The following is a 72,089-nucleotide window of genomic DNA, read 5'->3' on the forward strand; positions in this document are numbered from 1 at the left end:
TGATTACGAAGGGCGGCGTTTCAACCATATGAATTAGTTGGAATGCATAAAGAGAAACATATATTTCTCTAAACTGTAGTGTAATTACAGTAATAAAATTTAAAACAATGATTATGAAAGACTTCAGGCATAATTCACTTGCTGGTTAAGGTAGTAATGTTATTTTTGGTGTGAAAATTACGTTGGTGCAGGCAAAGTTCGTACGTGTAATACCTGCTTTTATTTAAATTAAATATTGCGACCTTTTATGTGAAGTCAATTTTTGGTGTTGTAAAGAGCAAATATTTGTAATATATATGTGAAAGTGAAAACATTGACTGGTGTAGTCTGCACCGGTAGCGTACTTGGTATAGCGCTGGCCTTGTATGCTCGAGGTTGCGGATTCGATCCCGGCCCAGGTCGATGACATTTAAGTGTGTTTAAATGCGACAGGCTTATGTCAGTAGATTTACTAGTATGTAAGAGAACTTTTGCGGGACAAAATTCCGGCACACCGGCGACGCAAATATAACCTCTGCAGTTGCTAGCGTCGTTAAATAAACCATAATTTAGATTTTTTTGACTGGCATATAAATTGTGATTAGGCCTAAGTGCAGCGTTACTTATGTTACTCTTGTGTAATGAGATCATTATTGTTTACAATATTTGTGTTATTAAATTTAACTTATTGCGTCCCTTTTGTATAAGAATAACTACGTTATAAATAATACGATGTTTGATAGTATACGGTACACAATTTGAACTAAAAACGAGATAGAAATATATATGAAAAATAAATAAATGATACCGCATAGTTTTCGTTACTGTTACAGTATCTAATCTTTTAATTAATTGAAATAAATAACGCTTCATTACGAAATTCTGGCACATTCATATAACTTATGCATGATTCAATAATTTTCAGTTCCATCGCACGGATATTTAGATATGTTCAAATTATATACTGTACCAGTAATTGCCTTATTTCAGTATTCGCAATTATACATTATAATTAAGCATAAATGACACTCGGGAGGAAATTAAACGCAGAATAAATATGGGAATTGCGTGTTATTATTCGGTTGAGAAGCTTTTGTCATCCAGTCTGCTGTGAAAAATCTGAAAGTTAGAATTTATAAAACAGTTATATTACTGGTTGTTCTGCATGGTTGTGAAACTTGGACTCTTACTTTGAGAGAGGAACAGAGAGTAAGGGTGTTTGAGAATAAGGTTATTAGGAAAATATTTGAGGCTAAGAGGGGTGAAGTTACAAGGAGAATGGAGAAAGTTACACAACGCAGAACTTCACGCATTGTATTCTTCACCTGACATAATTAGGAACATTAAATCCAGATGTTTGAGATGGGCAGGGCATGTAGCACGTATGGGCGAATCCAGAAATTCATATAGAGTGTTAGTTGGGAGGCCGCAGGGAAAACGACCTTTGGGGAGGCCGAGACGTAGATGGGAGGATAATATTAAAATTGATTTGAGGGAGATGGGATATGATGATAGAGACTGGATTAATCTTGCACAGGATAGGGACCTATGGCGGGCTTATGTGAGGGCGGCAATGAACCTTCGGGTTCCTTAAAAGCCATTTGTAAGTAAGTAAGTAAGTAATTAAGCATAAAGTTACGTATGATAACTTGTAAATGCAATTTGTCTGTATTTCAATTGTAGTTATTCTTTTCTTATGGTACTCCAATCTGAAGTCTGATTAATTGAATAATATGTTACTAGGGCTAAACTAGCTCTGAGGTAGTTCCTTTGTACTCTTACACCTTTCATATACGGATCTGTGATAGGTTAGATTTGCTTTGTTCAGGCTTTTATTATGTCTTGCTTATGCGATCATCTGCAGCTCCATAAGAAATCTCTTGTAAACTCAATGATTTTCACTTCCGAACTCACAGGAACTATCTCAGCGCTAGTTCCACCTGTTACTAGTCAGTGATGTATGCAATGGAGGGGGAAAGGAACAGGCCACCCTACGCTATTATCTCTTGGCTTAGTTGCTTTATGAGTGCTGTCCTATTGCCTTCGGACACTTGACTAAACAACAGCTGATCTACACTGCATTGAAATACGGTAACCTCACAGCGCTATTACTAGAGGAACTAGATTTACAAGGTTATGTTATCATGTCGAATGTGAATGTGGTAGCACAGTTATTCAAATTGCAAACCACTGCATTAATATATGTTTAAATATATTGCTGAAAAATTATTTCAGAGTGAAAGCAAGCATTTGTATTGAGAAATCTTCACACAAACTAGCTATAGACACTGATGAAATATCCGGAAAAAGCTAAAACATGCTTAATGTATCCAGTTTAAATTAGGAAGAAGGTAATAATATATAATCCTTTCTGTCTAATTTTAGTGGTCTCCAATACCCTGCCATAACATAGATATTTCATGATTTCATATAGAAATTATAGGTTGCTTACTGTATTTACCTTATATTCTCAATTAAACATTACAATTAAGCATAATGCCATGTATGATACTCCGCACATTCAATTTGTCTGTATTTTAATACTGCAGTTGAGTCTTGGGTTGTATTGAATTTTATTTATCTACTATATACCAGACGAAGTAACATATAATCGTACGTACACTAATTTCATAGGAGTGGTATGGTAAATTTTCTATCTACAATTAAGGAAGGTAGATGTGTTAAATTAAAATCACAATATAGGCTACATTCTTCTTTATTAAACCTCAAAATAGCTTTCATTTGAAATTTAAGATGTTGATGCACACAGGTTATATTAACGTGTAAAACCCTCTTCACATTAAAATAACAGTTTTGTAAATATTTCTGCAACATATTATGCAACAAGAAATAAACGGAATTAATGAACACATTATACATTATACATTATTTAATAAAACTTAGCACTAATACCCAATAAAGTTATATTATTTCCCTGAGCTCCATACACTGAAATAGAAAAGCCCGAACATACATTACGGCCTGGTCTAGATCGAGAAGGCATTGACTGTACCGTATTTCGCATTGTTGTGAAGAAAAGGAAAAGTTGTGTAAACTGAAATGTCCGTTATCAGTTGTAATAAATGTTAACGGCTAAATTACAATAATTGGAATAATAATATGGGACAAGGAGGAGACGTTTGTAGTGCTATAAATTGTAAGAAAAAGAGGCTAGCTAGAGTTATCCTTCTTCTGAAGCATCCATGTAATTCATGAAAAAATATAAAAAGGTGTTAATTTTTCCAAAAGAACACGATAACGAAAGTATAATAGGCCTACATTTTGTCGTCTTCTAGGGAAGGGGTCTCTGATGACGATGAGACGATAGTAGCGACCCTAGTGGTTAGCAACTATCAATGGATGCATATTCCCAACGTATTGACCTTCGTGACTGTATATACTACACTGCTGTATAACCACTTATTTTATTGGTGTTTTAAGCAGAACATGGTGTATTAGTAATATATGCCTATTACAAGGACAATTAATAATAATAATAATAATAATAATAATAATAATAATAATAATAATAATAATAATGGCTTTATTTAACCTGGCAGAGTTAAGGCCGTAAGGCCTTCTCTTACACTCAACCAGGATTAAAACTTACTTACACAGTTGAACATAAAACTGGATCGGAATTAAGTAATTACATACTGATACAATTTAGGTACATAATGAGATCAAAAGAGGTAGTTACATAAAATTTACCTCATAAAATAACAATAAACATAGTGAAATACATATTAATATTGTTAGAATCAAATATGAATCACATAAAAACAGAAGCCAATAATTCAAGAAAAAAATGTACACAGTAAAAATAAAAATAAACACATTAGTATACATATTAGTATTAGATTACAATTAAGTAGGATTTGCATAATTAAACCAGAAACCGACAATTGAATAAAATGTACGCAAAAAATAGATTAATACTAAAAAAACCACAACACAGTGGTATATATATTGGCGTTAAGTAATAAATAAACACGATTTATATAATAAAAATAAGAAACAATAAAAAAATAAAAATAAATACAGTAGAACACATTCCATTAAATATTTGCAACGCGTTAAGTCTGACAACTCATCATAAGATATTTTTCTAATTTACATTTAAAGGAAATTAAAGTTCGGCAGCCCTTGACTTCAGGCGGCAGAGAATTCCAGTGACGAGAAGTAGCAACAGTGAAAGATGAAGAATAAAGAGATGATGTGTGCAGTGGTATTTCTAGCGTGTTATGATATTGCGACCGAGTATTTAAGTTATGATACCGAGAATGACTGTGGAATCGGACAGATAAGTAAGAGGGAGTAGAGGTGTGCAAACTTAGGTATAAGAGAGAAAGGGAATGTAACTTTCTCCTCTCATTTAACCTGAACCACAATAATTTATCGAAAGAAGGCGAAATGTGATCGTAGTAGCGGACATTCCAAATGAAACGAACACACGCATTATGAACACGTTCCAGTTTTTGGGATAAATCCACCCTGAGATCACTGAATAAAGCGTCACAATAATCGAAATGAGGCATAATAAGAGTCTGTACAAGCGTCTGCTTTAATTTAGCTGGATAGTGGTACAATCTTTTTAATGAGTGAAGAGTGGAAAATTCTTTCTTGCATGTGTGTTTGATATGCGTGTCCCAGGTAAGGTTAGATTCAAAATGAACTCCCTGGTTCTTTACAGTTGAACTGAATGGAATTATCGCTTTATTCAGAGTCACAGGAGGAAGGTTCAGCTTATTAATATCGGGGATTAATCTTTTATTCGAAAATAAGGTAGCCTGTGATTTATCTGTATTTAAGTTAAGTCCGAATTGTTGAGACCAAGATGAAACGGATTCGAGATCTTTTTTGTAGGCATTAGCAGCAGTAATAGTAATAGAAGTAGTAGTAGTAATATACGTTGTAGTAGTAATAAAGTATCAGTAGCAGTTGAAGTAGTTGTAGTAGGGATAGTAGTAAAGTTCTACAATTTCGCCGGGAAATACGACATTAGCCTAACAAGACATCGCCATCCGCTCATGCGTCCCATCCCTTTCTCTGATCCGCCTGTCTGTACTAATTCTCTTTATTCCGTTTCCAAGAAATTTTCCGTCTCATCTTCTTTCTTATTCCTTATGAATTCTTGTCATTTTTTTCGCATGAGCTGTCATTTCCTGTTGTTCTCCATAGTTAGTTGCTTGAGATTGTAGCATACAAGCTGATATTACAGTATTTTTGAACTTGCCGGAGACATCTGTCTATAAAATTTTATAATTTGTTGTTTATTTCTTGTGCACTTCCTGGGTCTTACAAAAGTCTGCTAACATTTTTCCATTTTCATGTCGACATCCCATACAAAGTGTAACCATCACATATGCCATGCTCCCAGCTTCTACCTTACATTTAAATTGTCCTTGACTATTTTTATATATCTTTTGTTTCAGTCACTAAAGTTATTTTGGTTAATTTATTTGGAAATACTTGTCTTTGTTATAGTTCAGCAACTTTTGTTGGATCGTATTAGACTGCTGTATTAATTTGCTTTTAATTTTTTTCTTTTATTTATATGTGGACATATTATTTATTTATTTATTTATTTATTTATTTATTTATTTATTTATTTATTTATTTATTTATTTATTCATTCATTTAATCTGACAGGATTAAGGCCATAAGGCCTTCTCTTCCATTCTACCAGGTAGCACATATAAATACAAAAAAGAAATACGAACACTGATATAAATAATACAAATCAAGTTAATGCCCTATAGAGGGTCAACAGAGTCAAAAGAACACTATAGAGCTCTCATCGAAAAAAAAAGAAAGAAAAGGAGAGATAGCAATGATAAAGTGATAACTGATGATAATATAATAATAATAATAATAAAAATAATAAATACATTACATATTAATTGTCAATTTTACAACAGCATACAATATTTACTATATATCATGGGTTAAGGCGAAGTTGCGCAACCTGATAGGTGTTCAACAAGCAATTCCATGAATTAGAATGTGATTTTTTAATTTAAATTTGAATTTTGATATTGTCCGACAGTCTCTGACATGGTCAGGGAGAAAATTCCAGAGGCGTGGAATACATATGCTGAAAGATGATGAGTAGAAGGATGTTCTGTGCAGAGGAATAGAGAGAAGGTATATGTTCCGTGTTCGAGGTAGTGAAAGGTAAACAAAACGAGATGCTAGGTAAGAGGGTGTGGAGGTGTGGATGATTTTAAATAGTAATAAGAAAGAGTTGAAGAATCTTCTTTCTTTAAGTGGACTCCAAGACAACAATTCTAGTGACGGTGTTACATTATCGAATTTTCTAATGTTACAAACGAAAGAAACGCAGATATTGTGAACACGCTGTAGTCTATGGGCAAGATCAGTATTTAGATTCGTGAATAGAGAATCGCAATAATCGAAGTGGGGCATCACTAAAGTTTGGATCAGGTTCTTTTTAAGGCTGAGAGGTAAAACGTTGGTTAAGTGTCTGAGGGAATGAATTATGGAGGAAGTTTTCTTACATATGTAGGTCACTTGACTTTGAAAATTTAAATTTGAATCTAAATATAGCCCTAAATTTTTTACTGTCTTACTATATGTAATTGTAGTATTATTTATTTTTATATTTGATACAGTGGCTAGATATATTTTGTTTAATGCCCGTTGGTGGTCCATTATTATAGCTTGTGCTTTGTCTCGATTTAGTCTGAGTCCAAATTTTTGCGTCCATTGAGCTACAGATGCTAGATCTTCATTAATTCTGGCCACAGAGTCATTGATATAATGTTTCTAATTTTTATTTGAACCTGCCTACTAGAATTCTCTCAGGGACTGCTACTCTTTGTATGGGATTTCCTTACTTTTTTCCATTTCTCTTGTACTTATTTAGTCATACTATGACTTGTATGAAGGTAATGTTTTAAGTTTTTATTGGCAAATTCTCCAAAGTTGTCGCACCTTACTTACCTCATGTCTAATTGTATATATAATAATTTATCTTATATGCGTGTAATTGTTTTAGTTTTCCACTTACAGCAAATGTTCATACATTCTACAGACCAATTGGTGCCATATGTTTAGGACCAAATATTATCATCGTGCAGTCTGTCTGGGTTATTCTTGGTGATATATATTTAGCAAGTCAAATGTAATAGGCGCTCAGCCTCCGAGAGCTGTGGAGGGCTGCTACCAAAGGGTTGCGCACTATATATAACTGTTGTACGACAAACAAAGCAAGAAAATGGTATTTCATGCTTGAGATAACTATATATCCAATAAGATGATAATTCATTCCTTAAGTTTTAAGCAGAGCTAGAAGACTATGAATCAAAAATGACTTTATCTATGGTACAGAATAATATAAAATAAAGAGAAAATATTGTTATGCTACAACGAAATTGGTTTCCATCTCATCATGGAAGTAAATATTTCCAGCATCTCCGACATAGATAAAACATATTTTTAATGCCATCTATCTCCCTCATGTAGTGTTTATTTGTCTATTTGCCATTTTTGATACAACAATTTATCTTGAACTGTTGAACGTTTAGTATCTACGAATTAATTCATCAGATATATTTCTTATACTTTAAAATTAATAATTTTAAATAAATTAACAGATATTTCGATTTAAAAAAATAATACGATATGAAAGTTTATGTAAAATCTCCTCAAAACTATTTAACCTTGATTATTACTTACTCACGACCAAATAATAAAATAGTACAAACTTTATACCCACGCTTCCAGAAGTCGAAATTGCGATAGAAAATCTGAAAAAGTACAAGTCTCCAGGTATCGATCAAATTCCAGCAGAATTAATACAAGAGGGTGGAAGTGCATTATATAGCGAAATTTATAAACTTGTAGTTGCTATTTGGGAAAAGGAAATAGTACCAGAACAATGGAAGGAGTCCATAATTGTACCTATTTTTAAGAAGGGAGACAAAACCAACTGTGGTAACTTTCGAGGAATATCACTTTTGTTGACGTCTTACAAAATTTTGTCCAATATTCTTTTTAGAAGATTAGCTCCGTACGTAGATGAACTTATTGGGGATCATCAGTGCGGTTTTAGGCGTAATAGATCGACTATTGATCAGATTTCTTGTATTCGACAGATAATGGAGAAAAAATGGGAGTATAAGGGTACAGTACATCAGTAATTCATAGATTTCAAAAAGGCATATGACTCGGTTAAGAGGGAAGTATTATATGATATTCTTATTGAATTTGGTATTCCCAAGAAACTAGTTCGATTAATTAAAATGTGTCTCAGTGAAACATACAGCAGAGTCCGTATAGGTCAGTTTCTATCTGATGCTTTTCCAATTCACTGCGGGCTAAAGCAGGGAGACGCACTATCACCTTTAGGCCTACTTTTTAACTTCGCTTTAGAATATGCCATTAGGAAAGTTCAGGATAACAGACTGAGTTTGGAATTGAACGGGTTACATCAGCTTCTTGTCTATGCGGATGACGTGAATATGTTAGGAGAAAATCCACAAACGATTAGGGAAAACACGGAAATTTTACTAGAAGCAAGTAAAGCGATCGGTTTGGAAGTAAATCCCGAAAAGACAAAGTATATGATTATGTCTCGTGACCAGAATATTGTACGAAATGGAAATATAAAAATTGGAGATTTATCCTTCGAAGAGGTGGAAAAATTCAAATATCTTGGAGCAACAGTAACAAATATAAATGACACTCGGGAGGAAATTAAACGCAGAATAAATGTGGGAAATGCGTGTTATTATTCGGTTGAGAAGCTTTTATCATCTAGTCTGCTGTCAAAAAATCTGAAAGTTAGAATTTATAAAACAGTTATATTACCGGTTGTTCAGTATGGTTGTGAAACTTGGACTTTCACTCTGAGAGAGGAACATAGGTTAAGGGTGTTTGAGAATAAGGTGCTTAGGAAAATATTTGGGGCTAAGCGGGATGAAGTTACAGGAGAATGGAGAAAGTTACACATCGCAGAACTGCACGCATTGTATTCTTCACCTGACATAATTAGGAACATTAAATCCAGACGTTTCAGATGGGCAGGGCATGTAGCACGTATGGGCGAATCAAGAAATGCATATAGAGTGTTAGTTGGAAAAAGACCTTTGGGGAGGCCGAGACGTAGATGGGAGGATAATATTAAAATTGATTTGAGGGAGGTGGGATATGATGTTGGAGACTGGATTAATCTTGCACAGGATAGGGACCGATGGCGGGCTTATGTGAGGGCGGCAATGAACCTTCGGGTTCCTTAAAAGCCATTTGTAAGTAAGTAAGTACAAACTTTATATCCACAAACGTATCAGACAGAAACTTTCGTCTACTGCAGGGCTGGGCACTGAGAGCGAATCCGAACTCTAAACGGAGACGCTTAATATTCATCTGTCTCACGGCATCAACGATGCGCGGTGTTTGGCGAGGAAGAAAGGGGTTGAAGAGAAGTCATATGGCTTCCCATGAGAGAGTAGAATTTGCTCTTGGTGCCCAGCACTGGTCTAGTGTATTCTACCTATTATGTTTTGAGCTACTGTACTTTATCTACTGCAGATTCAAATACTACACGTCCACCTATTATATTTTCAGCTGCTATACTTCGTCTACTGCCCTTTATCTGCTACATCACTGCAAGAAACTAGTTGGAGAACTAAAATAAAAGTAGATGATTCTTGGAGATACTGATTGAGTGTTAGAGAAGGCCGTATGACCGTAACTCTGCCAGGTTAAATAAACCATTATTATTATTATTATTATTATTATTATTATTATTATTATTATTATTATTATTATTATTATTTTATTTATGGGTGTACATAGCCTGAGATTATTCTGTCCAGACATGAGTTCATAGGCTGAAATTGTGTCCGCAGCCTACTACGTAATTCAATATTACGTGAATGTACTTCATTGTGGGTAATTCTGAGCAATTCGCTCAAATCTTCTTTTGACGGTACTTCTTGCGAGGCTTTTCCAGTGTGATTCTTCCGGCTTTGGAATATTTCGTCAAGGCCTTATTCCTTTCTGAACACTCGTAACTGACAATTAAGGAAAGGTTAGCGTTTCACTACCATTATCTGACACCTGTTGTGGCAGCAACCCTCTGTCAGATTGGTAGTTCTCGGTTCATACTAAATGACGACATGTACTGATTTCAAACTATAAAGCGTATCTGGATGGCACTACCCCTCTTCTGCAACGAGCCTTTCTTCCTTTCTCTTATGTATGATGAATCAAAGTAATTAGCGATTTCGAGTAAACTGTCTGAAAGATCATTATAAAGCTCTTCGAAAGCATTCGAGACTTCATCGACAGATACAAAAGAAAGAATGATGAGTTGATTAGCGTAACTCCATTTGTGAAGTTCCTTCTGTCAGGATTATAGTTTTGTTGAAGTCCTCTTTCCTGAACTGTCCTCTATACACACGTCCCCCAATCAAAGAAACATATACGAGTGACCGCATGTGGAAAAATGTTATAATGGGCGTTATTAATCCCTAATTCAGAGTCCGTGATGATTATGATTAGATTCAGAACAATGCTTTTTGCATTACAGTAATTTACCATTTCTCCTAATACAGATCCTCTTCGTTGCTTATTAAAAAGACAATGGACTGTGAGGAATGCAATTCTTCAATGCAGATCACAGGTGATAAAAACTTGACTGAAAATTTTTGGAAACACTTTAAACATACTATCGAAGAACCATATGTTGAACATACCAAGCCGACGTAGATTAATTACTAGTTTGCATCTTTTAACTTTTTTTCTGTTGTTTTGCGTTGATATGCTTTCTTGATGGATTTCTTGTGCTGAATTCGAAAGTATTGTCAAGTTTTTTTCCCCGATACATCAGGTTGTCATACAAATCATAAAAATTTGAACAAATAGTAATAAATTATTTATTACCTAGAAATGAAGTTATAGCTTCGTGAAACGTCATGAAAATTATTTTCAACAGGCATTTTGTGAGAAGAAACTTGGTTACAATTTATTATTAACCATTAACAATATTACTGCAGTCATAACCTTATCTCAATATTTCACTTCAACTTTCCTCCTTTTTCACCTCGAATGTCGTTCATAGCAGTCTCTCTTCAACATTCAGCAGTAGCCATCATATTAACATTCCACATCCCTTGATACCTCCTTTCCATAATTTTGATAACTTTATGAAATTCTTTCATCTTGTTTCTCACTAAAATCTCCTCAATTATCAGGAAAATAATTGAGAATAAATACACTTAAAGAATCGTGTTGCAACCGATCTGTTTGAAATTTAACATCACTCTCACTATGCTAACATAATTTGGGTCATTTTTATTTCCAAGGAAATTAAAAACAAGATTTCTGAACACATTCCAGACACCTTTACATCTCCACTCTCTAACTGCCTGTCCATAATCTGTTTTGGAATTTGTGTTCTAATGAATATACGAGTTTTAATTTTTTCATACGTTAATAAGGGAAACTTAACACAAAGCTATAAAGTACTCACTGTCTTTAAAGTTTTCACAAATAATTGTTTCATTAAACCTAATTTCACATGCAAAGGTAGTAACAATACTTTTCAGGGTTCGATTAAAGGCTCACTCTTTACGTTTTTTCACTCGGTGTTAAATTAGTCCTACGTGGCCACTGTTCCCTTTCCCAGAGTTCTCACCTACATAGCTCTGCTATCTCATTCAGATAATAAACCAGGATATTTTATGAAACCAGCCTGCTGACCATGTAATAGTCCAATACTATAGAAATCTCCACAGACAGACTACTCATGGTTTTGTAACAAAAGCTTTACATTTCTATATGTCTCCTTCAAAAGATCAGAGTGGGTCACAGGAATGGAAGGATGAATGTTTCCATTATGAAGCAAAACACCTTTCAAGACGTTTCTGAGATGAACCTATAAAGAACATTATTATTCTGTACTTTCGCAGAAAAATGAAAACTGCTGACACATTTCACTTAACACAACAATGAACAAACGTTTGAACCTCTAAGTTTAAAACAACTTTTAATGTAAGGTAGGTTCTCACTGAATGATTTTAAATGTGTAGTTTCGCAGGCTAGATCTCACTCCCATAAATTTGTATACGTGACCCTCTATCATTTAACTCCCTCATGGTTTGTTTCAAGCTCTTAAAAGAGTAAATATCTCCTTCAAATGAATTTTTATGACCAGAAAATACTTGAATTTCAACTTTCCCTTTATATATGATGTTGGGTGGACACAGATAAGAATCCTAAAGAATAAATTTCGGATGAATTACCCGCAGTTCCTTTTAAGCTACGAAAAGGACGAAATAGTAAGATAAGGCTTTACTCAATGTAAAAAGAAGCATATTCTTTCACATTTTTTGACTTGGTTATTTAACGACGCTACTTCAACTACTAGGTTATTTAGCTTCGATGGGTTTGATGATAGCGAGATGGTATTTGGCGAGATGAGGCCGACGGTTGGACGAAGATTACCTGACATTGGCCTTACGGTTAGGGAAAACCTCGGAAAAAACCCAACCAGATAATCAGCCCAAGCGGGGATCGAACCCACGTCCGAACGCAACTCCTGATCGGCAGGCAAGCGCTTAGCCGCCTGAACTACACCGGTAGCTTCCATATTTTAATTAATAAAGTTGAAATTATAAATTTTTGTGCCTTCAAATAATTTCTTTGACAAATGTCAAGCTCAGAGAAATAATAGGTAATGATTTATTAATCGAGATGTCTCAGAAGGAATGTCAAATACTTCAGGATAATGTAATTTGAGTTGATCTACAGTACATCGATTTATCCTCATGTACCTATGTCCAAAATGTAACAGTTGGGAAATTATTGATAGGCAAAATTTTAAATAGAAAGAGGCATTATAGACGTATTTCTACGTCTTAGAACAATTTGATAGAATACGTTATTGAAAATGCTGCATCTTGAGTTGTTCCAATAAGTTTATTTACTAATTAAGTACAAAATGAATAACAAAATAATATAATTGCACAAGACAAATTACTAAGGTTGTCCATCCTACGGATTTCATGAATTATAAATTCATATCTGGTGCCGATACCGGTTCTCTTTCCGACCTCAATGAAACACTTGGTAGCTTGCCAGTTTCAGATAACATTCGGTAAACACGGAAAAACACACAGATAGTTGGAAATCTTCGATTAGAAAAACGTCGTCTGTATTCCTCAACAGCAGCCAATGCATTGCCACTACAAAATCCATAAACAGAAAGCACTATGCGCATACATGAATTAAATATTAAATATGAAGTGAACGTGTATTCAAGTTGTAAGCGTTGAGGAAATTTCTCGCCAACCGTTAGACTTCGGACATAGGTATATCAGATTAAATCGATGTAGGTTAATCCAAACTACATTATCCTGAAATACTTTACATTCCTCCTGAGACACTCTGTATACTGAAAAATATTAACAATAATATAATAATCCGTGGCGCTACAGCCCACGAAGGGCAAAGACCGACCAGCTGGCTGCTGGCCTCACGGCCATATCTCAAACCAGAGGTGGACGATCATCCAACCAGAATGGAGGTATCGTGTGGTTAGCACGATGAGCCCCACAGCCGTTATAGCTGGTTTGCTTAACCGGATTTCGCTACCTATCGTAGCTCCCCAAGTGTATCACGATGCTGGGTGGACACCGGTCCCATACACTGGCCGAAATTTAATGAGAAAATTTCTTCCCCCATGAGGACTCGAACCAGCGCGCATTCCGTAACGCGAGTCCTAGGCAGGTAGCCTTAGCACACGACGCCACGGAGCGGGACACTGAAAAATATTAGGGGCATACAATTTTGAGTTGTGAAAAATTCTGACGTGGTACGCGAAAACGAATTTCACTTTTGCAATCTGCGTGAAATTTTGATTCTGAAACAGTCATTATTTTTCAAAGAACAAAACCCATGGAGACCAGTATCATTGGCTTGTGGTTTCCGCTTTCTTCAGATTTCAAAACAAGAACCTGTTTCCTCGTAATGTTGTGCACTACAAAGACAATTAGTCATTCAGATCCTGCAGTGATGTTGGGTTACGTGGTAAGTCTGTTTGATGTCTCCTGTTCTTATCTCATTTCAGTGATCATCTTTCTGGGAGATGTGGTTACCTAGCCTGTTCTCAGTTTACCAGGTCTTGGCGTATTATTCTAGAGCAGGGATGCGATGCTTACTACTAATTCCGAGCGCGTGCTTTTTTAAGCTCTCCCCGTAAGCGCGGAGTTTTTCTGTCTGAGGCACATTGCTACTACAGTAGTAAGAAAGGGTGTACAGCATATACAATGATGCAGACCGTGACAGATCGCAAGCGAGATTACAGTAAAGATTTTAATGATGATTAGAAGGTTCAGTTTTTATATAATGAACATGGCGGTGAAGTACAGTGTTTAATAAATTAAACCAGTATATAATTTGTAGAAAAATGTCGAACGTTAATACGAAACCCAACACAGATATAGTCCACACCTGTAGAGTAACGGTCAGCGCGTCTGACCGCGAAACCAGGTGGCCCGGATTGGAATTCCGGTCGGGGCAAGCTACCTGGTTGAGATTTTTTCCGCGGTTTTCCCTCAACCTAGTACGAGCAAATGCTGGGTAACTTTCGGTGCTGGACTCCGGACTTATTTCCCCGGCATTATCACTTTCATTTCATTCAGAAGCTAAATAACCTGAAATGTTGATACAGCGTCGGAAAATAACACAATTAAAAAGAAACAAGATATAGACATTATCCTGGAGAAGAGAGAAATTGATTTCAGACAAGACATCACAGCTGCACTACAATTTAAGGGGACACTGTGGTGAAATAATGCTGAGAAATTAAAGAAATCCACTTTTTTTGTTTTTATGATTGTAATTATATTTGAGACTGTTTGGGATCTGTATCGGCGCGGCGAGTAGCGAAGTAACACGCGGAAACACTGTGTAGTGTCGGCGTATCGTTTCAAAGGAAAGAAAGTATAATGGCCGGTTTGTCCAAGTATTGTTAGAACACTTAACGACTGTTAAACCTTCAACAGTTTGTTAAATACAGTTTTTCCATTTGTTCAACACCAGTTTGGCTTAACAGATTCTTAACCGTTTGTTAACTTTAAATGTAGGATTTCAGGCCGTTAACTCATTTAACAAACAGTTAAACATGGCGGATAACACTACAGCTGTTCAGACAAAAGTTGTGAAAATAACATGTTATGTTTCTCTTTGAGGAATGTTTAGAGTAAGGGCCGGTTTCACCAAGCTTCAGTAAATCAATCCAAATGAAACATTAACTAGTACTGAACATTAAAATATTTACACGAGTACATTTTTATGTGCACTGTCTCCGTAGACTGCAAGCGTAGAAGCTATATGTGCCTCGTCGCGCTGATAACGTCATGACTCTTCGATTGAGTAGTCAGTAGCGAGTTGGCTTGCCATCTCGGGGCCCGTGTTCGATTCTCGGCGACAACTTCTTTTTTTTATTAACTTAACTAATTTTTATACATGTTACCTTTCTTCATTTTTATAATTTTGTGTAGTGGAACGAATTATTTCGCAACTCTGGCTCCACTTGGAGAATTTAAAAAACTCTTGGGAGATCAATTTTCTTCCCGAAATAAAACAAAGATAAACAAACAAATTAAAGAAAAATAAAAGAAATACACATGTGGATCTAATACTTCATCCACATGCCACCGGCGTCTATCACTGCCTGGCATTTTCGGGGCATTGAGTCCACCAGATCGCGGAAATAGTTCTGGTCCTTAGCGAAATCTTTCCAGGTAGCCAGAACTTGATCCCAGAACTGATCTGGATTTTGAGGTGGGATGTCTCGATATTTGTCAATCCTCTTTTTCATGCTTTTCCGTGAACCGTCTTTGAACGTTTATGGCGGTGTGCGAGGGGTGATTATCCTGCTGGAAAATTAAATTTCCATCGGAAAGAAAACGATTATAAATTCCAAGAATCCAGCTCTTTCGCTTCTGTTTTAAAGCCAGTGCAAACATATCTTATCTCTAGCTATAATATAATTATAATAAATGAAAGTTAATATACCAATTAAGTTTTGTTATGTTTGAATGCATATTATGAATTAATTTACTAATATTTCTTAGGTACCGGTTTGTAGCTATAATAATCACTTTCATGTCTTAAAATAAAACTCAGTTGTATGTTACCTAGTTGACTAGTTTCAGCTTTGTCTCAGCCGTTTTTATGATATTCTAACCTATGATCAGTTTCTTCTGAAATTTTGAGTACCGGTACCATGATCTTCGTGACGCGGTATCTTTTGTGAATTTTTGTGTCATTCAAATTTTCAAAATGATCGGTTTTTTTTAATGGTTAACATTATCTTCATTTGACTCTTAATTTTCGAGCAGTTCCAGATATAACAATTCTGCGTCGAAACGTTCCGCCATTTTATATTGCAACTAATGAATAATTAAAAATTTAAAGACTGAAATTTCTATCACTAAATTTAATGATAGTTTTACTGGTTCGTTAGGCTAAAGATGCTTGGTGAGATATAAAAATGATTTAATGAACCAGTAGATAAATTAATGAATCATTAAAACCTTAATGAAGCTTTGTGAAATCGGCCATAAGACTGGTAATATATAATTTAAAAGATATTTTGGAATATTAATATAGGGAAGATAATCTTTATAAGTCAACTGATTATCTTACTGACGCTTATTTCGATGCTGAGCTATTATCCATTTAATATTGAGGAATTGTGCGATCTCAACGTGGCAAAAAATTGAAGTCAGATTTGAATATCCTACAAACAGAAATAGGCCACTTGTTCCAATTCACCAACTACTATTAACTCTACATTATGTTACTGGCTCTTCAACTATAGCCGATGTCAATAGTACTTCAAAATACGCAGTGAGTCAATAATAAAATATTTCAGCAGCAATTGCTTCTTTAGGACGAAATTACATATTATTAATACATAGACTTGAATTAGAGAATCTTATATGATACGGAATTCTCCTCGGGGTTTTGTGTACAGTCGACTACACATACATTCGTGTAATTATTGTCACCTGGTGGTCATAATGCTGAGATTTTTCTAAACAGAAATTCATATTTAGCATTATAAAATATAACCATACTTATAATAATTGATATTATTCAATAGTAGTCAATGCAACTTTCATTTATCAGAGAGTCTCTGTACTGTATGAATCATGGCTACTGTAACAGGTTACGATTTTACACATGTTTCATGACTTACTCTACAGTACAGAATTTAAATAATAATATCAGCCAATAAGAAGTTGTCTTATATATGCAAAATCATTACCAACTGCTGTTGAGTAATTAGAATAGTATTAACGACAGTTACAGTTAAGTGTTGGTTATTTTAAACAAGATTATGTTGGAAAAGCGGAAAACCTCTTAACAAAACGTTTAAAATAAACCAGCTGTTAATTTAACATTTGTTAAGCCAAATTAAACATTACTTGGAAAAACTGGCCATAAGACTTACTTAATATGAAGAATTGAAATGAATTACCTACCGAAAGTAGGCTAATGCACGCTGGTAGCCTGCGAACTCGAGTTAAGAAGTTAACACTTCGTTTATTTACAGTATTACATCAAGTTTTGAATGTATTAATTTTTTTTACATTTATGACAAATTACGCATTTAACCCGTATTTTATGCATAGTGTGTAACCATGCATAGCAGTGTGCAATCGACTTAGTACTCTTCATGTAAAGATTTTAAATTCCTTACACAAAAAATGGAGTTAGCACATACTCAGTTGTAAATTATGATTAGATAAACTTGAATTTATCAGAAAATTACCCCGAAATCTATTGCTCACAAAACGCTAATGAAGAGGAGAAATTCAATTTGGGCAGCATAGTCGCGTGACTTGATTCACTTGCAGTCATTGTAATTGGGAATTTGGCCGTAAGATGGAAGTGTGAAATGAAAATGCAACTTGTGCCGGTTTTGTCTAATGGACACATGTACCACGCGTCTGTACGTTCCTAGTTTAAGCCCTGAAGTACAATGGTCGAACAGGATAAAAAAAGATTCCCTAGGAACGATAGGAAAAGTTTTAATTGGCTCAAAATCTAATTTAACATGACTGACCAGAAACTGTAGGATCGACGGGACGAGAGAACACGACGTTTCCCCCTCGCCGCTCTACTCCCTCACGTCCCACGGTCCATTCTCTCCCTCCCTGACGAATCGAATCCGCGGGCCCCTCCCCGCCAAAACCAAAACCTGTAGGGAATCGGCTCTAAACTCAATTATTTCCACAGCAGACAGTTTTAATTGTAATTCGACATGGCGATGCGCTCGGGTTCCTTTATGAGCAAGACAAAGCGAGAACACTGCAGTGGTGAACCGTGTGTGTGATTAGTCCCATCAAACCACCCTGCACACGATAAGCGGTGTTCATTTGCGGCCGCCTGGTGTCTCTATCACAGCCTGACTGCCTAACATTTGACGTGTTCTCTCCTGCCCGATCTCCACATTCTTAAGCTCTCGCATCCGAGTACGCCTCTATATTCCAAGGGATTCGCTTACGTAAAGGGTTTGTTACTCTAGTTTCGTATTCGAGAGATTTGGTGTTCTGTACCTGACAATTGGAATCCTTACTCTGTACAGTGCACAATGAGAACTAATATCATTCAGTCTTTCTCGTCTCAGCCTATGTGTAAATTTTCCTGGCATATAAGCAGACAGACAATATGAATATGTTATAATTTTAGTTCGCAGTTAATGAAAGCGACTGAAAATGAATATACCGGGTGTTTCAGACCTCCCGTATTAGCCTTTTTTTCTCTAAAACTATATGATACTGGTTGTTCATAATTTTCTTTTTATAACCAAAACCTATGTATAGAATCGATTGGTGGAACTACCATTTTCCGTAACAAACCATGGTCAATTTCGAACTTTCAAATGAGAATATTGGTCATTGAAGGTACCATTGGAAGTTACTTTTAAAAAGAAAGAACTTTTACTGAAACATTTTTTTTCTAACTTTTATTGTTTACTCACAAAGCAACCAAACTGGTATCTTCTGAGAAATGCTGCATGTTCTTTATGTACAGTTCCCCTTAAAAAGAATGAGACGACTCTTGGTCGTCGGAAGTTAAAGTTCTACAGCGCGGTTCACTAGATATCGACGTAGCAGCAAGACATCTGGTCGTGCAAGCGTAGGCCTATTGTCATCCTACACCAAAGTGCACACCAGTGCAAGATGTTCTCAGTTGTCTGTGTATTTCTGCTGTAGATCTCTTTTTACGACCTTTAATGAAATATTGAAATATACCGTGTAACACGAAAGTCATTCGCCAAAGTGCAAAAACAATATTAATTTTGAAATGACAAATGTAGACATATGGCAAAAAACAGCAAGGAACATTGTAAAGACCACGACAAAGACAACAAGGACCACAACAAGGACAAAGATCAGGACCCGTAGTTTCATACAAGAACCACGACAAACACCACGACAAGGATTATGCCATGACATAGACCACCATAAGGATAAAAAGGACCAGGACCACGAAAAGGAGTATTAGAAAATCGACAAGAACCGCGATAAGGACCAAAATCATGACCATGATAATATACTACTACAAGAAACACGACAAGCACCACGACAATGATTACGATAAACACCACGACATGGACCATGATAAGGACTTCGAAATTTACCAAGATAAGAACTATCACAAAGACAACAAACACTTATTAAGGACCATGACAAAAGCAGCAAGGAGGACGATAGGGACAACTACAATGGCAACGATGACGACAATAAACACAACATAGATCAGGGTAAGGGACATGTCAAAGACAACAAGAACAACGACAAAGTAATAAGGATCACGATAAGGACCATGACAAGGAAAACAAGAACCAATATAAGAAACGCGATATGGATAAAGACAAGGGCCGCGACAATAATTACGAATTAGACCACGATAAAGACAAGGTTCATGAGAAGAGTCATGACATGAACCACGATAAGGACCAGATAATGATAAGGATCATAACAAAGGCAACGAATACCACGATAAGAACCATGAGAAGAATAACAAAGACAAGGATTACAATGAGAAACGTGACAAAGTCAACAGTGACCACGATAACGACCGTTACAATGACAACAAGGATCATAACAAAATCTACGGCAACGATCACGATAAGGACCATGATGTGCACCACGGAATAATCACCATTAGGACTTCGTCAAAGACAAGGACGATGTTAAGACCAATGACAACAAAACAAAGACAAGGACCACAATAAGAATAACGACTTGGGTCACGACAAACACTATGATAACTATCACGATAAAGACCATGACAAACACTACGATAAGGTGCATAAAAACCAAGACAGCGATAAGGACTATGCGAAGGAGAATACGGACCACTATAAGAATCACGATAAGGATAAGGACGAGGACTACGTTAAGGATCACGACGGTTCCACGACATGCAGCACAAGGTTCAGGATAATAAGAACCATAACATGAACCACTTTAAGGACCACGACACTGACTACGATAAGGATCACGACAAGGACTACGATAAGGACCAAGACCATGACAAAGACAAGAAGATAAGGGCTATTACAATGACAACAAAGATCACGACAAAGGCAACAATGAGCACTATAAAAAACATGACAAAAAGAATGAGGCTCACGATAAGGACTATCCCAGAGACAACAAGGACCAATGTAAGAAGCGTCACATTGGCGAAGACAAGAACCACAATAACAAATCTCGGCATGGACCACGATAAGAACCAGGACAAAAACAGAAAGAACGATAAGGGACATTACAATGACAACTAGGGCTGCGACAAAGACAACAATTTTCACGATAAAATATGACAAAGACAACAATTATTACGGTACGGACCATCCTAGAGACACCTAGGGCCAATATAAGGACGCGAAATGGACAAAGATAGAGACTATAAGAATCACGACATGGAGAACGAGAAGGACCAAGGTCACGATAGGGACCATGACAAAAACAAGATCGGAAAAGGCCATTACAATGGAAACAAGCACTGTGATAAGGACCCGAACAATGCAGAGAATAACCACAACAGAGACAACAATGATCACGATAAAGACCATGGCAAAGAGATCAAGGACCTCTATAAGGTCCTCGATAAGGACAAGGACCACGATAAATATCATGACATGGACCATGACATGCACCACGACAATAATCGCAATAAGACAGCATGGCTTGGACAATAATAATGACCACGACAAGTATTATAACAAAGAAACAACGACCTTTATAGGACCACGAAACCGACGGACACAAAAACAAGAATAACAACGTCCGCAATAAGGATCAAGACATGCATCGCGATACGGATAACAATCAGTACTACGACATGGACACAACAAGGACCATGACAAGCATTACAAGCACCAAGGCCATGATTAGAACCATGACAAAGACAACAAGGACCATGATCAGGACTACAACAAAGGCAACAAGATGACGATAAGAATCACTAGAAAAACGAAAAGGACTACGATAATGATGACGATATGGACAACGGAAAGCACCACGACAAGGATTACAATAACGACGACGATATGGTTCACGACTAGGAATACGAAAGAACCAGGATAAGGACCAAAACCACGATAAGTACCATGACAAAAACAGCAAGAATTATTACAAGTACTATGCCAAATACAGCAAGAATTATTACAAGGACCGCAGCAAGGACAAGGACCAGATCAAGGATCACGAAGATGACAATCGCTTAAGGCCACGATTTCACAACATAGCTCGGATCACAAAATATCATTGCTTCTCTGTACCGAGTGGCAAATGCTTGCTGTGGGACCTAATTCTGGATTGCTGCTAATTTCACTGTCTTGTCTCGGTAGCTCATACGAGTACAGTAGAGTGTCGGTTCCACTGTATAACCAAAACGTCTCCTGTTTTTTTAACGCCTTAAAGTTTATAGTACATAAATATTATTGACAACTTAAACATTCAATATTTTGCAAAAGATACCACAATTCGTTAGTTAACAGATGCATTTAATAATTTATTATTATTATTATTATTATTATTATTATTATTATTATATCTAATTAGTCAATAACTGCAACAGTGATTTTTTCATTCAATCATAACATGAATAAAATTGAATGCACATTAAATTAAACACTATTGTTAGCACGTAGATAAAATAGTTAAAATCAACTAAAGGGGTGAAAATGAAATTGTTCAAAACCACACTTTTAACAAAAATTGTTTTGTGCGAATGCATTTCTTACACATATCGGCAAGCTACTATAAAATATTGTAATAAATACTCAACAGATGACATAGGCCTATGGACTCTAAAACTTTGGAAAAGTCTGTCTGGGTGACGTAGGGATATACTTTTTTTAATTTCATTCCAATTGTTAATTTTTAATATATATATATATATATTTATTTATTTATTTATTTATTTATTTATTTATTTATTTATTTATATAAATGGTGCAAATGCATTCATTAGATTAACGTTTATAATATTATAATTTGTGATTTTGTATTGTTTGCGAAAATTAACACTTAATCTCAGGACTTTGTAAAACTCTATTTCAACGTTATTTAGAGAAAAAAATCGTTGTGCTGACTAATAATCTAACTCGCACTCTTCTACACAACATGCAGAAGTCTTAGCGTCTGAGCTATTCAAACGACACGGAAGCTTTGCTTTCCTTGCGGAGTGTCGATCTAGTTATGAAGGTCCCATGTCGATTTAACTACACGATTTATGTATATATTTATCTATTATTTACGTCATATTACCATATGTTTTGGAGTTTTTGAAGTGAATTTCGGAACGATGCTAGCAACAAACCAAATAGCCTGAATTTAAGTAACTCAATATTCGTTATCTTGCGTATTAGTGCTCTGGTCTCCGATCATGCGCAGTGTCTTACATCTGAGACTTAAGAAAATTCTATCGTCTCATTCTTTTCTAGGGAAAGTGTACGTACATTCTTCACAGTAAGTGTTAAAAATGTACGTCATCCTATGCTAAACAATGTTCTTATCACCTCCTAACATCCGTAATTGCACCTCCGCACAGCTGAGATACCCACAGGCTTCTCTAATCCTTTGTTTCATGCCTCCTCTAGTTGTGGGACGCACCTGATAGACCATGTGTTTAATTCTCCCCCACAAGAAGGCTTGCCATTAGACTCAGGATTGCACCATAATACAGTGTTTAGAATTATTCTGAAAGACAACAAATTTCATTCATACCATATTCATCTCCATCAGGAATTAGGGGACGTGACTTCCAGACTTGTGTTGATTTCTGCAAATGGTTTCTAAACACGGACCGTGATTTCGATCTCAGAATTCTGTGGGCTGATGAGGCATCTTTGAAAAGTAATGGTCAGGTGAATCTATACCATGTCCATTACTGGTCTCCAGTTAATCCACTTTGGCTACGTGAAGTGGGTTACCAGCTCGTATGGAGTTTTAACACATTGTGTGGCCTCCTCGGCCACCGAGTCATAGGAATACTTTTTTGAGGAGAACTTTAATGGTAGAACACACGCTTCCTCTGAAACATTATGCAGCAGTTGCTTCATGATGTTCTCCTTGCGCTTCGGTTAATGACGTGGCTTCAACAGGACGGCTATATGGCTCACTTTTCACGTAGAGCTCGACGAGTTATTAACCAGTTATTTCCCCTACGGTGGATTGGCGAGGAGGACCAGTAGCTTGGCCACCATGATTTCCTGACTTCGCTCCAGATTACTTCTTCTTGTGGAAGAGAATTAAAGACACGTTCTACCAGGTGCGTCCAACAACTAGAGAAGACATGAAACAAAGAATTAAAGAAGCCTGTGGGTCTCTCAGCTGTTCTGAAGTGGAATCACGGATCTTAGGAGGTGATCAGAACATTGTTTAGCGCAGCGTGGTGTTCATTTTGAACACTTACTGTGAACAGTGAACGTACATAAACAACATACAGCATTTTTCAAAAGATACCATTTTTGTTGCTTTGTCTGTAAACAATAATTGTTAGAAAAAAAAGTTTCAGTAAAGGTTGTTTATTTTTAAAAGTAGTTTCCAATAGTCCTTCAATGACTCATATTCTCATTTGAAATTTCCTAGTTGACCAGAGTTACACCTACGTACTTCCGGTTTGTTACGGGAAATGGTACTACCATCAATCGATTCTTTACATAGGTTTCGGTTATCAAATTTTTTTATGAACAATCAGTATCACATAGTTTCCGAGAAAAAATACGGGTGGTCTGAAACACCTAGTGTGTGTTGATATATAAACAGGGTGTTTCCTGGCTAGTGTTACAAACTTTCAGGGATAATGGGGAGGGGCACATGTATCAATTTGAGATCAGGAACCCTGGCCCGGAAGTGACTGAATCGAAAGTAACAAGCAAAAAAAGGTTGTGTGTAAATAAAATAATTGTGTTCCTCTGTACACCTTATTTAAGTGTATTTATCTGTACATCTCACACATACTGAAATCATCTGACGTTGTTTACGTTGTCTACTTACAGTATTCCATTCAGTGCGCTGTCTGAGGGGATGGGGACAGGAAACTACACTAAAGCAATACAGATAGCGTAATGTATAATGGACATGGTCGGTCCTGGTATACACGTCATGTAGACAGCAGTGTATGTGTACAAGTTGCATTGTTCAGTCGATCAGTCCTAGTGAAATGAAGGAGTACACGAGAGTGGAATATGCAGATCTGATTTTCGAATACGGATGAGCCAATGGGAACAGTAGACAAGCTCACAGATTGTATCGGAACAAGTACCGACGTAGGAGACATCCGGCCCATACCATTTTTCCACGACTGTTCCAAAGGTTAAGGAAAGGAGGGCACGTGGTGCGAAATCACAATGCCATTTCCAAACAACTATTTTTGCTTATAATTTTCGATTCAGTCATTTCTGGACCAGGGTTCCTGATCTCAAATTGATACATGTGCCCTTCCCCATCATTCCCGAAAGTTTGTAACACCAGCCCGGAAACACCCTATATAGATACACACAGGGTGTAAGGGGTATAAGTGCCATTATTTTAACTGATGATTATTCATGTCTTAAGGAGAAAAAATGTTTTCACATTTTTTTAATGATAGGGAGGAGTGGGTTTATAAGTACACAGTACAGCTCAAGCGGGTACAGACATACCGGTACGGATGCTCTTTTCTAATGCAGGAACGGACCATGATAATACTGTTATTTACGTGAAATGAGCAGCAAATACAAACTTTCAGTATCATTAATAGAACATTTATGGTAAATTAAAAATTGCGCAGAAGGCAATTACGGATTTACAATTCTGCTGCTGTAAGCGCCATAGAATTTCCCGCTGCTCTTTTCCTCAATATGGACCCATCCACTTTCATCCTCTCCAAAGTTGGAATAAAAATTTTGTGCCCTGTATCAGAGATACATCGGCACGTAAAATAGCCTACGTCACCCAGTTTCGGGAATGAAACTACAGTTGTGTTGGTTTGAATGTTGTATATCTGCTTAGATGTACAAATGGAGAGTATGGGTCTATGATTAGAGAAGTAATTAATGAAGGGCATGCTGCGTAATTATTTTCTGTTCATAAGAAGCGACATTCCGAAATTAGTTTCAGTTCATAACAAAATTTGTCACTATAATCAATTCAGAGTGTATTGCAACACTTCAACACTGCATAAATCGCCATTACAAATCAAACTAGTGGTGGTCTTGTAAGTCTGTACGGGCTCTGGATGCGAAGATATTACATAGAGAGGCCGCGCTAATATGGCGCCCTCATGTCCGTAGCGAGCGGGGATAGAATCATTGCGCGTGGTCCCAGAAGTTATAATGTTTCATGGGTTCATGGCCTAACTACTAATAGCGTTAGCATTCTGCTCTGGCTCATACTCTTGTTACAGCAAGTATTTGAAATTCTGCAATTTTTTGTTTCAGTAAGGCTTGCTTAGTTGCCTCATGAGTGATGCCTTATTGATGTCACTTACTATGTTCCAACCTATCTTCAGACAGTTGAGTAAACAACAACAAGGATTCCGGAACGGATGTCCATACCCTGTGTGTACGTCAAAACCAGTTTTATGAATTCTGTATTTATTTTGAAGTCGCTTCCGCCGAGCAGTTGGCCGCTCGAGTACAAAAGAACATCTGGAGAGCAATGTTAACCTTTAGGTGAATCTGTTGTAGGCCTAGTCATTGTTGTCAATATTATTTATAAGTGAAATTGTCCGCGAGCTACAGTTATCTTAAAATTAGCTGAGAACTCCCACCTTTCCTTTTTTATGTAAATATTTAGATTATTGAAGAGGTAAGTCTGGCCTATATGTTTTACATTTAACTAATCATGTAGCGCTAGAAATGCAAAAATGTATTTATGTTATCTTCACCGTAAACAACATATATATATATAAGTATACTCGTAAAATCCAATCAAAGGTCATACCATAACCAAAATGGTGAAAAGCCGCCGTATGTGGTCAATCACATTCAAATTTGGCAACTTTCAATTGTCGAGAGAATATAATATATTTCCGGAACCGACTATTGGAACAGTCCTATATTCCAGGATATTGCGTTAAGTAAGCATATTAAGGAACGAATAACAGTGGCCATCCACCTTAAGAGACAGATGTTTTTGTTTAAGAATCTGGAGAGGCAGATGTTTTTGTTTAAAAATCTGCCTCCCCTGAAAATTTGCCGCCTTACGCAGTTGTCTACTCTGTTTATGCGTAAATTCGCACCCTGGGAGAGGAAGAATAGAAGCACTAAACTTTGAAGAATTACAATATCTTACTAAGAGTGCTAACATTTTCGCATCTGAAGTCAGTCACTTCATAAAATAGGTCTCTTTGCTCTAGGAAAGAGATAATTAATGCATTATGCGCACTATAGGGCACTAATTGTGTACCGTCTACTTTTTCTGTGTGAAATAACTGCTAAGTTCTTCACACCTCTTCACTTGTTCGGTTTTACTATAGTTGTACAATACAGTAGCGCGTGTTCCCTTAGAACTGTGTTTACTTCACTTCTCACGAATTCTGAATTTAATAAAATTAAAAATATTTGTTCTAAATCAATGTTACTGGAAGCGGAAATTGGGTCAAAAGTAAAAGAGATGCAGATAAACTTGAAGCTGCAAAGATTCTTTAGACCACAAGTGGGGTTTGCTAGATTAGATAGAGAGAAAAGCACACATACTGTATATAAGAAACGTCTCAAAGTTCAGAATATAAGAGAAGGAAAAACTGGAAAGATAACGTAAATAGAATGAATGTAGAAAGGAATGCCAAACAAGCTTTCTCGTATAAGTCAGTAGGACGAAGAGATTTTGGTGACCAAAAAATAGATGGAATGACGAAGAGTAGTAGAAGAACAGGTCCTAGTCGACTTAATCCAGATTAGTTCATACTGGAAATGATGAATATAGTAGTTAAGAGGGTAAAATTCTCTTTAAATTGTGGATAGGCTGATATCCTTGTAGTTATCAATGAAGTGATGACTTTGATGACGATGATATTATCTTAGTAAAATTACGTAACGTTCCCATACTTTTTCTTCTTCAAAATCACCACTACTAAACCTACTTTCCAGTAGGCCTGTTACTTCTTCTATCTGTGTTTACTACTCCCATGAATATGATAATTTGATAAAACATAAATTTTTTCAGTAAGAATCTCATTGCATTATTAGCAAAGAACAAAGTCATTGCGTACTAAGAGATCCATTACTAAACAAGATTATATCATTAGACCCAAGAAAGATTGCAAACATCTAACGCTCTGTCGAGAAACGAACGCGGATCTCTTGGACTTGTAGCGGTTGCTCTAAACTTAAAACAAAGATGAAAGGCATTTCCTTAGTGTTACCGATTCTAATGTCTATAAATAGAACTGTCCTAATGTCACTGTTTGTAAACAAACATCTTAAGAAGTAAGGTAAATACGAGTATTTACGCCTGATAAATTTTATCGTTTTATATACAGAAAAATATAAAAATATATATCTCATGGTATGTAAATAATAGACCTATATTATTACCATTTTTCATCCTACCGTTTTCTAGGCAACAGGATTGTTCCAGGTCGGGATTTATGCATTAATGCAATTCCTTGATTAGTCTCATTTTCAACAGCTGAATACTTACTATAGACAAAATTCTCAAATTTTCGGATGAATAAGGAATAATCAATATAATGCAAAATGTATCAAACTGAAGGAAGGAAACTGAATAGTATAGAGCTGGATATACAGTAATTTGTACATTAGGATGTGGATAAGAGAATCATTGCGAAGGCTAGCGGCGACGAATGGAAAGCGTCACAGAAGTATGTTATAGAAACAAATGTTCATAAATTTGATCCGAAAATAGGACTCTTATGAAAATTAATTAATAAGATACATATTTAAAACGGAACTTATAGTTATAGCTGCCTAGAAATATTATGAATTATTATTTTTTAAGAATGAACACTCCATGATTTGTCAGCTTTATTTACTGGTATATTTAGACAATTTGTATAAAACTAGTGGCTTGTGCAGCAAATGCTGCAAACTAAGTTCATTATATGATCAAATTAAAATTTTTCAAATTTATTTCCAATGAAGAATACCAGACATTTTGGAAGTTATTTGTTTCCATAATAATGAAACACACCCTTCTGAATGGTTTTCTTTATTCTAAATACATTTTATTGAACCTATACATCTTCAGTTCTTGAGTTTCAATGCGAAAACGCAAGTAACAATGTCAGGATGATCACCCGGTTCTTCACGTGGGAGTGAAGCAGTAGCTATTTCAGGTTATTGCGAATTGTAGGTGAGAGTTAAGAAAATATCAGGTTATCCATTCCTCTCCAACAATAGACATAACGTCTTGGTATAGCTGCTGCATTTTTCGTGGACTACCTCGAGATGTAGAGGGTAGAATCATTTTATCCCGCTAAGAGATCTTGCTAGAGTGATCGGAACACTACATTATTTTGTAGGCCTCTTATTTTATCAGAATATGAGCCGTTCAGAGCAAAAGTGATGTGAGTCAAAATTGGGTAATGAGATTTAAAGTAAAAATTCTGTAAAATGCAGCGCAAAGTAGCAATTAATATGTCCTTCTTGCTGTCCACTGACTACTAATAGTTTAAATAAGATGAATATTAATTGCTACTTTGCGCTGTATTTTACAGAATGTTTACTTTAATCCTCATTACCCGCTTTTGACTTATATGACTTCTGCTCTGAACGGCTCATATAATACCTTTTGATCTTTCTTTAGGCAACAATTTTTGCGCTTCCTCCAGACAATACTGAAGAGAATCACACATATAAATATCTATATCACTTATTTAAAAATGGCTTTAAAGGAATCCGGAGCTTGATTGCCGCCCTCACATAAGCCCACCATCGGTCCCTATCCTGAGCAAGATTAATCCAGTCTCCACCTCTCTCAAATCCATTTTAATGTTATCCTCCCATTACTTCTGCCTCCCTCAAGGTCTTTTCTCTTTAGGTCTTCCAACTAACACTCTGTATCCATTTCTAGATTAACCCATACGTGCTACATGTGCTGCCATCTCAAACGTCTGGATTTAATGTTCCTAATTATGTTAGGTGAAGAATACAGTGCGTGTAGTTCTGCGTTGTGTGACTTTCTCTATTCTCCTGTAACTTCAATAACCTCTTAGCCCCAAATATTTTCCTAAGCATCTAATTTTCGAACACCTTTAGTCTCTCTTCCTCTCATAAAGTGAGAGTCCAAGTTTCACAACCATAAAGAACAATAGGTAGCCTTTTTATAAATTCTAACTTTCAGCTTTAAATATCTACACCACACTACCATTAAATATATAGAAAGGACCCATATCACTTGATTAATACATATAAAAATATTTCATTTTTAATACGTAACAATATTGTTATCTTGCATAAGTTTTGTATAGACTACTATATAGCCGTCACTCAGTAAATATTATAGAAATGAAGATCTAATTTAAGATATTCTCTACGCCTACTTATAACCCCAAAAGGTTTCACTTGCATATCATCAATAAAGAATTAATCTCTATAATTACTGACAAATACATCATGCATTCACTATAATAATATTTCATTCTTAACGGTAATAATGCCTTCAAACATTCTTAAGTTTTGTAGTTTTTAATATCCAATACACAGACAGCTGTATTCAGAAAATTACATACCAGAGAATCTGACCTGTAAATTCTTTTCAGTAAGTCTTGAAGTTTTTAATAACCAGTATTACAGAACGTTCTGAAAAATGTTACACAAATGAAGATCGACATATTACCAATATGATGTCAGAGAATCTGAGCCATCTGAACTCTAAATATGTCAGCAATCCTGCATGTCGTAGCCTTCGTGTGATATTGTTTATTGTAGTATGTTTGTGTTTTGTTTTATTCTGAAAAGCCATTATTTCTCAAAACTGACGACAGATGGATTTTGGAAAATCGGAAAATTATGTAGGAAAACTAACGCTTCACTGAAAGTTACTATTTTTCTGAAAATCCTTGGATGGCAAGCTTCAAAATGACGGGTCATTGATTAAAATCCGTTCAGCCATTTCTCGTAATTTCCATTACCAGTTCAAATTAGATAGATAGATAGATACATAGATAGATAGATAGATAGATAGATAGATAGATAGATAGATAGATAGATAGATAGATAGATAGATAGATGGATGGATGGATGGATGGATGGATGGATGGATGGATGGATGGATGGATGGATGGATGGATGGATGGATGGATGGATGGATGGATGGATGGATGGATGGATGGATGGATGGATGGATGGATGGATGGATAGGCAAACAGGCAGGCAGGTTGATTGATTGATTGATTATCATAATTATTATAATTATCGTCATCTTCATCACCTGTAGTCTGCAATATACCGTCCGAAACCCAAGGAAATAAGACTTGTCCTTAGTTGCTTTTAGTAATTACAGTTTGTCTTCTTTCTGTTCTATTGTAGTTGCGCAAGTTTGTCCTGTCTTAACCTTCCAAGGTGGTAAAGTCTGTTTTAATATCATGCTCTGTCATGGGGAATAAAAACTTGTAATTGCATCCTGACATCTTCATAGCGGGTGTCTGGACCTTGTTGATAACAATTGTAATTTAATTTCTGTTATCTCTAATCGACGTCTTGTTATATTAGAGCCAGTTCTTGTCCTATTAGGAATAGTGCGTGAGAACCACTAACATTTTACTAGGTAAACAACAGTTATATTATTTTAATAGCAAACAGTGTGATTGCTTGCTCAAATGATAAACGAGGTGGAAGACTAGCTTAAAAAATTCCGGGCTAAGTAGAAACAAAATACACGCTCAGTTTTCTGGAAAGAACATAAATCAACACTATTTTTCTGCCTAGAAACGAACCTCGCTCGTTAGGTTACAAGCTTAGGTTTCAACGAGGAACTAGTTAGATAATGTAATATGATTTATATGCTGTGATATTATTGTACAGGTGTAAGGTTAATGATGAAAACAGCTATAGGGCGTAAATGTCTCAGAGATGTATATATAAGTTTGTATCGCTGTTTTTTTTCAGAAGTAGGTAGTTGCGTTGAACTAAGTTCGATTATTTCGTTTCTTCATACTCGCAGTGCTTATGCGATGTTTTAACCGAGTACGCAGAGGCATTAATCGGCGAGCTATATTTAGCAAATTTCCCCATCAGCATAACGATTACTTCCTTCGCACCTGCCCGTCAGAACAGTGCAAGGAGGTGCCTAGTTCGTAATCTTCATTGGGAACAGCCATCGCGTTTAATTATGGAGGGAAAGTCACAACTATTTAAATTAATTTTATATCTACAGAAATCAATTTCATATTTTAATACTAATTTTATTACTAAATGTCGTAACACCATTGCAAATTTAAAAACAAAAAGTTACCATGAGTTACGCCCAACCTTCATATAAGAGATTAAACATTTATAAATTGACCACTAACTACCTAAATAACGAGTAGGATGTCGATCACGTAAGTGTCCTGGGTTTGGAATAAAAAAATATGGTAAGCCTGTTCCTCCTTAACGTTCGAGAATGTAGCCACACTTTCAGCCACTAGTGTCTATCTTCTTGCAACTTATCCTAGATTTTCCTTTAACATTTCACAGAAAGAAACTGAATTTGTTTCGTAATAAAATTTCTCTGGAAAATAAGCTAATTTTTCGGTATCATGGGCTTCGGGCAACGTAGTGCTAAACCACACTCAAATTTTACACGAAAACAACTCGTAGGGTCCTATTCATAGACATTTCCCAGCACGCGCTACGAGCGTACTAAGCTAGCCCCGGCTATTCACTGGTTACTTGTACATAATTCAAATCATATCCTATCGCTAACACTGGTTTATGAACACCAAAAACGCTGATCATCCACCGGAAACCCGCGCTAAAAATTTCTATGAATACGGCCCTTAAAGATTTAAGAGTTGTTTGTAATTTTTGAGTGTGATTTAGCACTATGTTGCCTCAAGCCCTTCATATGTTCAAAATTATCTTGGGTGAAATATTTCGTTACTGTTTGTTACTCCGATATGTATATGTTATATTAAATTATATCATTCAATTTGCATATTTTACAGTGAATTTAATTTTTTTCTTAATATTATTACATGCTAATCAGGAAAAACGGATTTATAAAATCTCCATCAATTAAAAATCATTTATTCAGTGTGTTTATGATTTATAATTCTGTGAATTGCTGCAAATAATCACGCAATTGCAAGATTAAGTAATTAACAGCTCTTTGTTAGAATATGTTCTATAATCTGCAGGTTTATACTTGGGTCTTCATTATGGAGTATGGACTTAAAAATTGGGAAATTCGCCGTGGCCTTCATTCGATCGCTGAAGCTAGAATTACGTGGCCGGCGGTGTGAGATTTAACGATATAACGCGGTTACAGCAATACAATTAAATCGCGCCAGTTATAAGCCTTTCATAGCCGCGCCTGCACTCGCGGTTATCGTAAAACAGAGCTACTCTCGGAAAGGTTAATTTCTCGTTAACGTGCTACTGTCACAGCAACCGCAGATCTCACGTCTGCAGCCAGTTCTATGCATACCTCACAGGAAGAACGCTCAACCACACGCTCGGTTAGTACCGTGTTCATAGCTCCGAGCTCTGTTCGATATTTGACCAAAGCTTAATAATAATTTATAAAACGAATTAATGGAAACACAGTCAATATAGTGATTTATTACGAACTAGTCTTATAAGTTTAGTGTTAAGTGGTCAATATGCGATTTACATAAAACTAAATAGGTCTAAATATGTATATTATGTACTTGTATATAAATGTATATATGTATATAAATGTATATATATATATATATGTATATATATATATATATATATATATCTTTATGGACAGACAGAATAAGAAATGAAGCTCTATTGGAAGGAGTAGATGAAAGAATGATGCTGAAACTTACCAGGAAGAGAAAAAGGAATTGGTTGGGTCACTGGCTGAGAATAAACTGTCTGCTGAAGGATGCACTGGAAGGAATGGTGAACGGATATGGTTCCGGACAGAAGAAGATATCAGATAATTGACGACATTATATATGGATCTTATGGGGAGACCAAGAGAAAGGCAGAAAATATGAAAGATTGGGAAAAAAAAAAAACTGTGTTTGCAGTGAAAGACTTGCCCTTGGGCAGAGAACTATGAATGAATGAGTATAGGCCTACCTGCATAATTTCTGTAAAGATAAATTTAATAATTAGTATAGTTACAAAGAACATATGTATTGATAAGCACGTTTGTCTTTTAATGCAATGATACCATTCCAAATTCTGTTTTATTTATTTACTATATATTTTATTTTACTATTGCGTTATCACTATGACTTATTGCGATTACTCTCCAGCCAGGTAAATTTCTAATCCACGCTAGCTGACTAGATTAAGGTTCACTGAATATCCAGATTTTACAGCACGTAGCTCCACCTTCGTGCGTCACAAGCTTGCGATCTGGAAATGCTATGGAATAATAATGGAATAATATTGGAGTGGATATGGAACGAAGTGATGTTGTTGCCTGACATATGGAAACAGAACATTCCGCCACAAGTAAGTTATCACTATGAATTTTTCAACAAAAATCCCAGCCTGATCGGGATTTGAACGCGGACGGCATGCGTGACAGGACGAAAGTGTAGATCCCTTATTTACCCACTTCAGGGAATAGGTAACGTCAACTAACATCTAAACAGTTCAGGCTATAATTCACGCATCCTATATTATTATTCACTCCACTAAATTTTATGTCTTAGAATGCAATATATATTCTGTAGGCGTATATCCGGCAGAATTGTCGAATATTTTTCTTATTAATTAATCTTAGACCTTTGACTGGTCTGTACATTAGGGTGATCCTTAATTTTGAACTTCCGATTTTTCTTCAGGACATCCCTCAAGGTTTTTACATATGGTGCAAATAAAAATCGTGCAAAGTTTTAAGTCGATCCGACAAAGGTAAGGGGTGGCACATCTTTTCTGAAGATTAACAGAGGAGCAAGTTTGCCGAATATGGACTTTAATTACAGGGTTATGTTTATGACTTAGGTTTGTTTGTGGTGAATTCGTGGTTCGATTGTAATGAGACCACATGGGAAGAACGAGGTAAGTCCTTTTATTAAAATTTTCAGGAGAGCAATTTTAAAGTTTGAAACCCAATAACTCAGGAACTGTTAATTATTCATTTGTGAAAATGTATACATATATTCATGCATTGTAAGTGAAATAAACTGGACATTTTCTAACCTTACAATTGAACCATTGTCGAGAAGTAAAAATATGAACTTTGTTGTGCTTCTCTATACATGGGAAGAATGAGGTAAATACACAATAAAATCCAATATCCCTTCTGTAAATCTAAAAATTATATATTACATCTTAGTACTACAACTAAATATCCTTCATTCTTTCGTTTTTAATATTGTTGATTCACTTTTCTATGAATGCTACATTAATGAAATTTTCTAAAATTACCAGTATACACAAAATTAGTTTCAGAAATTGGTATAATTTTGTTTTAAGTTTCAATCTGATGTCCATCAAACTTATTAATTTGTGTCTTCAGTATACACAAAATATAGACAAGGAAATATTATTTTTCCATCTGATGTACTTCAAACATATTAATCATTTATTTCTTCCTTAGAAGGAGAGATTAATTAACCCAAATATCTTAGATATTGAAGATCATATTTCTCTTTCGAAATATGTAGCGGATCTGAGATTGAAGAAAAAACATACAAATTAGATTCTTTTATAGAATTAATAATAGTGTTCACACTCTTATTACATTAATTTAATCATCTACAGGATGGCCACAAAGTCCCGATACCCGTATAATTTAAATACCTAATATATACACTATCTATGTAATTCCAGTCATAATGCAGACATACATCCAATATATACTAACTGTGTGTCCTAAGTGTCCAAATGGTGAGTATAGGCTCCTATCATTCTCCTCACACAAAATAATGCGTAGCCTGATTCAGTTTTGACATTCGCCCCAGCATTGTTGGTGTAATCTGTTGGAAAGAGCGTAGTACCGTTCCTGTGCAACAATGCTATGATGAAACATCACAGCGCATTGTCACAGGTTTCCACAACGCTGAATTGGCCGTGGGCTCCTCTCGACTGGCCACCTCGCAGCCCAGACCTCACAATCTGTGGCAATGCGCTGTGGGGTTTCATCAAGAGCATTGCTGCACAGGAACAGTACGACACCATTGATGAATTTCAGGTCGCCGTGTGACGCGCTTTCCAATAGATTACACCAGTAATGCTGAGGCGAATGTCACGCCGAACCTGGCAACACTTTATTTTGTGTGAGGAGAATGATTGGAGACATACCTACTGACCCCTTGGACACTAATGGCACACAGTTAGTGTAAAGTGGATGTATGTGTGCATGATCAGAATTACATAGTGTGTATATTTTGAAGTATTTTTAGGAGGTAATGAGACCTTGTTGTCACTCTGTACTGTGATTACTTCTTACGCTCATTGCACTGGAATTTCTTCAGTTAGGTCATCCCTTTTTATGCGAATTTTATATTGGAAAGAAGAGTTACACAAATAGCTTTATCTTCACATCTCTTTTTAATGGGCAACATAGTTATTAATCCTGTAAGATAAGAACTTTGTTTATCCCATGATTGCAATAGGTTGAAATCCTTCATTGAAGCAATCTTTCACCTTCAGTAGGTACTCTGTAGAGACCGGCAAATCAGACAAGACTCACGCCCGTACCCGCTTGCCGTCAGGCTTGGGTTCAGGTAACACTACAAAACAAGTTAACTTTTAGCCTGAGTCCATTGAGCCCGGGTTTTATAGGTTCAGTCCAGGCGGGACCCACGAAAGCCTGCCTGTTTGCTCGTATTATAAGGTAGAGTGACTTGCATTCACGGAAGCCAGTCTGCGCTGGTTAAAATGAAACAGTACTAGATTGAAACCTAAGTTCGTTGGCTATTTAGTCATTTCAAAAAATCTTTATTTTATGGTCCAGCACGGCAGATATTTCTTGATTAAAGAAACACAGTTTTACGATTTACTGCGCTACAGAATTCATGAAGTAATAAGACAATATTATACATTTTATATTCCTGCAAAGTGTATCTGACTCAACAAAATAGTAACATTTCGAAACTTGTGACTAGTTGAGAAGAAGAGAAGAGAAGAGAAGAGAAGAGAAGAGAAGAGAAGAGAAGAGAAGAGAAGAGAAGAGAAGAGAAGAGAAGAGAAGAGAAGAGGAGAGGAGAGGAGAGGAGAGGAGAGGAGAGGAGAGGAGAGGAGAGGAGAGGAGAGGAGAGGAGAGGAGAGGAGAGGAGAGGAGAGGAGAGGAGAGGAGAGGAGAGGAGAGGAGAGGAGAGGAGAGGAGAGGAGAGAGAAAAATATTTCACTTTAACTTTTTCCTTATCAACAATTAAAAACCTCATGAATACCTGTAATATGTATAAAAGTCTTTCGTTCTTCACAATATTGATTCGCTATTTAACTTCTGAGGGACAGATTTCTTTTTATTTATGAAGCTGAAAGTTTGAAAGGTTTGCATTAAATGTATATTACTACGATGAAAAGGAAAGTGGAAATAATTTATAATAACTGTTGGCATTTAATGAATAATATGTTGACGAGAAAGAGAGGAGAGGAGAGGAGAGGAGAGGAGAGGAGAGAAGGAAATATGTTGAAAAGATATTGGTAACAATTATTATGAATATCAACAACTATTATAGAAAAATATTTTATTTTAACTTTTTCCTTATCAACAATTAAAAGCCTCATGAATACCTGTAAAATGTATAAAAGTTTTTCTTTCTTCAGAATATTGATTTGCTATTTAACTTCTGAGGGACAGATTTCGTTTTATTTATGAAGCTCAAAGTTTGAATGGTTTGCATTAAATTTACATTACTACGATGAAAAGAAAAGTGCCAGTAATTTATAATAACTGTTGTCATTTAATGGATATTATGTTGACGAGAAATAGTTTTCTTTGTCTTTATTAATGGTACGTTTCAGAAGATAACAAATTAAGTTTTCAGTATAGTGTGTCTATATCTGTAGGCTTCTTGTCAGGTTTGAATTACTTGGTTCGTATTTATCATGCATCTGAAAGCAGCAGTCTGGCTCAGGTCGGCGGAACCCAACAGTCCTTTCGGGTCACTCTTAGGACTGTTTGGGAGTAACGTGCAACCACACTGCCTGCCTGCTTGTGAGGGAAGGTAGCAGGCGGGCGAACGATAGGAAGCGTAAGCCCGCTCACGAACGTAAACAGTCACAGACAACCCTGATCGACAGTTTGCCTGTCTCTAGTACTCTGTAACACTTGCACCTTTCATACCTGCAATCTTCGCCTGATTCTTGGCTCTGTACTCTTAATTTATTGTTTACATCCTCAATTCTTCCGTATGATTCCTCTTTCTTCTTAGGTGTACGGTATTTTGCCTTCTGACTCTGATGAACTGATGTTTAAAACTAATTAACATGACGGTGTTCCACATAATTCTAGCATCATCAACAACGATATTGTTAGCAGAATTACCAATAATGCTACTAGTTCATTGTTACAGGTGTTCACCGTAATATCTAATAACATGTCACATCAACGAACGTATATACGTCATCCAACATCGTAAGATGATTACAACTAACAACACGTCGTTACAGAAACCATTGCATTGACTTACCTCATTCTTGTTAGGTTCTAAGATGACTTACCTCATTCTTTTCCTGTACACCGTTTCCTTAAAGTCAATTTTACATGTTAATAACCTCATTTTCAACATAAACTTGCCTTAGAATTAGGCCTTGGAGAACATAATGAACGCATTATCTCAATTTTGCAGAAAAGGTGACTTACCTCGTTTTTCCCTTATGGCCTTTTATTATTGAATTTCCTAGTCACTCAAACGGAAAGAGCATTTAGATGAGTAAAAGTAGATGGAGGTATCGCATGTTGCATAGCTCCGAGTGAGAACCTTCCCCTGCCGAGTGCCGATCGTGGCAAATTAGTATTTAGTATTGCGTAGTTACACTGTTGTACTGCTAAGATGGTGATGAAAATTGACACTATTTAGTAATTTTATTGTGGTTGAAAAGTAATAGGAAATGGGAAGACGAAGGTCTGATTCGTTGTTTCTCTTACTATATGAGAGACAAATAGTGGGTGCATAATTGCCTACTAATGGCCAGTTTTAAAAAGTGTAGTTCTACAATATGCATAAAGTACATATGTACTTGTGGAAGAATTGGAAGTATTTTGGGACAAAACACGAATTCTTAGAAGACAGTTTCAACACAATGTTGAAAAACTGGAGGTATTGTAAGGTATAAAGAGAGGAAAGTGTTACAATAGAGTTGTAAACGCAGAGTTCAACTCCAATACGAGAGCAGATTTTTCTGGAAAAACGAGATCATCTGTGCTATTTTGGGCATGGGGTGTTTCCCTTAAGATAATCATCATTGAAGAAGACCGTCAATTTCTTCTAGGCCAAAGGGGGAAAAAAATAGTCCAGGCTTAATTATAGGAAAAGATCACGTATTAATAGAAAAACAAATAAAAAAAGTATCCTCCATCAGAAACATAAAGAATCTAGTTGATCCCAGAGGCTCAGTGAAATGTGAATGCAAGGTAATTTTACTGCAATTTCTTAAAAATTAAAGTTTTCAATTCATTCTTAGGTATTTCATACTGTATTATTATTAATTGTGGTGGTCTTTAATTAACTACTTTCATAGTGCAACTAACGCAATTGAATTATAAAAACTGTGAAAGTACACTACACTTCACGTTCAATAGTATAGCGAATGTTACCAGATTTAGTTTTATATCACATTGACACGAACTTACACTTAATTTATTCACAAACTGTTTAAAATAACTGAATAAATAAACAGTAAATAGTAAATTCTGACATAACCGATTTTTATTTGCAGAAGGAATAACACACACTCAGTCTTCTCCATCCACAGAAGATGATTACACTCCAGTTAGAGAACCTGATCCAACCAATGTCCCTTAACCTAACTACTTAATTATAGCAGATGAGCCCATTGTTTTACAAAAGAATAAAAGGGCTAAAGTACGCCAAAATTAGGTATTTTTCGATGAGCTCTTTTGTTACTTGAATAAATATTAGGGAGATAATATATTCTCTATTTACCATGTAGGCATCATATCTATAGGACTGTTTTGAAGGACGTGTTCAACTCTACAGTCGTCAAGTTTTCTGGGCCTATTATTTCAATTTTTAAGAAATTCCAGGAAAATTGACCTAAAATAAATAAAGTGAAATTCTTTCCGGGTGTTGGAGATGTATGTTCAAAGAAAGTCTGCCGAACAGTGATGCTGACATTGAATTGAAAATTTTAATTTTTCAGAAATATCAGTAAAATTACCTTGCATTCACCTTTCACTGAGCCACTGGGATCGACTGGATTAATCATGTTTATGACGTTGGATACTTTTTTATTTCTTTTTCTATTAATACGCCTTCTTTTCCTATCATTACGCCTGGACTACCTTTCATTCCTTTGGCTTAGAAGAAATTGGCGGTCTTTTTCAATGGTGACCATCTTAAGGAACATATCGCATACCCAAAATATCAGAGATCATCTAGTTTTCCCAGAAATATCATTGAGAATTTCAGGATCCTTTCATCAAGTAAGGTGAATGACTAAAGCAAATTATTGCATCGAACATTTCCTTCTCTGGCGTCAGTTTTCTTCTTCCTCCGAATACAATGAAACCAGACACGCATAATTCTTGTATGCATTTGTGTGAGAACGTGGATTTGTTTACCTGTTGCAACAGACTCTCCTTTTCAGGATTTACAATTTCTTTGTAATCTTCGTTGTAGCGATGTTAATAAACAGATCAGCAAAATTGCTTTGCAAAATTCTTAACCATTTATGGTATCTTGCACCCGTAACAACGACATTGGCATTTATTGTTAAGTCTTTCAGTTGAAACCAAAATAGTGATAGTACAAGCTCTGAAATGTGAATAGTATAGAGGGAAATATAAAAATGTTATCAGCTGAAACAAAGTTCTTATATCAATATTTAGGAAAAGGCATTGAAAACTTTATTTGCCGAGATTGAAAGAGGTTTTCTTTTTTTTTTTTAAGATTTCCAATAAATGGCGACTCTTGGAAACACATCCATCAGAATGGGAAAGTAACGAGTAGGCTATTTCCAAAGAGGACGACATATCGCAAAAGGTCTTAAAGTTGTAAACGATATAGCATAACGAAGAATCAAACTGATGACAGGCTACAATAATATGCTGACAAGGAAAGAAGAAAAATACAGTTCATTGTGCAAATTGTGACGAATATCTGCGCCGACATCTAATGTGAAGAAAAAAACGTTATCTAAAGAATTTAAAGAACAATAAAACCATTAATGGTGCAGGATAACACAAAAATAATCATAAATATTTCACATGTGGTTGAACATGTAGGAATTTGAGTAAATGGTCAAAACTTCAGTTCAAATTCGCCACGTTTTTTTTATTATCCAATCACTTCCATTTTCTCAGGGAATCATTTTCTAAATTTGTGTTAACATATTGCTGGGTGTCTGAATTTTTAAGAAAAATAAAATTCCATATTTATGGTTACTGTACATCTATTATCAGGTAGATGATATGTATCACAAGAAGAACAATTTTTTGTATACATCTTAGTCTCATTAGCGTAATATGTTACTAGTCAGCGATGTATGCAATGGAGGGGGAAAGGAACTGTCTACCCTACCCCAATATCTACTGGCTTGATTGTCTCATAAGTGATGTCTTATTGGTGTCGGTTATGAGGTTCCAACTTGTCAGGACAGTAGACTAAACAACAACACCAACCATTCATCTTAATATATGTTGTGAACAAATTTAGGTAGTTTCCATTTCCCGTTTCCACCATTTGTTTTTCATTTTTTTTTATCTTGAAGAGACATTCATTGTTTATGCAATACAAGAATACCAAAATAATAATAAAAAACAAACACGTTTGAGCATTTTTTAATAATAGGCCTGCGCTTTACTTTCGCTGCAGCACTCCTAATGTAGGCCTAATATTCATGTGTGTCGTGCAAAATTGACACTTTCACTTTAAACATGCTTACAGAAGGACTAGAATATTACAGATTCACTAATGCCGCAAATGGCCTATGTTTATTGTGTATAGTATGAAGAATGTACAGTAGTGGCAAAAAACCGGACCGAGGGAATAATCAAAGTCCCCGAAATGAGCCACTGCTCATGCCACGCCTGCATTCACAAGATAGCGAGTAATCTATTAAAATTGATGTAGTTTCGACTGCTGACGTAGCCCATTTCGAAAGCCATTAGAAAATAAGCTGGTAAAATTCATGTTCTGGGAATAATAAGTTAATTACGTAGTAAAATATCGCTGCAATCGAAAAGTATTGGGAATAAATTTGAATAAGGAACAAAAACAATTTCCCTTCCCAGGCAGAATTCGAACCACGAAAGTCTTAGTTACCAGTCTATCGTGCTGTCACTGTGAACACGGCTCTAAATCAGCTACAAGGGTCGATCCTTTTTTTTGCCACTATGTACACTGTTTTTTGCACAAGACAAGGAAAAAGACTCAGTCACTCTATAAAGGAGATAAATAACCAGTTCTCTGCCTTCAATTCCACCTGCATACACTGAATTTTTAGACTATTGTGCCGTCTCTTGAGCTAGAATGAGTAAACGATTGCACTAAATATGCTCAAGACTGATAGGGGAAATTTTAAAATAAATTAAACAAACAGTACAATCTTAATGTTCATTTGTGGTACATCGTTTATCTGATAACTATAATATCGCTTCCTAAGCTGGAGACGTGGATTAAAATTCGTGGAAATTGAAATGAAAATTGTGTTGGATAAATGCGGTGTATACGAGCCAGATTTCTACTATGTTATTTCTATTACCTGTCATCAATCCACTAATCGCTCCAATATCATCACTCGTAATAATAATGATAATAATAGTAGTAGTAATAATAATAATAATAAATAACCGTCAGTAGCCTATTATCATCATCATAGAAGCTATGAGGGATAAATTCAGTGATGTCAAAGTGATCTACAATTTGAGGTGTTACTTCTGGAAGAGACGATAATATCAATGATATAGAGTAAGGCGACCACCATTAAAACGTAGAAGTTCACTTATAAAAATAAGTCATCCAAATTTATGTCAATTACACCTTCCTATTTACTACAAAACTTCAGATCGGACAGTTTAAAGGTTCCGAAACACTATTCGGGCGATCGGCGGCCCGAGACCCATGCAGCCGCTGATATTCTCCTCCATGAAATCGTGGCGCTCTTCCCGCCAGCAGGCAAACGTAAGTGAGATTTCATCAGTGTAGGACAGTTGTTTTGTGTAGTCGTGAGAGGTGTACACCAGGTGCTTCTCGGTTGAGGTTTTCAATTCTCAAATGTGCATTTATAAAAATTCCAGGGGCCATGCGACTAGAGCAATTACTGCAGGTAGGATATGGAAATGCGCCACGGCACCTAAATTTGTTTTAATTGTACATGAGTCTGGCAAATTTTTGCGCTACAGCTTTAAATTTTAGTTTCTACAAATTGAAGATATTGATGACTGAGTCACAGATAACTTGATGGCTAGCAAACCAGGAGACAGAATAGATTCCTTTTGCGATTACATATTCGAGAACTATGTATATTTCTTCAGTTGCTAAGTTTCTCCTACACCAGAATGTGGGCGAACGTACACTGTACTGGGATAAGAGAAAACACAAATGCTGTAGAATCGTTCCAGTCAGAGTTCAATTTTTACTTTTAGCATAATTATTCCAACATATTTCTTTTCATTGATAGCTTATTGGAATTCCAAATCTAGACATACTTGCATGTAGAAAACCAAAGCAGTCATCAGCATGTGCCAGAGAAGAGAGGAATTTGTAAATTTTATGGTAAACATAAGGATTCTGAAAGAATAATAAGCTGGAAACGTAGTAACATGAGCAGAGTTTATTAAAAGGTCCTCTCATAAGAGACGATGTAAACTTATCAAACAGTAATAAATTACAAAGCAATATGAACAAAAATATATTCGCTAAAAGATTTTAAGAAATACTGACAAAATGTGTTGACCATTCATATTAACCACACTTAAGTAATTTCGTATCCAGTTCTATGTCTAAAAGTGGTAAGGGAAACGATAATATGTCATAGGTAGTTATGGAACCTTGGCGCATTTAACATTATTTAGGACTGGGAATCATGGTGCACCTAATACTATCTCGGGCCGGAAGTTGTGGCGCATCTAGCACCATGTCGGAGGTCAGTTGAGGTGACCGTAGCACATCTCGGTACCTCCCGTCGTTAGTCAGATTTCATTAGAGAGCAGGCTACAGTACGCAGTAGTGTTGTGCGTTGTGATATATTCACTGCGTCGTCGTATATTCATCTTAAAGACGTAGGGGAGACCTGTCTATAGTGGTCCCCCGGGGTAAAGTGGTACCCTCTACTTATCTCTCCAGTTGGAGCTGCCATCTCCGTTTAGAGTTCCGTAGTACTTCCTTCTCTATCCAGCCATTACGTACGTGTCTGCTGACGTGTTAAATGATAAGATACAGAGAAAATTCCATTTTTTGAAGATCTGATGTAAGGTAAGCTTCCTGTTTCATAGCACTGTACGTTCTGTCATTAGGAGAGTTACTATATAAAGTTATTGCTCAAGTAAGACCCATTTCTATACTACATATTTTAATGTTTATCGAAACTATACAAGATAGTATCCGTCCTTAGCCATGACTTTGTTTAAAATAGAGCGGTCGGGGTAACGTGGTCCCCATTTTTTTCTAGGGAACCATTTTGCCCCAGAAATTGTTAAATTCGTGACTATTTCTTTGTTGTTGCAGAATACAGATAAAATGTATAGAAATCGACCCCGCAAAACTTCCCAATAGAGCTGGAGTCCAACAAAATTGCGCGAGGCTATCAGGTGTGTTAGGAAGGGTGAAATGGGCTGCAAAAAAGCCAGCAAATTATTCGGAATTCCAAGAATGACTCTTAAGAGAAGAGTAATGAACTCGAACCAAGACACAGTTTTAGGTCAGTAAACTTTTGGAGAGGCTTATCTACGAGCAGCAACACCTACAAATGCAATAAATGGCTTCAAAAAATGTGGATTATATCCTCTTGATCAAGATGTTTTTGATGATACGGATTTCGCTCCATCGTTGCCTACTGACAGGCCTCTCAATCATGTAGAATCTTCTAACGATTCAGAAACCTTGCTTGTTGACCCAGTTCCATCCACATCCTCAGATACGCCTAATGATGGTTCCATTATCATTCTTCCTGCAGCAATTTCTCCCCAGCCTAGTTCATCCCTCACAGCAAATCTGGAAGATATCAGTTCTCCACCCAAATCCACTATTGCCCGTTCCCAAAAGAGAAAAACAGATTCAGCTGAAATCCAGACCAGTAGTCCGTATAAAAATCAATTGGCTGAAGAGAGAGAGGACAAAGGAGCCAAAGATAAAACTAAGAACAACATACAGTCCACAATAAAGGGAGTGCGGAGAGATATTATGAAAAATAATATCATTGAAACTAAGAAACAGCAACAGAAAATGACGAAGGTCGCTCTTCGTGAAGAAACAAGCAGCGAGGAAGGAAGTGATAATGATGATGCGGAGTGCATTTTCTGTAAGGACACATAGGCTATCTCAGGTCAACCGGAGGTGAAGGATGGATACGTTGTTCATCATGCTTAGAATGGGCTCACCAGGAATGTGCTGTGTTTGAAGATGATGGCAGCGACGATTTCAAATGTGATTTCTGTGTAAATAAACTTAAAAAATAAAAAAAAAATATTATCTCGCACAAAGACTAGCTTGTGTTTAGAAATGTTTACAATAATTTCTTTATTATCCTAATTATACTTTCAATGCTATGTTATTTTTTTAAAACTAACACAGGTTTTGTGTATGAATGTTGACAGCGTTCCTTTTTCCATTGTGCTATGTTCTACTTTCACTACTATATTTTGTTTTTGTCTTTTTGCAATGCGAATTAATGGTGCACTATTCGATAAAAACGCTTAATATACATTTTTTTGTCGAAAAAATTCATAATATAACTGTCATCATTCATTTAGAAGTATCTTTATTTTTGGGGGACCACATTACCCAGGGCCTGGGGTAAAGTGGTCAATGTGCAGACAAACAAAAAATTCTTGATTGCATAAAAAATTGAATTAGTAAATAATTCGTAATGATTGTATTAAAAAGGGGAAGGAAACGTCTTTTTAGTAGCAAAGATTGTGAGAGGAAAACAAAGCTAATTTACGTTCTGTAGCTTATTTTCTCTTAAGGTGACCACTTTGCCCCAGTCTCCCCTACATCAATTGCAGAAATTTGTATGACAGAATAAGACAAGCGTTTAGGACGTAAATATTCTTGCAGCCCATGACGTCTTGATTTTCTTTTTCGGTCAGTCATAGAATTTGTATTATTAAACTTATTCAGTAACTGTAATATTGCTTTTCTTGTTGGAATTACACACACTTCCTTGGAGAGGAAAGAAGCAAAGATATTTGTGTAGCTATTGATTTAACACAAACGCATTAGTTTGAAGTAATAAATGTCTTCACGCCATTACAGTTATAATAAAATTTACTTCCGCATGTATTCTTAAACGAAAATATTAATTTAAGACGCAGCGTATTGCATTGAAGTAAATGATGTCGAACACGACAGAATTAAATTGTGAAACACGCGTTCACAAGGAAAGGAAACGTCATTATGAACGACATAGATAACTTTGTATGTACACGATGTGGAGAAAGACGTGTGGATAAAGACCACGAAAATACTGTATATTTCTGAGATAAAATTACAATTACAGAAACCAATATCTTTTCGAAAATAAGGGTTTTTAAACTCAGTAGTAAGTACTAATTCTTGCTCAGAATAGGGACCGATGGGTGGCTTATGCGAAGGCGGCAAAGAACCTCTGGAGTCCTTAAAAACCATAAGTATAAGTATGCACTCATTTTTGTTTAATTTTTTTTCAAGGACACATCCCTATATTTTGCACAATTTCAATAGTTTTTATCCTTAAACGGTTAGTTGTGTAGTCCTAATGAAACAATTTATTAACAAAATATTAATTTTCTCTTCCTAACAATTCATGATTTTTCATACACGCAGAAAAAGCTACCCTAATGTCATTTTTTGAAACTCTCTTCGACGTACTCTCGGTGGACAGACGTTGGAACTACCCTAACATTGGGTTTACACGACGCCAGATTTCCACGTAAGACATCACTTCAACTTCAATTTAACAACGTGAAACTTTCATGCCAAGCATAAGCTTTGAATTCAAGACCGCAGCTTCCACGCAATGTTAGAACTGCGCGACTTAGCCATTCTGTACACTGCTGCTATTTAATAACTTTAACTGTAAATGGATTATCATAATGGGAATGAAGGAACAATAATCTGAGAGTGTTTTAATCCCTGATTCAATCTCTGCTCTTCAAACAGTTCGCCGTAGATTCGTACTGTGCAAACAAGTTGGTTAGAAATCATGTAGCACGAAGGGATCTTTTGAACTAAATTTATAACGTTGATAAATCTCGTTGGTTCTGGAGTGAATTAGCAAACCAGCACAGCGTAGACCTCCAACAAAACTCATTTGAAGTTTCTCTTATCACCTGCCCGTTTATTGATGTTGAACTCTGACCATAACGAATTCAAAATTACAATAAAGAGAATTTCACGTATTCTAGTAACAGTTAGTGACTTTTGTATTTAGATATCATTTGTAGAGCGATATTTTACTTAACATGTCACTAACTATACGTTATTTAAGTAAATATTGCTAACAATTAAGACTGCCTACTGAAAATGCTACTAAACTCTAAACCCGAAGTTACAGAAATGTAGACAGAGCAAGATCACAAGACGTGTTTGAATGAGTATAAAAGACCAAAAGGCCTATTTTTTTCTATGGAATAGGGAAATTGTGATAACTCTTTTCTTTCCATCTGCACATACTCATAAAATTATAACTTAATTTATCACAATCTTCTCCCCAATTTCTATTACATTGAATCATTCATTAACCGCCATAGTGGTCTAATGGCTAGAGCGCTGTAGCCAGTAGACCACCATGGCGGTTAAAATATTATATTGTCACAAATTGAACTTCTGTATTTTCCTGAGCACTTTATTTTTAAACATACACACCACGAATAAAAACTTCATGTGACCGTGAATGGTTTCTATTGTATAGGCGTGAGTATGTAGTAATATATTCTATATTGATTATGGAATTGTATAAAGTTGAATAATTTAGGAATGTATCAAAATAATTTCTGTATTAAATATTAATTTTTCAGATTTTCTGTCATTCGTATATTGCTTTAATAAAATTCCTCTTACTTATTATTTAAATTATGTTCGTTGTTTATACGCGCAGCTAAAATAATTCATTTAACAGTTTCTGAGTTTTTCTTAATTCTGCCACTTTTATTCTTTTCATTCGATTTATTTTCGTTTTAAATTTAACTGTTTCATGTTGTCATTAAGAATGAAAATGTGAAGAATAACATTACAGACATGTTTCACTATGACAGTAAAACAATAGCACATATTTAATGTCACATAAAGCAACTAGTATTCACTTCCATTCATAAGTATCTGACAAAAGTAGTCCTATTAAATGATTAAGCTTTTAAATCTGCGTAATGTTATTCTTCAAACTAATATTAAACAATAGCAATATGCTATATAATCAAGAGCGGCCTGTCCTAATGTGCTATTGTGTACCAATACACTCGTAATTTTGTTAAAATTAGTGTTGTTGTTGGTGATGTAACCAAGAGTAATATTATTCTGTAAACTCATTACGAATTGGCTCATTTCTCAGATGGCGTTAGGTTACAAACAATTATAGTCTGATGAGTCTCAATGTAGCGAGAGCTGCGAGCGCATTGAATGTTGATGGAGGATAAAATACCCTTAGGCAAATGACGTATTCTCCCAGCATTAGCACGAGAAACCGGTCAGCAGTGCGTTATTTTCTCAATAGAACCCCGAACCTAGTGTTGGTTGGAAGTATCAGTACTAGTGAGTGAAATATTCTTGATCTGCCAGCAATTCTACGAACTGATGCCCAACTGTATATAATTTATAGGTATACTTTTTCCTCTCTGAGAATTCAAGTTGAATGGTATTAATGTCTTACGTTATAACATAATATTATTATTATTATTATTATTATTATTATTATTATTATTATTATTATTATTATTACTACTCTCATTATTCTTATTACTATTATTATTAAATATGTTAATTTCTGTGGATGAACTACAAAGAGTCTTGGCAAAATTGAAAACAATAAATCTCCAGGAGAAGATTTAATAAATAGTAAATTATTCAAATATGCTAGCCATAAATTTCTACAAAGATTTTTGAGATTTTAAGATTTGATATGGGAAGGACAAGGAATTCCAGAAAGTTGGACTAAATATATAAAAGAGGAGATTTGAAATTACGGATAATTATAGAGGAATAATTTTATTGAACACAAGATATAAAATGTATACAAATATTTTGAAAAACAAATTCAATGAGCATTACGACAATATTATCAGTGAAGAACAAAATGGTTTTCGTCGAGGACGATCCTGTTGTGATGGATATTTTGCATTGAAATTACTGGTTGAGAAATATAGAGAATTTAATCTAGAAACGCATATGGCATTCAATGACTTTAGAAAGGCTTTTGATAAAGTTAATCGGAATAAATTACTTCAGATTTTGGCAGATGATCAAGTACCTCAACAGATTATACAAAATATTTATAACATATATAAAACAACCAACATAGCAATTCGAAGCAACAATAGACTTTCACAATGGCGACCCATTTATAGTGGAGTACGACAAGGCTGTGGTCTTTCACCACTTCTGTTCGTTATATATACGAGTATAAACAGAATCGTTCAAGATTGACGACAGACACGCCATGGATTTATTCCAATTAATCGAAATTTGCAGCTTGATGCTTTACTTTTCGCTGATGATCTGGTTCTCATAGCATCAACTGAAGATGATTTAAAATATTCAGTACACAATTTAAATTTGGTCGGTGAAAAATATAACATGGAAATTAATATTGAAAAAACGAAAATCATGTCATTTTGTGAGAAATTTCTTGTACCAAGTAAAATCTATTTGAATAATAAAATAATAAAAAGAGTAAATACTTTCATTTACCTTGGCTATACACTATCACCTTATGACGAAGTAGATATTGCTGAAAAAATATGTAAATATAATAAAACAATGGGGATCATTAATAAAATCATGAAACCTTCACTAGTACAAAGACACACAAGAATAGGCTTGTATAAAACCTTAGCACAGCCAGTACTAAGCTATGGTATTGAAGCGTAAACTGTGAAGAATAAAGATGTCAGTAGAATAACAGCAAGTGAGATGAGGTTCATGAGAGCAACAGCTGGATATACTCGCTGGGATCATAAAAAAATGAGGACATAATGCAAGAACTTCAAATAGAACCCATTATGCAGTTCATCAGCAAATATCAACTTTAGTGGAAGGGTCATCTCGAACGAATGGCTCGATGCAGAATTCCAAAGCACTGTTTCATTACCATCCGCATGGCAAAAGATCTCTAAGTCGTCCGAAGAAGAGATGGACTGAAAATTCTAGTTTGAGACCGTAACAGGCTGTTGGGAAGACGACGATTATTAAATACTATTTGATACTGTTTAAATCGTGTTTGGCCCATGTGAAAAGACTCTCGGAATCTGGAGCGAGCACGATTTAAGGTGTTCATCTATAATGCAAAATATAACATTTACAACATCCTTAATCGACGGAGGTTATGAATCCATAACCGTAGCCTCTTCGAGCTCAACCTTAACCGCTGCTTTACCCCTGTCAGCTAGTTTTGTCTGCTGTGGTGAATTTAAATTTTGACTTTGTGTGTGTGCCTATTATTTACGATTACCTTTTTCGTTTATTTATATAACTTATTTAAAGTCAAACTAAGCTACCCTCTCTGGCTAGTCGTGTAGACCGAGTTGAGAGAAATGTTATCGAAGCAAAATCCATTTTCATGCGGTAACTCGTTGCCTCACCCAACATTCAGTTACATCTGAAAGTTAAATGACTGACTAATTGAGGAATACTGCCGTGCCGGCAGTCAAACCTGTCATGCTGCCCTCCATTCAGTTAGAGTTTTTAATGGATTTTGCATTTCAACAGGTGCTACATATTTAACAGTATTCAAAACCACAAACGTTTTATTTATTACGAGACAATGGACGTCGAATCCAATTCTTTAAGATTCTGATGCGGCTCGGAAAAAAAAAATTATGGGATCGATGTTAGCTCGGGTCGTACAAACTTCTTGTACTCTTCATATTCAAATTACGGCCTCAGCAAGGAAATGTTTATTCATATCTGCACATTTGACGTCATTATAATGCCATATCTCGTCTCCCTGAAATGGAGATCAGGCATTTTCACATGACATTGGCAGGTCAGCATTAATAAGGTACTCTACTGAAATGTTATAATAGTAGTACAAAGCTTAAAAATATATTAGCATCAGTAACGAGATTCTCTGGTAATGTGTTAAGTATAGAATAACGCACTGCTTAAAACACAAAAAATAAATTAAATAGATTACTATTTGAACTACACCGTATCAACTGCGAGGTTATATCTATAGATCGGTGAATGCGGTGATGGCGAGATGGTCTTTTGTTGAAATGAGACCGAAGATTCGCCATAGATTACATGACATTCGTCTTACAGATACGGAAATCTCAGATAAACCCTATATAATGAGCTCAACAGGAGTTCGAATCCAAACTTTTGCGCAGTCACGGGCAATGAGACCAGCTCCTAGTCACTGTTCCACGCAACAATATCAAGAAAATTTTACCTTAGGATCTATTACCACATGTTAATATTTTCCGTAAGTATAGGCCTACGTTTTTGTATAAAAATTCACACTCTCTTAAAAGAACACAATTGAATGGAGTAATATCGGGGCTGAATGCTAAATTATTGATCCTGATGTCAAGTCGTACAAGCATAGCAATATTAGTGATAAGCTGATAACATCTGGGGGGATATTCGTATTGCTGGGAAATTAAATACAACTGGTAACTGAGGACAGTTCTTCTTTTGGCGATATATCTGTTTTTTGTTTGTATAGACATATCCTTTTCTATTAAACTGGACTCATTAACAAACTGTTCTTGGTTCAATTTAAAATAACTCCTGAACTTATCTTCTATCAATAAATTATTCATTATTAACAAAAAAAAAAGTATATATTTTAGTTGAATATTGAACCAATAGACCTTCTCGGTTCTTTCGCAACATAGCACAACAAATCTTCATCGACGTCTTCTTCAGTAGTTCTTAGAAGTACATTTCTCGGGCGCCATACTATCAACTTCTGTGAAGAGACAAGTAAGAGATGTCTCAGTCTCCTGTCTTTAATGTCTGTTTCGTCGCTTGTCTCTGTCGCATGCATCCAAATCGTACCTTAAAAAGGAGATTTTTTCTGCTTTTGAAGCCATGTTGCCGAAGGACGTACAGTAAAAGCAATGAGTTTTACGATATGTTAATGCAGGTAACGTAATAAAACTAAACGAGAACAACTTTTCAATAAAATATAAATTTTGTTTCTTGAGAATTATGTTCAAACCATAGAACGAAATCGCATCTCATTAATTAGGTCCATATAGTTCTTTCATTTATTTATTTTAAATACTTTGAGGAAAATTAAATATAACATTACATGGCAAGAGAATTCAAGTGAAACGCTAAAACCCATAATGTTTTGAACTGTTGAAATGTATTGATGTCATGTAAATAAGTAGTAAATGTAGTCATTAAGTAATTTGTCTTTCTTTTTCGTCACATATAACTCTTGAAACATCAGAAAGAAAGGGGAAAGACCTATGTAGGACTTTAGCCATGGGTAATGTAGTTTATGGAGTTTATTATGCGATTTCTAAGTCATAAGCCTATAAGTGATGTTGGCAATAAGCATAATACATGTTCTGAGTTGGTGCTCACCACTAAAGAAAATCATATTTTGTAAATGAAGAGCAGATACGCTGCGAAATAATTAATTTATAGATGAGCCACACGGAAAAAATAATTCGTCTGCGCAAGCGTCAGGTTTCCCACCAGCAGGACCGGCGGGTATCACTGTACTACTGCTTAAAATCATGTGTTATTGACTCGGGCCCGTCTATAGTACAAATAACAGCTCGGATCCATATCATACTGTGACTCTAATTGGCGATTACTAATTCTACATGCAAACCCCACGTATAGCAGGAGAAAGTCAACGAGTGTTTTAATGTAGGAATACGCCATATTTATTTTTTGTATTTGGTACACCTTTAGTAGAATTAAGACTGTGCTGTGGAGTACAGATCATGTAAGGTCCGGAGACGTCAGTAACGATCATTATATATTGCTCCAGCAGAGCATTCTTATCCGGAATGATCGCTTCACAAATATCAACAAATAACACACAACAAACATCCTTCGTTTAGGATTGCCAGGAAGCGTTAGTTTTTTAGGGATTTCCCTGAACTTCATCCCGTCGTCTGTAATAGGAATACCCAGTCCTTTCAACAGTAACCATCACTGGATGTTTCCGTGTGGGTAGATATTTAGTTTTTAAATTTCACATGTAAGAAGCAATTTCTGATCATCTGGAGCTTTTGTAATGCCTAATGGAACATGAAAAATCTCCTTTTTATGAAATGAAGTTAGAGAAATGGTGGAGTAAAATGGAATATTAGTGGAATGAAATTTGTATTGTTAAGGAAAATGGGAGTACGCCGAGGAATTCCTCATCCTCTAATCTGGGCCACTACAATCACCAATCAGCCAGCACCGGGGGGGGGGGACGAACTTATGTTAGCACAATATTAAGTTTGAGGAGTAGTACAGAGTTACAAGAGGGACGTGGCGTACATTACATAGAAATTAAAAATTGCACTCTTCAAATACAGGAAATAAAAGTATTTTATTTTGTTCTGAATAGAGACATTTAACAGTCAACTGAAGAGACACTATAATTCAGAATGTCACGTTTACAAGAAATACCTAATGAGAAAATAAATAAAATAATTAGTGGAAATATAAATTGGTATGGTGGATGAAATAGGCTATAACGAAAACCGCAAGATTATACCGTACGTAGTCACGTTTGACTAACGGATGGGAAAAATTCATTAGCAGTCTTACATTGAATATGGTCTGAGGCAGACCTGCAAAACCCGTACGTAGGGGAAATATGACGTCAGCTTCATTCTACTTCTATAGTGGATGATCGAGTTCTGCTAGAGTTGTTGACATTCTTTTTGTGTGGAAGGTCCATCAGGGACGGCACTGTAATTTTCAAAAAGGATTGTAATAAAGTCATTGTACTTATACTGTAATGCGTTTCAAGATTTACTATTATGCTAGATTTTCTGTCGGTAGTTTCTTTTTGTTTTCTTTGCACCTAGCCTGATTTAGATTTTCCAAAACTTTCCTCTTATTATCACCTACGGAACATAAATTTGTAGTATTTAGTAATAAACCTTGAAAGTTAATATAAATGTCGCTATTCATTTCAATACAAAATGAACACAACGAGTGATGTCCTTAATTTAACAGTATATACTGTTAATAAATAATCAATATACAGTTCGTGACAATGAACTTACCCGAAAGTTTGTCTATTCCATAATTCTTATTATGGGCTTTGTTGAAATGTGGTTTAATATTGGATTGACGAGTAGAAATAAATTGGATGGGACGTACTAAATAAGCAATTCTTTCGTCTTCTTCAACAACAAAATAATCATATTCCCATGTCCTTTCTTCAAGGATTTAGATTTTGCCATGTTCCAGTTCTCTTCAAACTGCAGTACGCGTATTGTGTATTTATTTATTTGGCTACAGTGCATTACAATGTTGAATAACAGCATTAACCTTCGGTCATATAGCTATCACTCACTTATCAACATAAATTTATATTCATGTATAGGATAGGGTAAGGTGGTACATTATGGATATAGGTACAATACGGATCACGCTAAGATTAGCGTAATTTTCTACAAGACTATTGTTGGTAGAACTGTTTTGAGCAGTGGGTCAAAAAGGAGGATCCTTGGTGTGTTTATCGTGTGAGTTTCAGTACAGCTGTGCCTTTCATTAAAGCTCTACAATTTATTTTGCATAGCAAGGTAAATACTTGCACATGGAAGATATTCAATTTATAAAACTGCACAGTATTTAAGTTCCTGGTGTAGCTTCAAACATAGCAGAATCATTTTCCTTTTTATACAGTTTTATGATGCCTTGAAATAGACGACTGTAGGTGCAAGTGTTGTCACCTATTGTTTCATTGTAACAATGAATGATCCCCATACATTTAACATTACTAAAGTACAATATGGATCAGTAGTCTAGGTACAATATGGATATAGCCTAGTAGTACAAATGGGATCGGGAGAAGTTAGACGATTATTTATTGTTGTAATTATTTTGATATATAGTCCTACGCGTATATTTTATATATTACAATTTTTTTTCGTTTTGTTGTTGATTTTAATATTTTTTTCTTACATGTTCATGGGTAGATGTCAAGGGTAAAAACAGAACCTAAATGCAGACGAAAGTGGAAGCCATCGGTGATGAACACTGCAATTAAGAGCGTCAAGGAAGGGTATTTGTTTATATGTGAGGCTTTCGAGTTACTTTTACTGCACTCCATAGAAAACTGAAGCTTAAAGAACAGAGAGCTACTGGGTGAAAGCTTCGTGTAGGAGACGCAATAGTCTTGGTTTAACACCTCTTCAGGAGAGGCAAGCCGCATTTAACTTTGCAGAGGGAAGTCAGGTGAAACACCCATGGAATACGGAGAACAGAGTTGTAGGGATTGACTGGTTTCTCGCATTTCTAACGAGGCATTGAAATTCGAGTGTAAGGGAACCCGAGTGTCTGTCACGTGCCAGAGTTCAAGGATTAAATAGGCAATCAGTTGCGTATTTTTTCGGCAACTTGAAAGAAGTTACGGACCAATTTGAATTGTGTAACAAGCCTTATAATGTGTCCTTCTAAGATAGTATATCAAAAGGGGAAATGAAAAGTTGTTGCTATTATCAACGCAGAAAGAGAGGAAAATGTAACCATCATTGCATGTTGTAAAACATCCGGTGGATTCATCCCTCCAATAGTCATTTTTGAAAGTGTTAGGAAACACCCAGAATTTCAGGACAGCTTGCCTCCAGGCTCGATAGTGGCAATGAGCGAGTCAGGGTACATAAATGAAAATCTCTTCGTGGCATGGTTGAATCACTTCAATACATATAAAACCCCAGGCAGAGTCTTGATAGTTCTGGACAATCATTCAAGCCATGTGAGTTTGCAAGCCTTGGAATATTTTCAGATGAATGAAATGAATTTTTAGGGTTACCGCCACATAGCACTCATGTCTTACAACCATTACACAGAACATTGTTTAAGTCACTTAAGACCAAATACCATAAGAATGCAATTGAATGGATACATCGAAATGAAAATCTGTCGAAGAAAAGATTCTGTCCCATATTCAACATGACTTGGAACAGCACGGATTCCGTAGGTGCAACTGTTAAAAAGTTTTCAATGTACTGGGATATTCCCATTCAACGATGACATTGTTCCGGAGGAAAAATTTGAACGTGCAGTCACGTCTATATAATCAAATAATGATGCCGAAAATAATGCTGGTCATGCAAACGCTAGCACCAGTAGGCCCCAAACCTCTGGAGAGCCCTTAAGCAGACACACAAATGCGACCAAGCCTATAGTTTCAGAAACTGGATCATCCACTAAAACTAGCGGCAACTTCTCAAGTGACAACTTCTCAGGTCATAAAAGTTGTTTTTCGTCACCAGAGGATACAATAAAAAATTTGTTGCCTTCTCCACCTAGAAAGGAGTCGTGCCGAAAGCGGAAACTGCAGACCTCTGTCCACCTTCCTTCCCCACAAAACATTGTAACTGTTAAGAGATGTCGCAATGAAACCACAAATAAAACCAAAATCCAAGGCAAGAAGCGCAACAGTGCTAAAAGGAAGTGTGTTGGTGTCATCACGGAATCACCAAAATGAAAAGATGTGTGTGGATTCTGTTTGCTGAATTATTATAGTCCGGAATCCATAAGGAAAGGGGACTGGATTTGTTGTCAAGGGTGCCAAATGTGGTATCATGAAATCTGTGTAGGTGGAAAAGGTAAAAAACAGTTTATTTGTGTCAAATGCCAGTGATTCTATATGTACTATGTAGGGATCCGAATTGTACCCACTGAGGTACATTATGGATCATTTTTTGTTAAATGTAACTTATTTTTCAGTGCTTAACTTAAGTGAAGTAATTTTGTTTAAACACTTGTATCATATCAGAAAATGTCCAAAGATTATATAAACATAAAATCATAATGCACAGACATGCGTGTTGGTTGGAACAATAAAATCTGTCTTTAGTGATCCATAATGTACCACCTTACCCTATATAATATATATATAGGTAGACCTTCTTACATTATATGCACACATACATTTTAAAATTTATTTATTTTCCTCATTCGTTTTCTCTTACTTTCCTAAGGTATGTTCTTGCGGATTTTATTATCTGTTCATTTGTAATTCTTGATAGCGTATTGTGTACCTGCCGCCACAAGAATTAATGTTGATTCAACCGAGCTCAACTAAAACGCTATGACTACACTGGTAGAAAAGGTGGGTGGGGTCGAAGGGATACGAAGGCAGTCGGTCTGAGGAACTACAGGTTTGGTCCGAGGGATGACCAGAAAGGAGACACAGCAAGAGTTGGCTGGAGGCTGTGAATGACGTTATGTGAACAAGAGAAATATAATATAACTGTAATATTAATTGTATTCTTAATATTGTAATTGTAATCCCCTGGGAAAGGGTAAGAGAAGGCCTTATGGCCTTATTTATACAGGTTAAATAAATAAATCTTTTTTATTTTGTAGAATGTCAGGAAAAGATATAGGCTACTTGGAACCTGGAGACGAACATTCATCAGTACAGAACGGACATTGTAAAATAATTTATATTTGGATTCATTGATTTTGGCATCCTACGTTGGTTATTAGGTTATTATGTTAGTAAGCGAGTCTAGGGGCTGACCTAGGGACGAGTGGGTTGCATGCTAGAAACCTAGGTACGCAATGAACTTTAACGTAATCAGACGTTGTAGGTTTCGGAATGCGCTTAGCTTAAGGGTTAGTACGCTATAGATCGTTATAGGTCGCAGTGCTGAGTTATAATGACCCCTCCAAAAATCCAATTCAAGCGAGCCTAGCAAAGCGTCACCTAAACGAAATCACAATAATCGTGTTGACACTACATTATTTTAAGGAACTAGGAGAAGAGATTCAGTTAGCTGTGCTAATGTACAGTCCTTAGGTCATTCCCATACAGGTCATGGAGGCCCACAGAATTGTGGGAGATAAAAGCTCTACCTGTACAGACAATCGACACTAGATGTTAATTCTACGTGCCCGCCGACTTTACCCAGGAGATCTATGAAATTACTCCTTGTACTCATTCCTGTTCCAGGGCCATAATGCTACCGGAAGGATTAGATGAATGGAGAAAATCCATGAACACACGGGAATCGAATCAGGCTTGCAACGTTACGCCTTAACCGCGCGCCTCCATTGTACAGTTCTATCAACACTTAATTCATACATTAGAGTAGGTAGAGTAGAGCGATTTCAATCGAATTTGGGGAAATTGTCTCTAGATTAAATAATATAACATGTTTCCACAAAACTATGTTGTGAATTGGAAGTTTGCTCCATTGTCTCTAATATGCAGTATGAAAATATTTCTTCAGAATATTTTAATTTAGCTGTTTTAAACTCGTATTTCTTACGAGCCCTCCGAGTTCGGATGAATCCGATCACATGTCAGTGTTTCTGATCGTTGAAATTAAACACGTGAAAGACACACAAAAAGCAAGTTATATCATTCTAATACAATAGTAAACATTTATCTATAATTAATAACGTGTTTCTGAGCAATTGATCATTGGTCTTGAAAAGATTTTATAAACCCAAGCATAAAAGCAATACATTCAGTGTTCAACCCTGCCTGAAATATTCAATCACTTAACTTATAATCTACATACATTTGTCAAAAATAAATTGTTTTATCCCTTTGACTCTTTCACAAATCTTATGGTACCACAGTTGTTTGCTTTCCAACAAAATGAATCCATTCCCCTATCTCAGGCCTGGACAAAAGTCGATCGGGATCGACTGGTAGATCGCGGCTTTTTTTTTTTTTATCAATATTGTATTCTTAACTTGTAATATGTTGTTTATGAATTTACGATGATATAACAACACTGGACTTTTTATGTTTCCATTTTGTACAATATTCTGGTCACGAGACATAATCATATACTTTGTCTTTTCGGGATTTACTTCCAAACCAATCGCTTTACTTGCTTCAAGTAACATTTCCGTGTTTTCCCTAATCGTTTGTGGATTTTCTCCTAACATATTCACGTCATCCGCATAGACAAGAAGCTGAAGTAACCCGTTCAATTCCAAACTCTGTCTGTTATCCTGAACTTTCCTAATGGCATATTATAGAGCAAAGTTAAAAAGTAAAGGTGATAGTGCATCTCCTAGCCTTAGCCCACAGTCAATTGGAAAAGCATCAGACAGAATTTGGCCTATACCGACTCTACTGTAAGTTTTACTGAAACACATTTTAATTAAACGAACTAGTTTCTTGGAAATACCAAATTCAATAAGAATATTATACAAAACTTCTCTCTTAACCGAGTCATATGCTTTTTGAATCTATAAATAACTGATATACTATACCCTTATACTCCTATATTTTCTCCAATATCTGTCGAATACAAAAACATCTGATCAATAATCGATCTATTACGCCTAAAACCGCACTGATGATCCCCAATAATTTCATCTGTGTACGGAGTTAATCTTCTCAAAAGAATATTGAACAAAATTTTGTACGACGTCAACAAAAGTGATATTCCTCGAAAGTTACCACAGTGAGTCTTGTCCACTTCTTAAAAATAGGTACAATTATGGACTCCTTCCATTGTTCTGGTAGCAATTATAAATTGATCGATATTGGAATTCCACAAGGTACAGTATTAGGACCAATCTTATCTATAATATATATTAATAATTTGTTGAAAATTGATCTAAAGACATATGGTGGTAATATATTTTCTTTTGCAGATGATACTGTACTAACATTTAATAGGTAAGATTAGAATAACACTTATTTAAATGCTAGCAATGGAATTAAAGTAGTGAAAAATTGGCTTGACTCTAATCTCCTGTCCTTAAATACTAACAAAACTACCTATATTCCATTTTCTTTAACAACGAATGGTTTACCTCCATCTATGAATAATTATCACTTAGTAATACATAATATTTCATGTAATGAATTAGCAAATAATTATTGTAATTGCCCACATCTAATACCTTCCACACAAGTTAGGAATTATTATAGACCAGCATTTACGTTGGGATAAAAAAAAATGATTTTATGTATACAAATATAAGAAAGACAATTTTAAAATGCATAATACTTCGAAATTTTATCACTAAGGAGGCATTGAGAATAATATTTTTAGCATTGGTAAAATCATTAATACAATGTGGTATAACAAATTGGGGTGGAGTAGCATCATCTGTACTTAATCCATTAACTTTGTTACACAGAAGATCAATAAAAATTTGTCTACTAAAAATATTGATTACCCAACAAATTTAATTTTCACAGGTTTAAAGTATTAACTATTTAAGAAATTTATAAACATAGTTTACAAACTAACTACCACAAAAATGAAGCAAAACATAAATCTAAACGACATGAATATCGTACTCGAATCGAAGACAAAAGTCTACTTTCCCATTAATTGAGCCTAAATGTCATACAAGTGCAGCTTTTAAGCGTGGTGCTAGTTTCGGTCCAAGACTTTATAATAAAATTACAAACCATTTTCCAAATTTGAAATATTTTAAAATTGAAGCTTTTAGAAAATAATTTGTAAAATTATCCATGATATATTATATTAACAAATGTATTTATTTTACCTTTTATTTCTGTCGACTATATTCATGGTTTTATTGAATACAACTGGCTTCCGTCGGATTGTCAATTTATATTAAATTTGTATTTTTATCTCTTCTTCTCTTTCTTCTTTATTCTTGCTCTTATGTTATATTTATTGGTTTGAATTAAGTTACTTTATTTAGTAAACTGTCCTTGTAAATTTTATGTTACATTATTGACTAAGACACACCGTACACGAGCCTGGCTCTTACGGTAGTGGCTAGAAACATTTTTGTTTTATAAATGTGATTTGTACTCACTAGCTAGCTAGTTAAATAAATAAATTTGGAATTGAACGGGTTACATCAGCTTCTTGTCTATGCGGATGACGTGAATATGTTAGGAGAAAATCGTGACGAAATTCAAATACAAACTGCTGAGCCATTTATACCCGAACCCACACTTTCAGAAATCGAAATTGCGATAGAAAGTCTGAAAAAGTACAAGTCTCCAGATATCGATCAAATTCCAGGAGAATTAATACTGTACAAGAGGATGGAAGCACATTATCTAGCGAAATTTATAAACTTGTACTTGCTATTTGGGAAGAGGAAATTGTATTGATTTAAAGAGTTACAAGAGTTACTTATGAATTAACAGTAAAATACTATGAACCATTAATTAAGCAATTCGATACAAATTGTAATATATATATATATATATATATATATATATATATATTTAAAATAATATTAAATAGTAGGAAGGAATTATTATAAGACAATTGTGAAAATACAGCGTCATAAAGCTAGCAAGGAAACTGTTTCAAATACATGTGGATAGCCTATGTGAAGAAAGAAGCCAGGGACAATGTACTTGTAAGTTATTAATGACAATACCAGATTTTTAAGAACATAAAGGTTTAGTGATATTACCAGATTTTTAAGAACATACAAAAAGTGCAAGAGCTAGTATTCGATGCCACTTACATGTCAGAAAAAATATTAAAAATAAGAGTTCAGAAACGTAAGGTACGTAAGAACGAAGGAACATTACTTGCGACACTAGGCAAGAAGCAGAAAAAAGAACAAATATGCATGATTTTGAAAACTATGAAACATGGCTGGGAAAAAATATCACCGTTAATAAATTAAACATGTCGAGCTAATCGGTTACAAAACATTGCAAGAAATGGGAGTGTAGAAATATGAGAACATAGTCCGAGATGTGACTACTGAGAAACATTAAGTTATTATGTTAAAGGTGTTGTAATGGAAAACACTATTGCAGACATTTAATTAAAGATTGTAATGACTTTCGGCTAAGGAAGAATCAGTGTCACAAGATAGCTTATACTGTAATTGAGGAAGGTACCGTGTCTAAATAGAGCTTGTGTATTGTCAAAAACTATGTGATAACATCAGACATTTTGCATAGTATAATAGGAGTTAACGAAACGTTTATCTCTGATTGAGGTTCTGTTTGCTATGTACATTAAGGTGGAGTGAATCTATACATGACATTGTTTTTATCTGTTTTTTAAATGCAATAGTTGCAAAAATATGTATTTTTATTAAACTTAGGAATGTGAAAAGTATGGAGTTTCTATATTTAATTTTTGAGGTCCTCCAAGGTTTTGAAGTTTCCAAAAATTATAATTTTTAGTATTTTTGTACATTTGTTCTATTATATTGTTTTTCATTATATAGTTAGTGAATTGCTGTAAAATCACATATTTAAACTTTATTTGGAAGACTTTAAATTGGGGTTGCAATATAAAGTATTTTTGAGGAGATCCAAAGGAGAAATATATATAGTATTTTACATAAAATATGATAAAAAATTCCATTTGAACCAATTTATTTATTTAGTTAGAATTTACTTTTTGCAAGGTCGTATTATGATCTAACTAAAGCTTACATTTGGTTTAAATTTTTATTTCGGAGTAATGAAGAATAATCACAACTGAACCTTATAATTGAAGAAAATAATTGTTGAAAAACTTGCAGAAAACATATCACAACCAGTAATTTTACTTTGTTTCAAAGGAAGCTATCTTTTTTGCAAGATAGAAGTCTTCCTCTGATGGATTATTTCTTTCTGAGTGGTAACTAAATTAAGAGGTCCAATTATCATCTTTCTTTCTGTTAATTGATCTTGTAAAAAAAAATATATCTTGTTTTGGAATACGGCGGTCTTTATCAGAATTATTACAGTATTCAATTTTTTTTCCATTTGCAACTGCATATATGAGTTTGTTTGCTTCTTCTTTGAATTTTGCAATTTTGGCACTAGTTGTCGTCACTATGTCGTTTCTTATAATGTTTCATTAAATTTTGTTTCATCATGGTAAGCACAAATCAGTTGTAACATTCTTGTATGACTGACTGTCGGAAAGATGTCTTTACCCAGATTTCCTTAGTTTTGATAGCAACTGTATAAGAAATCTCTTCAACAGTTGGTTCTTTTGATCTCAAGTCATGTTTTAATTCACTTTTTACCCATAGATTACATTTTATTACGTCATGATAGATAGGTAATTGTGATGGTTTCAGCCCCTCCGGCATTTCGAATACAGGGCAAAGGTAAGATTTTTTGTCTTAATTAGAGCCATTGTTCTGATTTAACCCATTAACCCTTGCACACTCGACTACATTAGATTTTTTATTGGCGCCACATTGATTCAATATTAATGATCATCATAAATATATCATGTAAGATGTTAACTAAACTAACCAACATTTTATCCTCCTTCAAAAATAAGAATTCATTAAGGTATCGTAGTTCGAATTAGTTAGGTATAAAATGATGTCGCACTGTATAAAGAATATAATTAATTTTCCGTATTATAATGTCTCGATATTGTTACTGATTTGTGATTTAGTAGTGTCAAGGTTACTACTATTGCATCGCACAAGAGAAACACAGATTTAAGTAAACTGACTGGAGCAATATGAACTGAAACGGCTGCGGTCTGCGGTCTATAAATAGACCGCTGTGCACTTATGATATCACGTGAAAATAACAGTGGAGAAAGGTGTGTCATTGCACTCTGTACTACAACAGTTGATATCGGCAAGTGACTGTCGGCAGTAGTACTGTGCTATTGCAAGTAGATTAGCATCTGAAAGATGATTAGCATGTGTTATTGTATGCCCTAAATTGGAAATAAATGTGATACGGTGTACGTCTGCAGTGTATACATAATGGATATATTCCTTTTTACTTCTAAGTACAGTGGTCTATAAAATATGCAATAATACTTCTCAACCAGTAAAGAAAACCATGCATCCTATTTTCACCAACATATTACAACAGTAAACAGGAAAAAATTCAATATTGTAATGGCACGATATATTGCTGTCCCGTGCTGTGACGTCGTGGTCTAAGGCATCCTGTCTAGGACTCGCGTTACGGAATACACGCTGGTTCGAGTCCTCATGGGGGAAGAAATTTTGTCACGAAATTTCGGCCAGTGTATGGGACCGGTGCCCACCCAGCATCGTGATGCACTTAGGGAGCTACGATAGGTAGCGAAAATCCGGTTTCGCAAACCAGCTATAACGGCTGGGAGGATCATCGTGCTAACCACACGATACTTCCATTCTCATTGGATGATCGTCCACCTCTGCTTCGGCATGTGGACGTCAGGTCAGCAGCCGGCTGGTCGGTCTTGGCCCTTCATGGGCTGTAGCGCCAAGAATTTACTTTTTTACGATATATTCCTTCATTTTCTTTCGTAATATTATGTCAGATGGTATCACTTTTGACTAATTTCTTCTGTGGCCAACATCACATTCAGGTTTTATATTCCCTGTGTAAAAAAATCTCTGGTAAGGACACAGCTGAAATGACGTCAGTAATAGGCACGACTTAGTCTTAGGCAGCAGAGTTGTGCTGAATGTGCTCGATTGCATTGTACATCCTCATGCTCGCGACACATAATTTGATGATTTTTTTTAGAAGTAGAGACCTTTTGCTCCATCTTCAGGATCTTGGTTTCAGGGTTACAGAAACTGTGAGAGAAAACAGAATGGATGCCTTTGCTCTTCAGGATACGAAATTACTACAGAATGCAGTACGAGAGTCCCACGATTATACATTTGACACTAATAGTGAAATTCTGTTTGTGAAGTGGGATGACAACAGATGTGTATCTGTAGGATCAAACTTTGATGTAGGGGCTTCTGCAAGCAGGTGGGATAGAAATGGAAGACAGAATATAAGTGTGCAGCAACCACAGGTCATATTTTTTAGTAGGTTATTTTATGAAGCTTTATCAACATCTTAGGTTATTTAGCGTCTGTATGAGATGAAGATAATAATACCAGTGAAATTAGTCCGGGGTCCAGCACCGGAAGTTACCCAGCATTTGCTTATATTGGGTTGAGAGAAGACTCCGGAAAAATCTCAACCAGGTAACTTGCCCCGACAGGAATCGAACCCGGGCCACCTGGTTTCGTGGCCATATGCGCTAACCGTTACTTCACAGGTCATAAAGAAATACGGTAAGTACATGGGATGGAGTGGACCATCATGATTGGTTAGCAGGGAAATATGCCACTTCAATCCATGGAAAAAAGTGGTACTGAGATCTCTTTGTCAGAATGCTGGATATGGCTATAGTAAATGGTTGGATTGTCTACAGAGAAATACATGGACGAGACTCCCTGGACCTACTTGACTTCCGACGATGCTTGGGTGTCCAATATCTCTAAATGTTTTCGAACTGCAAGGGAATAGAGCGCCCTATTTCATCACCTCGAGGAGTGAAATTTGGTATGAGGATAGATAGTAGAGGTCATTTCATGGCAAAACGACCCTCTCAGAAACACTGCCGGATGGAATGGTGTAAATGCAGACCAGTAACATTCCGCAAGAAGTGTGATGAAACTCTCTGTCAAAGATGCTTTGAGCCTTACCACACTCGGTAAAGACAGATATTACTAAAATAAATGTGTTTCATTATAGCTGCAGCATTGTATTGTTGCATTAAATACTAAACTGTCATAAATAAATTTATTTATATTGGTGTAAATGTTTCTGGTTATACTACATTAAATACACAAAAAATATATTTACTTTATTGCAAATGAATACGTAGATATCATAAGTGCCCAGCGGTCTATTTATAGACCGGGTGATTTTCAGCTACTTGGTGCACGGAAAAATAAACAAAACATATTCTTAGCATCTTATGGATTAAATTTATGAAATAGTTATATAATTTTCGTTTTTTTAAATAAAAATAATTTGGGCGTTAATGGGTTAAATACCATGCAACATAAGAAGAATGAATTTTCATTAATTATATTAATTATATTATATCTAAGAGTTTTGTGTTTATGCCCAATTTTCTTATGAATTCAGGTTTCTGTGACGCTTCAGGATGAAATAACAGGGGACCAAAAATATGTAGAATCTTTTAACATGTACTTCTTATATTTTCCTGGTATCCTGTTCAGATTAAACCACTAGAGAATGTTCTCTCGCTAAAAATTCTGAACCTCCAAATTTTGTGAAAATTAAAAAATATGGTGCTCTTGGGGCACCTCTAAATATTACGTTAGACAAAAAATATGTTGCATTGTTCTTTATGATATTAGTCCACATCTCACTTGGCAATATGTGTTAGAGGAAGAAAATTCTTAAGTCTGATGGCCTATGTTAACTAGTCAGCGATGTATGCAGCGGAGGGGAAAAGGAACTGGCTACCCTATTCCATTTCTTCTGGCTTAGTTGCCTCATAAAGGATGCCTTAGTGGTGTCACTTATGAGGTTCAAACCTGTCTTCAGACAGACAGAAACGAAAATTTCTTGCACACTCTTTATTCGGACTGTACCGCAACACTGATTTAACCAAGACACAGACTTTCAGTGGCCCACCAGTTACGCCTTACTCGCTCATCACCTTTGTATTTATTGTCTTGAGTCAAAATGAAGCTGTGAGTGAAATAATGTCAAGAAACAGTTTTGTTAGTGGTAATAATTTTTCAGTAGCTGTTCTTGTTAGGAGCATGTTTATTAGCTTATGTCTGTTATAACATATTATTGTTTATATGATTATTATTAGCTCTCCTGCGTAACTCACTTGCTATGAAAGCGAATCTATAAACATACAGTTGCGAAATATTATCAATTACTTTAGGAAGCCTAGTAATGTCACGAAGTCTTTATCCGTGTAACGTTGCTTGACCTATAATGTCTAGAACTTGGCGTAGTATCTGCGATGGTTATCCACTGAATCACTGACAAGTCATTATTATACCTGATAGATTAATTATAGGTGGCCGCTAAACAAACTTTCGTACCGACACTTCACTTCCAAATTTCATAAATCTTTAAGAGAATTAGGAGGTAAAACTTGAAACAAAGACGGGAGACCAGAAATAGTGCTAATAATTCAATGTATATAATTTGGACCCGTGACCTGGTAACCCACCTGAACAGCTGACCCATACTCGGCAAGCGAGTTAGCTAGAGCGGTAGACATCATTACCATTTGGTAGTGCCATATATCTTGTTGCATGTCATGTCCACATGAATCACCGGGGCCAAGGGGGTTGCCATTAGCGTGGGGAAGATCGCCCCACTATCCTCCCTAGCACTGCAGAAACTGAAGCGCTCACAACGACGTTTATGAAATTTTGTTATCTCAACACCTATCGCTATTGTAATAAGAAGCCGGAGATAATCACTACTTAGGAGAACTACACCCAGTATGTGGAGTACAGCTGCAAAATTAACACAGCAATTATGGAATTCATGGCCAGCCGCGCTGCACGTAACAATTAGGTGTAGCTTTGACGTAACATGGAAGCTATGGTTGTGGGTTCGAATCTCATGTCGCTTGCGAATTTTCGTACTCTGCCATTTAGACGTTTTTTGTCGCATGGGGTGTAGGATCCTCATCCTGCTGACCTCAGATTACAGACTTTTGCCACGTGTCTGCTAATTTTTAAAGCTGATACGATAAAGAAATACGGAATTCTTTTTTTGCTGTGACTCAACTGATAGCAATTTCTCTTTCTCATAGGTACGGAATTTACTTTCTTTGTCTTATATTTATTTGTGATTTTCAGTCGGTAAAGTCCATCATGTAGGGTACAAAATTATGTATAAAGAAGTGCCTTGATCTCAGTACATTACGCTTACCTATATTCATAGCCATTTAACATTATTATAGTACTATTCTCTGGGATAAATGTAGTTCAGCTTCGAATATGTTCAAACTTCAGAAAAACAATTCGAATTATATATATTTTTGGTACTGATTTTAGGGTTTATTGAAACCCTTATTTATTTCTTCAGGGAATCTTATAATTTACATTGTTTGTTATAATATGTTAAAAGTATGTTTCTAACGTTATAACTCACTCAGCCGTATATATACATTACACTAGACTCCCACTAATCCGACCCTTGGTAATCTGGTTTCTCCATAATTATCCTACCTCCTTCCATTGTACATCCTTATTACTTCTACTGTAATAGTTTTCTGGGAAATTTGTGTCGGTGTCATACGTTATAATAATAATAATAATAATAATAATAATAATAATAATAATAATCCTTGGCTTTACAGCCCACGAAGGGCCAAGACCGAACAGCCGGCTGCTGGCCTCACGGCCACATGTCGAAGCAGAGGTGGACGATGATCCAACCAGAATGGAGGTATCGTGTAGTTAGCACAATGACCCCTTCCCCAGCCGTTATAGCTGGTTTGCGTAACCGGATTTCGCTGCGTATCGTATTTACCCAAGTCCATCACGATGCTGGGTGAGCACCGGTCCCATACACTGGCCGAAATGTCATGAGAACATTTCTTCTCCCATGAGGACTCGAACCAACGCGCATTCCGTAACGCGAGTCCCAGGCAGGATGCCTTAGACCACGACGCCACTGCGCGGGACGTCATACGTTATACCGTACTGTATTTCTTATAAAATAGAGATAAAGTCAATCCCATGACAGACCAAATTGGCCCAAAGGTGGCGAAAGGTGAAGGCTCCAACTTTACAGACAATCGAAATTTAATGGCAGTGGGATGTTGTACTCTGTGCCCACCCCCTTTACCCTCAAGGAAATGCCTCTTGTACCCATTTCTGTTAGAGGCTGAGTAGATCCCAGAGGCATAGTGCGACTAGGAGGATTAGATGAGTGGAAAAATCCATGACTCCATTGGGAATCTGAACTGCGACCTACGGCTTGCAGCGTTACGCCCGTTTTAACCGCGACACTACCGCGCGTCCCAGTGATTACTTAAACAGTAGCCTATATAATGTATACATGTGCCAGCCATGTGTGGAATGTTCTAGTTTCGATTCAGAAGTGCAAGTTGGCGAAACTCATATAACATTAAACTTTTTTAGACCTAAGCACTCTCAATAACCTTGCACTATCGCTAATCCGGCACCTCTCTCTAAAGGGAATAACCGTATTAGCATATCTACATTATATAAGAAATTGTGACAGTATTCTACCTGAACTTGGTTCATTTTCAACTACACAAAATTATTTAATAATAATTATGAATTATTATAGTACCGGCATATATTGTTTACCTATTGTAAATAGATGTTTGGATTTTAATATTAGTAACAAAGAAGATTAGAGATGTTGGCATAAACAAGATTATTATGATAATGCAAATATTGATTCACTAGGCTGTGTCTCAAGGCAACTTTCACCTTTAAACAGAAACGCAAATTTTCTAAACATTCATTATCCAGATAAAAAATAATCCACCATTCCATTCATTTATTTGTGTAATAATGCATTATATTAAAAAAAAAGCCAGAAATTAAAAGTAGCTACATATTATGTGATCTTAGCTACCTGCAGTACAACATAAGAAAGATGAAAATGACATCAAAGTAACATGATACACTTAAGTTTATATTATATTTCTTAAATTAGCGTACATTAGTTCATTCTATCTTATTTGTTGAGGAGAATCTATTGGATATAATTCTGGCTAAATTGTCACAGTTATGCCATCATTGCAGCCAAGTACCATATAAAATATCACAAAATTGTACATAAAAATTCTGTGTAGGTAGTTAGTTTCGTGAAAATGTATATCATGATTTTGTATTACGTTAATATTTGAATCGTTAATGAGGGTGATTTTGAAAGTTTGTAAATCAATAAAATAAGAGCAATAGCTGAAAACAAGAGTAGCTGGGAAGGAACATTCTACTCCAAGATCGCCTTTCCGTCACAGATGTTGTTTATATTTTCCGGTATTTGAAATGAGTGGCAATACAATTTAGGATTCAAGAATTCTCTAAGCTAATTATAAAATGTTTGTTTAAAAGTTAATTATAGCTTGTCAATTTGTTTACGTTCCATTCATTCGTTGTGATTTGTAGGTAGGCCTTTTAGAAATTACTGTCACTGACAGATGTTATGATGTCTTTCTAAACTAAAGAAATAATTTCACTTATTAAACTAAGCAGCTCAATTAAGATGCCATTTGCCTCCCTATTCGGAGTTGCGCTCAGGCGCGGGTTCGATTCCTTTTTTGGCTGATTACCTGATTGGGTGTTTTTTTCTAAGTTTTCCCTAACCGTAAGGCGACTGTCAGGTAATCTATGGCGAATCCTCGGTCTCATCTCGCTATCACCAATCCCATCGACGTTAAATGACCCAGTGGTTGATACAGCGTCGTTAAATAACAAACTTTAAAGAAGATGCTTGAACTGCAGGAAGATACGGCTGTTTAAATTCATGAAACAGAACATACGCGTGAAAGAATTGCATTCATTCTTGCAAGTTTAGTTCATTTCTGATTAATTGATTTCAATGTAGTTTTACCAGAAAGTTTTAATGAGACCATAATTTAAGCTTTGCGCTCTAGTTTAAGTGGTTATACTCAAACATTATAAATAAAATATTTCGTCGTTGTTCCTGCAATAACTCCTATGTGCAAAATATAAAATTTTTCAATAGGAAGAAAAAACACATTTATTCATTCTATGCCAGTGGTACATAGCAGATTGTGAATTCTTACATATTCGAAAGAAAGAAAGAAGGAAATTTAATTACGTATACGAGCTTTTATTATTTGTATCACTATTTAAGTTATTTCCTTACTTACTGGCTATTAAGGAACACGGAGGTTCATAGCCGCTACGACATAAACCCGCTATTGTTCCCTATCCTGAGCAAGATTAATCCAGTCGTTACCATCATATCCCACTTCCCTCAAATCCATTTTAATATTATCTTCCCATCTACGTCTCGGCCTCCCCAAAAGTCTTTTTCCCTCCGACCTCCCAACTAACACACTATATGCATTTCTGGATTCGCCCATACGTGCTACATGCCCTGCCCATCTCAAACGCCTGGATTTAATGTTCCTAATTATGTCAGGTGAAGGATACAAAGCGTGCAGTTGTGTGTTGTGTAACTTTCTCCATTTTCCTGTAACTTCATCCCTCTTAGCCCCAAATACTTTCCTAAGCACCTTATTCTCAAACACCCTCAACCTAAGTTCCTCTCTCAAAGTGAGAGTCCAAGTTTCACAACCATAAAGAAAAACCGGTAATATAACTGTTTTACAAATTCTAAGTTATTTAACAGAAAAAATCTGAAAATCGATAAATATGTCACATAGGAGTTATTGCAGGAACAACGACGATTTGCAGTAATTCTAGAAATTTCTTTTACAAATCTATAAGCAAATGAATGTATAGAAACATTTAATGTTTGTATCAGGCTACAAATATTCTATATAGAAATTGTTTTTTCAAAATTTCGAAAACGTACGGAAAGCTCCATTATAAAAATAGAGAAATCTTGATTTAATATACCACATTTTTATGAGGAAATGTGAGACGTTATAAAATTTTAAATTATATGAAAGAAAAGTTGGCAAAATAAATAAATACAGTAACTAGATCACGCAAAATTCGATATAATTACAAGAACTTTCTTAATAATATTAATGAGCATACTTACCAGCGAAGATTTTTCAGTGTTGGTTGTGGAGGTGGATTTGATAAATATCTCCCTTACGCCAAAAGCAGTAGCAATGAAAAATTAAGGAAAATAGGAAGGAAATTGAACTATATAAATGTCAATGTTCTCGCGTCCTTGCAAAGTGTGTTGGGGCTGTGTGTAAATCTATGCAAGTTCCATTCTAATGACCAATTGCCTCACTTCTAAAAATAATGTTTAAAGAAATGAAGAGGAATTAAAATGCTCTTTACATTACGAGGACGAGAATGTTCACATGACGGCGACTGAAAGAATATATTTACATATAATTATTCGGACATACATACATACATACATACATACATACATACATACATACATACATACA

Source organism: Periplaneta americana, chromosome 7 (genome assembly GCF_040183065.1).
Source record: "Periplaneta americana isolate PAMFEO1 chromosome 7, P.americana_PAMFEO1_priV1, whole genome shotgun sequence".
Classification (NCBI taxonomy): Eukaryota; Metazoa; Arthropoda; class Insecta; order Blattodea; family Blattidae; genus Periplaneta; species Periplaneta americana.